The sequence below is a fragment of the Oncorhynchus mykiss genome, chromosome 6 (assembly GCF_013265735.2).
Source record: "Oncorhynchus mykiss isolate Arlee chromosome 6, USDA_OmykA_1.1, whole genome shotgun sequence".
NCBI lineage: Eukaryota > Metazoa > Chordata > Actinopteri > Salmoniformes > Salmonidae > Oncorhynchus > Oncorhynchus mykiss.
Genome location: NC_048570.1, coordinates 93,438,232 through 93,499,313, shown reverse-complemented (window position 1 = coordinate 93,499,313; position 61,082 = coordinate 93,438,232). Strand labels below are relative to the sequence as shown.

The 61,082-nt window shown below is 46.5% G+C and overlaps 2 protein-coding genes across 2 annotated transcripts; one reads left to right on the top strand and one right to left on the bottom strand.

The window, feature by feature from the left end:
- Nucleotides 1–13,255: 13,255 nt before the first annotated feature.
- LOC110514126 (large neutral amino acids transporter small subunit 1) lies at nt 13,256–16,377 on the top strand. Its single transcript, XM_036981610.1, has 3 exons — nt 13,256–13,407; nt 13,501–13,666; nt 16,165–16,377. The coding sequence occupies exons 1-3, from the start codon at nt 13,267–13,269 to the stop codon at nt 16,266–16,268; spliced, it is 411 nt and encodes a 136-aa protein (XP_036837505.1). The 5' UTR covers nt 13,256–13,266; the 3' UTR covers nt 16,269–16,377.
- A 3,151-nt stretch (nt 16,378–19,528) lies between these two features.
- LOC118964985 (junctophilin-3-like) lies at nt 19,529–47,786 on the bottom strand. The gene is made up of 6 exons (XM_036981609.1): nt 46,312–47,786; nt 31,119–31,406; nt 30,377–30,881; nt 24,369–24,505; nt 21,272–22,548; nt 19,529–20,565 (listed from the first exon to the last, which is right to left on the bottom strand). Exons 1-6 carry the CDS (start codon nt 46,691–46,693, stop codon nt 20,485–20,487), a joined length of 2,670 nt encoding a protein of 889 aa, XP_036837504.1. The 5' UTR covers nt 46,694–47,786; the 3' UTR covers nt 19,529–20,484.
- Between the last annotated feature and the right edge of the window lie 13,296 nt (nt 47,787–61,082).

The following is a 61,082-nucleotide window of genomic DNA, read 5'->3' as shown; positions in this document are numbered from 1 at the left end:
CCAGTTTCAACTGTTCTGCCTTATTATTCGACCATGCTGGTCATTTATGAACATTTGAACATCTTGGCCATTGTCATTGTCAACAAAGTTACACCTTCAGTATGAATATTTATTTAACCTCTAAATTTTTTGACTCCTGTTTGTATCAGTGTTTGACTCAGTGCATAGTGATGGTGCTGTATGTTGTCTCTCTCTCAGTACATAGTGATGGTGCTGTATGTTGTCTCTCTCTCAGTACATAGTGATGGTGCTGTATGTTGTCTCTCTCTCTCTCAGTACATAGTGATGGTGCTGTATGTTGTCTCTCTATCAGTACATAGTGATGGTGCTGTATGTTGTCTCTCTCTCAGTACATAGTGACGGTGCTGTATGTTGTCTCTCTCTCTCAGTACATAGTGATGGTGCTGTATGTTGTCTCTCTCTCAGTACATAGTGACGGTGCTGTATGTTGTCTCTCTCTCAGTACATAGTGATGGTGCTGTATGTTGTCTCTCTCTCAGTACATAGTGATGGTGCTGTATGTTGTCTCTCTCTCTCAGTGCATAGTGATGGTGCTGTATGTTGTCTCTCTCTCAGTACATAGTGATGGTGCTGTATGTTGTCTCTCTATCAGTACATAGTGATGGTGCTGTATGTTGTCTCTCTCTCAGTACATAGTGATGGTGCTGTATGTTGTCTCTCTATCAGTACATAGTGATGGTGCTGTATGTTGTCTCTCTCTCTCAGTACATAGTGATGGTGCTGTATGTTGTCTCTCTCTCTCTCTCAGTACATAGTGATGGTGCTGTATGTTGTCTCTCTATCAGTGCATCGTGACGGTGCTGTATGTTGTCTCTCTCTCAGTACATAGTGATGGTGCTGTATGTTGTCTCTCTCTCAGTACATAGTGATGGTGCTGTATGTTGTCTCTCTCTCAGTACATAGTGATGGTGCTGTATGTTGTCTCTCTCTCAGTGCATAGTGATGGTGCTGTATGTTGTCTCTCTCTCTCAGTACATAGTGATGGTGCTGTATGTTGTCTCTCTCTCTCTCAGTACATAGTGATGGTGCTGTATGTTGTCTCTCTCTCTCTCAGTACATAGTGATGGTGCTGTATGTTGTCTCTCTCTCTCAGTACATAGTGACGGTGCTGTATGTTGTCTCTCTCTCAGTACATAGTGACGGTGCTGTATGTTGTCTCTCTCTCTCAGTACATAGTGATGGTGCTGTATGTTGTCTCTCTCTCAGTACATAGTGACGGTGCTGTATGTTGTCTCTCTCTCTCAGTACATAGTGACGGTGCTGTATGTTGTCTCTCTCAGTACATAGTGACGGTGCTGTATGTTGTCTCTCTCTCTCAGTACATAGTGACGGTGCTGTATGTTGTCTCTCTCTCTCAGTACATAGTGATGGTGCTGTATGTTGTCTCTCTCTCAGTACATAGTGATGGTGCTGTATGTTGTCTCTCTCTCTCAGTACATAGTGACGGTGCTGTATGTTGTCTCTCTCTCTCAGTACATAGTGACGGTGCTGTATGTTGTCTCTCTCAGTACATAGTGACGGTGCTGTATGTTGTCTCTCTCTCTCAGTACATAGTGACGGTGCTGTATGTTGTCTCTCTCTCTCAGTACATAGTGATGGTGCTGTATGTTGTCTCTCTTTCAGTACATAGTGATGGTGCTGTATGTTGTCTCTCTCTCTCAGTACATAGTGACGGTGCTGTATGTTGTCTCTCTCTCTCAGTACATAGTGACGGTGCTGTATGTTGTCTCTCTCTCTCAGTACATAGTGATGGTGCTGTATGTTGTCTCTCTCTCTCAGTACATAGTGATGGTGCTGTATGTTGTCTCTCTCTCAGTACATAGTGACGGTGCTGTATGTTGTCTCTCTCTCTCAGTACATAGTGACGGTGCTGTATGTTGTCTCTCTCTCAGTACATAGTGACGGTGCTGTATGTTGTCTCTCTCTCTCTCAGTACATAGTGACGGTGCTGTATGTTGTCTCTCTCTCTCAGTACATAGTGATGGTGCTGTATGTTCTCTCTCTCTCAGTGCATAGTGACGGTGCTGTATGTTGTCTCTCTCTCAGTACATAGTGATGGTGCTGTATGTTCTCTCTCTCTCAGTACATAGTGATGGTGCTGTATGTTGTCTCTCTCTCTCTCTCAGTACATAGTGATGGTGCTGTATGTTGTCTCTCTCTCTCAGTACATAGTGATGGTGCTGTATGTTCTCTCTCTCTCAGTACATAGTGATGGTGCTGTATGTTCTCTCTCTCTCAGTACATAGTGACGGTGCTGTATGTTGTCTCTCTCTCTCTCAGTACATAGTGACGGTGCTGTATGTTGTCTCTCTCTCTCAGTACATAGTGATGGTGCTGTATGTTGTCTCTCTCTCTCAGTGCATAGTGATGGTGCTGTATGTTGTCTCTCTCAGTACATAGTGACGGTGCTGTATGTTGTCTCTCTCTCAGTACATAGTGACGGTGCTGTATGTTGTCTCTCTCTCTCAGTACATAGTGATGGTGCTGTATGTTGTCTCTCTCTCTCAGTACATAGTGATGGTGCTGTATGTTGTCTCTCTCTCTCAGTACATAGTGATGGTGCTGTATGTTGTCTCTCTCTCTCTCAGTACATAGTGATGGTGCTGTATGTTGTCTCTCTCAGTACATAGTGACGGTGCTGTATGTTGTCTCTCTCTCAGTACATAGTGACGGTGCTGTATGTTGTCTCTCTCTCTCAGTACATAGTGATGGTGCTGTATGTTGTCTCTCTCTCTCAGTACATAGTGATGGTGCTGTATGTTGTCTCTCTCTCTCAGTACATAGTGATGGTGCTGTATGTTGTCTCTCTCTCTCTCAGTACATAGTGATGGTGCTGTATGTTGTCTCTCTCTCTCAGTGCATAGTGATGGTGCTGTATGTTGTCTCTCTCTCTCAGTACATAGTGATGGTGCTGTATGTTGTCTCTCTCTCTCAGTGCATAGTGACGGTGCTGTATGTTGTCTCTCTCTCTCAGTACATAGTGATGGTGCTGTATGTTGTCTCTCTCTCTCTCAGTGCATAGTGATGGTGCTGTATGTTGTCTCTCTCTCTCTCAGTACATAGTGATGGTGCTGTATGTTGTCTCTCTCTCTCAGTACATAGTGATGGTGCTGTATGTTGTCTCTCTCTCTCTCAGTACATAGTGACGGTGCTGTATGTTGTCTCTCTCAGTACATAGTGACGGTGCTGTATGTTGTCTCTCTCTCTCAGTACATAGTGATGGTGCTGTATGTTGTCTCTCTCTCAGTACATAGTGATGGTGCTGTATGTTGTCTCTCTCTCTCAGTACATAGTGATGGTGCTGTATGTTGTCTCTCTCTCTCTCAGTACATAGTGATGGTGCTGTATGTTGTCTCTCTCTCAGTACATAGTGACGGTGCTGTATGTTGTCTCTCTCTCTCAGTACATAGTGATGGTGCTGTATGTTCTCTCTCAGTACATAGTGATGGTGCTGTATGTTGTCTCTCTCTCTCTCAGTACATAGTGACGGTGCTGTATGTTGTCTCTCTCTCTCTCAGTACATAGTGACAGTGCTGTATGTTGTCTCTCTCTCAGTACATAGTGATGGTGCTGTATGTTGTCTCTCTCTCTCAGTACATAGTGACGGTGCTGTATGTTGTCTCTCTCAGTACATAGTGACGGTGCTGTATGTTGTCTCTCTCTCAGTACATAGTGACGGTGCTGTATGTTGTCTCTCTCTCTCAGTACATAGTGACGGTGCTGTATGTTGTCTCTCTCTCTCAGTACATAGTGATGGTGCTGTATGTTGTCTCTCTCTCAGTACATAGTGACAGTGCTGTATGTTGTCTCTCTCTCAGTACATAGTGACGGTGCTGTATGTTGTCTCTCTCTCAGTACATAGTGATGGTGCTGTATGTTGTCTCTCTCTCAGTACATAGTGATGGTGCTGTATGTTGTCTCTCTCAGTACATAGTGACGGTGCTGTATGTTGTCTCTCTCTCAGTACATAGTGACGGTGCTGTATGTTGTCTCTCTCTCTCAGTACATAGTGATGGTGCTGTATGTTGTCTCTCTCTCAGTACATAGTGACGGTGCTGTATGTTGTCTCTCTCTCAGTACATAGTGATGGTGCTGTATGTTGTCTCTCTCTCAGTGCATAGTGACGGTGATGTATGTTGTCTCTCTCTCAGTACATAGTGATGGTGCTGTATGTTGTCTCTCTCTCAGTACATAGTGATGGTGCTGTATGTTGTCTCTCTCTCTCAGTACATAGTGACGGTGCTGTATGTTGTCTCTCTCTCTCAGTACATAGTGATGGTGCTGTATGTTGTCTCTCTCTCAGTACATAGTGATGGTGCTGTATGTTGTCTCTCTCTCTCTCAGTACATAGTGATGGTGCTGTATGTTCTCTCTCTCTCAGTGCATAGTGACGGTGCTGTATGTTGTCTCTCTCTCTCTCAGTACATAGTGATGGTGCTGTATGTTGTCTCTCTCTCAGTACATAGTGATGGTGCTGTATGTTGTCTCTCTCTCTCTCAGTACATAGTGATGGTGCTGTATGTTCTCTCTCTCTCAGTACATAGTGATGGTGCTGTATGTTGTCTCTCTCTCTCTCAGTACATAGTGATGGTGCTGTATGTTGTCTCTCTCTCAGTACATAGTGATGGTGCTGTATGTTGTCTCTCTCTCTCTCTCAGTACATAGTGATGGTGCTGTATGTTGTCTCTCTCTCTCAGTACAAAGTGACGGTGCTGTATGTTGTCTCTCTCTCTCAGTGCATAGTGACGGTGCTGTATGTTGTCTCTCTCTCTCAGTACATAGTGATGGTGCTGTATGTTGTCTCTCTCTCAGTGCATAGTGATGGTGCTGTATGTTGTCTCTCTCTCTCAGTACATAGTGATGGTGCTGTATGTTGTCTCTCTCTCAGTACATAGTGATGGTGCTGTATGTTGTCTCTCTCTCTCTCAGTACATAGTGATGGTGCTGTATGTTCTCTCTCTCTCAGTACATAGTGATGGTGCTGTATGTTGTCTCTCTCTCTCTCAGTACATAGTGATGGTGCTGTATGTTGTCTCTCTCTCAGTGCATAGTGACGGTGCTGTATGTTGTCTCTCTCTCAGTACATAGTGATGGTGCTGTATGTTGTCTCTCTCTCTCTCAGTACATAGTGATGGTGCTGTATGTTGTCTCTCTCTCTCAGTACATAGTGACAGTGCTGTATGTTGTCTCTCTCTCTCAGTACATAGTGATGGTGCTGTATGTTGTCTCTCTCTCTCAGTACATAGTGATGGTGCTGTATGTTGTCTCTCTCTATCAGTACATAGTGATGGTGCTGTATGTTGTCTCTCTCTCTCTCAGTACATAGTGACGGTGCTGTATGTTGTCTCTCTCAGTACATAGTGACGGTGCTGTATGTTGTCTCTCTCTCTCAGTACATAGTGATGGTGCTGTATGTTGTCTCTCTCTCAGTACATAGTGATGGTGCTGTATGTTGTCTCTCTCTCTCAGTACATAGTGATGGTGCTGTATGTTGTCTCTCTCTCTCTCAGTACATAGTGATGGTGCTGTATGTTGTCTCTCTCTCAGTACATAGTGACGGTGCTGTATGTTGTCTCTCTCTCTCAGTACATAGTGATGGTGCTGTATGTTCTCTCTCAGTACATAGTGATGGTGCTGTATGTTGTCTCTCTCTCTCTCAGTACATAGTGACGGTGCTGTATGTTGTCTCTCTCTCTCTCAGTACATAGTGACAGTGCTGTATGTTGTCTCTCTCTCAGTACATAGTGATGGTGCTGTATGTTGTCTCTCTCTCTCAGTACATAGTGACGGTGCTGTATGTTGTCTCTCTCAGTACATAGTGACGGTGCTGTATGTTGTCTCTCTCTCAGTACATAGTGACGGTGCTGTATGTTGTCTCTCTCTCTCAGTACATAGTGACGGTGCTGTATGTTGTCTCTCTCTCTCAGTACATAGTGATGGTGCTGTATGTTGTCTCTCTCTCAGTACATAGTGACAGTGCTGTATGTTGTCTCTCTCTCAGTACATAGTGACGGTGCTGTATGTTGTCTCTCTCTCAGTACATAGTGATGGTGCTGTATGTTGTCTCTCTCTCAGTACATAGTGATGGTGCTGTATGTTGTCTCTCTCAGTACATAGTGACGGTGCTGTATGTTGTCTCTCTCTCAGTACATAGTGACGGTGCTGTATGTTGTCTCTCTCTCTCAGTACATAGTGATGGTGCTGTATGTTGTCTCTCTCTCAGTACATAGTGACGGTGCTGTATGTTGTCTCTCTCTCAGTACATAGTGATGGTGCTGTATGTTGTCTCTCTCTCAGTGCATAGTGACGGTGATGTATGTTGTCTCTCTCTCAGTACATAGTGATGGTGCTGTATGTTGTCTCTCTCTCAGTACATAGTGATGGTGCTGTATGTTGTCTCTCTCTCTCAGTACATAGTGACGGTGCTGTATGTTGTCTCTCTCTCTCAGTACATAGTGATGGTGCTGTATGTTGTCTCTCTCTCAGTACATAGTGATGGTGCTGTATGTTGTCTCTCTCTCTCTCAGTACATAGTGATGGTGCTGTATGTTCTCTCTCTCTCAGTGCATAGTGACGGTGCTGTATGTTGTCTCTCTCTCTCTCAGTACATAGTGATGGTGCTGTATGTTGTCTCTCTCTCAGTACATAGTGATGGTGCTGTATGTTGTCTCTCTCTCTCTCAGTACATAGTGATGGTGCTGTATGTTGTCTCTCTCTCAGTACATAGTGATGGTGCTGTATGTTGTCTCTCTCTCTCTCTCAGTACATAGTGATGGTGCTGTATGTTGTCTCTCTCTCTCAGTACAAAGTGACGGTGCTGTATGTTGTCTCTCTCTCTCAGTGCATAGTGACGGTGCTGTATGTTGTCTCTCTCTCTCAGTACATAGTGATGGTGCTGTATGTTGTCTCTCTCTCAGTGCATAGTGATGGTGCTGTATGTTGTCTCTCTCTCTCAGTACATAGTGATGGTGCTGTATGTTGTCTCTCTCTCAGTACATAGTGATGGTGCTGTATGTTGTCTCTCTCTCTCTCAGTACATAGTGATGGTGCTGTATGTTCTCTCTCTCTCAGTACATAGTGATGGTGCTGTATGTTGTCTCTCTCTCTCTCAGTACATAGTGATGGTGCTGTATGTTGTCTCTCTCTCAGTGCATAGTGACGGTGCTGTATGTTGTCTCTCTCTCAGTACATAGTGATGGTGCTGTATGTTGTCTCTCTCTCTCTCAGTACATAGTGATGGTGCTGTATGTTGTCTCTCTCTCTCAGTACATAGTGACAGTGCTGTATGTTGTCTCTCTCTCTCAGTACATAGTGATGGTGCTGTATGTTGTCTCTCTCTCTCAGTACATAGTGATGGTGCTGTATGTTGTCTCTCTCTATCAGTACATAGTGATGGTGCTGTATGTTGTCTCTCTCTCTCAGTGCATAGTGATGGTGCTGTATGTTGTCTCTCTCTCTCAGTACATAGTGATGGTGCTGTATGTTGTCTCTCTCTCTCAGTACATAGTGATGGTGCTGTATGTTGTCTCTCTCTCTCAGTGCATAGTGATGGTGCTGTATGTTGTCTCTCTCTCTCAGTACATAGTGATGGTGCTGTATGTTGTCTCTCTCTCTCAGTGCATAGTGATGGTGCTGTATGTTGTCTCTCTCTCTCAGTACATAGTGATGGTGCTGTATGTTGTCTCTCTCTCTCAGTACATAGTGATGGTGCTGTATGTTGTCTCTCTCTCTCAGTACATCGTGATGGTGCTGTATGTTGTCTCTCTCAGTACATAGTGATGGTGCTGTATGTTGTCTCTCTCTCAGTACATAGTGATGGTGCTGTATGTTGTCTCTCTCTCAGTACATAGTGACAGTGCTGTATGTTGTCTCTCTCTCAGTGCATAGTGACGGTGCTGTATGTTGTCTCTCTCTCTCAGTACATAGTGATGGTGCTGTATGTTGTCTCTCTCTCAGTACATAGTGATGGTGCTGTATGTTGTCTCTCTCTCAGTACATAGTGATGGTGCTGTATGTTGTCTCTCTCTCTCAGTACATAGTGACGGTGCTGTATGTTGTCTCTCTCTCTCAGTACATAGTGACGGTGCTGTATGTTGTCTCTCTTTCAGTACATAGTGATGGTGCTGTATGTTGTCTCTCTCTCTCAGTACATAGTGACGGTGCTGTATGTTGTCTCTCTCTCTCAGTACATAGTGACGGTGCTGTATGTTGTCTCTCTCTCTCAGTACATAGTGATGGTGCTGTATGTTGTCTCTCTCTCTCAGTACATAGTGATGGTGCTGTATGTTGTCTCTCTCTCAGTACATAGTGACGGTGCTGTATGTTGTCTCTCTCTCTCAGTACATAGTGACGGTGCTGTATGTTGTCTCTCTCTCAGTACATAGTGACGGTGCTGTATGTTGTCTCTCTCTCTCTCAGTACATAGTGACGGTGCTGTATGTTGTCTCTCTCTCTCAGTACATAGTGATGGTGCTGTATGTTCTCTCTCTCAGTGCATAGTGACGGTGCTGTATGTTGTCTCTCTCTCAGTACATAGTGATGGTGCTGTATGTTCTCTCTCTCTCAGTACATAGTGATGGTGCTGTATGTTGTCTCTCTCTCTCTCTCAGTACATAGTGATGGTGCTGTATGTTGTCTCTCTCTCTCAGTACATAGTGATGGTGCTGTATGTTCTCTCTCTCTCAGTACATAGTGATGGTGCTGTATGTTCTCTCTCTCTCAGTACATAGTGACGGTGCTGTATGTTGTCTCTCTCTCTCTCAGTACATAGTGACGGTGCTGTATGTTGTCTCTCTCTCTCAGTACATAGTGATGGTGCTGTATGTTGTCTCTCTCTCTCAGTGCATAGTGATGGTGCTGTATGTTGTCTCTCTCAGTACATAGTGACGGTGCTGTATGTTGTCTCTCTCTCAGTACATAGTGACGGTGCTGTATGTTGTCTCTCTCTCTCAGTACATAGTGATGGTGCTGTATGTTGTCTCTCTCTCTCAGTACATAGTGATGGTGCTGTATGTTGTCTCTCTCTCTCAGTACATAGTGATGGTGCTGTATGTTGTCTCTCTCTCTCTCAGTACATAGTGATGGTGCTGTATGTTGTCTCTCTCAGTACATAGTGACGGTGCTGTATGTTGTCTCTCTCTCAGTACATAGTGACGGTGCTGTATGTTGTCTCTCTCTCTCAGTACATAGTGATGGTGCTGTATGTTGTCTCTCTCTCTCAGTACATAGTGATGGTGCTGTATGTTGTCTCTCTCTCTCAGTACATAGTGATGGTGCTGTATGTTGTCTCTCTCTCTCTCAGTACATAGTGATGGTGCTGTATGTTGTCTCTCTCTCTCAGTGCATAGTGATGGTGCTGTATGTTGTCTCTCTCTCTCAGTACATAGTGATGGTGCTGTATGTTGTCTCTCTCTCTCAGTGCATAGTGACGGTGCTGTATGTTGTCTCTCTCTCTCAGTACATAGTGATGGTGCTGTATGTTGTCTCTCTCTCTCTCAGTGCATAGTGATGGTGCTGTATGTTGTCTCTCTCTCTCTCAGTACATAGTGATGGTGCTGTATGTTGTCTCTCTCTCTCAGTACATAGTGATGGTGCTGTATGTTGTCTCTCTCTCTCTCAGTACATAGTGACGGTGCTGTATGTTGTCTCTCTCAGTACATAGTGACGGTGCTGTATGTTGTCTCTCTCTCTCAGTACATAGTGATGGTGCTGTATGTTGTCTCTCTCTCAGTACATAGTGATGGTGCTGTATGTTGTCTCTCTCTCTCAGTACATAGTGATGGTGCTGTATGTTGTCTCTCTCTCTCTCAGTACATAGTGATGGTGCTGTATGTTGTCTCTCTCTCAGTACATAGTGACGGTGCTGTATGTTGTCTCTCTCTCTCAGTACATAGTGATGGTGCTGTATGTTCTCTCTCAGTACATAGTGATGGTGCTGTATGTTGTCTCTCTCTCTCTCAGTACATAGTGACGGTGCTGTATGTTGTCTCTCTCTCTCTCAGTACATAGTGACAGTGCTGTATGTTGTCTCTCTCTCAGTACATAGTGATGGTGCTGTATGTTGTCTCTCTCTCTCAGTACATAGTGACGGTGCTGTATGTTGTCTCTCTCAGTACATAGTGACGGTGCTGTATGTTGTCTCTCTCTCAGTACATAGTGACGGTGCTGTATGTTGTCTCTCTCTCTCAGTACATAGTGACGGTGCTGTATGTTGTCTCTCTCTCTCAGTACATAGTGATGGTGCTGTATGTTGTCTCTCTCTCAGTACATAGTGACAGTGCTGTATGTTGTCTCTCTCTCAGTACATAGTGATGGTGCTGTATGTTCTCTCTCAGTACATAGTGATGGTGCTGTATGTTGTCTCTCTCTCTCTCAGTACATAGTGACGGTGCTGTATGTTGTCTCTCTCTCTCTCAGTACATAGTGACAGTGCTGTATGTTGTCTCTCTCTCAGTACATAGTGATGGTGCTGTATGTTGTCTCTCTCTCTCAGTACATAGTGACGGTGCTGTATGTTGTCTCTCTCAGTACATAGTGACGGTGCTGTATGTTGTCTCTCTCTCAGTACATAGTGACGGTGCTGTATGTTGTCTCTCTCTCTCAGTACATAGTGACGGTGCTGTATGTTGTCTCTCTCTCTCAGTACATAGTGATGGTGCTGTATGTTGTCTCTCTCTCAGTACATAGTGACAGTGCTGTATGTTGTCTCTCTCTCAGTACATAGTGACGGTGCTGTATGTTGTCTCTCTCTCAGTACATAGTGATGGTGCTGTATGTTGTCTCTCTCTCAGTACATAGTGATGGTGCTGTATGTTGTCTCTCTCAGTACATAGTGACGGTGCTGTATGTTGTCTCTCTCTCAGTACATAGTGACGGTGCTGTATGTTGTCTCTCTCTCTCAGTACATAGTGATGGTGCTGTATGTTGTCTCTCTCTCAGTACATAGTGACGGTGCTGTATGTTGTCTCTCTCTCAGTACATAGTGATGGTGCTGTATGTTGTCTCTCTCTCAGTGCATAGTGACGGTGATGTATGTTGTCTCTCTCTCAGTACATAGTGATGGTGCTGTATGTTGTCTCTCTCTCAGTACATAGTGATGGTGCTGTATGTTGTCTCTCTCTCTCAGTACATAGTGACGGTGCTGTATGTTGTCTCTCTCTCTCAGTACATAGTGATGGTGCTGTATGTTGTCTCTCTCTCAGTACATAGTGATGGTGCTGTATGTTGTCTCTCTCTCTCTCAGTACATAGTGATGGTGCTGTATGTTCTCTCTCTCTCAGTGCATAGTGACGGTGCTGTATGTTGTCTCTCTCTCTCTCAGTACATAGTGATGGTGCTGTATGTTGTCTCTCTCTCAGTACATAGTGATGGTGCTGTATGTTGTCTCTCTCTCTCTCAGTACATAGTGATGGTGCTGTATGTTCTCTCTCTCTCAGTACATAGTGATGGTGCTGTATGTTGTCTCTCTCTCTCTCAGTACATAGTGATGGTGCTGTATGTTGTCTCTCTCTCAGTACATAGTGATGGTGCTGTATGTTGTCTCTCTCTCTCTCTCAGTACATAGTGATGGTGCTGTATGTTGTCTCTCTCTCTCAGTACAAAGTGACGGTGCTGTATGTTGTCTCTCTCTCTCAGTGCATAGTGACGGTGCTGTATGTTGTCTCTCTCTCTCAGTACATAGTGATGGTGCTGTATGTTGTCTCTCTCTCAGTGCATAGTGATGGTGCTGTATGTTGTCTCTCTCTCTCAGTACATAGTGATGGTGCTGTATGTTGTCTCTCTCTCAGTACATAGTGATGGTGCTGTATGTTGTCTCTCTCTCTCTCAGTACATAGTGATGGTGCTGTATGTTCTCTCTCTCTCAGTACATAGTGATGGTGCTGTATGTTGTCTCTCTCTCTCTCAGTACATAGTGATGGTGCTGTATGTTGTCTCTCTCTCAGTGCATAGTGACGGTGCTGTATGTTGTCTCTCTCTCAGTACATAGTGATGGTGCTGTATGTTGTCTCTCTCTCTCTCAGTACATAGTGATGGTGCTGTATGTTGTCTCTCTCTCTCAGTACATAGTGACAGTGCTGTATGTTGTCTCTCTCTCTCAGTACATAGTGATGGTGCTGTATGTTGTCTCTCTCTCTCAGTACATAGTGATGGTGCTGTATGTTGTCTCTCTCTATCAGTACATAGTGATGGTGCTGTATGTTGTCTCTCTCTCTCAGTGCATAGTGATGGTGCTGTATGTTGTCTCTCTCTCTCAGTACATAGTGATGGTGCTGTATGTTGTCTCTCTCTCTCAGTACATAGTGATGGTGCTGTATGTTGTCTCTCTCTCTCAGTGCATAGTGATGGTGCTGTATGTTGTCTCTCTCTCTCAGTACATAGTGATGGTGCTGTATGTTGTCTCTCTCTCTCAGTGCATAGTGATGGTGCTGTATGTTGTCTCTCTCTCTCAGTACATAGTGATGGTGCTGTATGTTGTCTCTCTCTCTCAGTACATAGTGATGGTGCTGTATGTTGTCTCTCTCTCTCAGTACATCGTGATGGTGCTGTATGTTGTCTCTCTCAGTACATAGTGATGGTGCTGTATGTTGTCTCTCTCTCAGTACATAGTGATGGTGCTGTATGTTGTCTCTCTCTCAGTACATAGTGACAGTGCTGTATGTTGTCTCTCTCTCAGTGCATAGTGACGGTGCTGTATGTTGTCTCTCTCTCTCAGTACATAGTGATGGTGCTGTATGTTGTCTCTCTCTCAGTACATAGTGATGGTGCTGTATGTTGTCTCTCTCTCAGTACATAGTGATGGTGCTGTATGTTGTCTCTCTCTCTCAGTACATAGTGACGGTGCTGTATGTTGTCTCTCTCTCTCAGTACATAGTGACGGTGCTGTATGTTGTCTCTCTCTATCAGTACATCGTGACGGTGCTGTATGTTGTCTCTCTCAGTACATAGTGATGGTGCTGTATGTTGTCTCTCTCTCAGTACATAGTGATGGTGCTGTATGTTGTCTCTCTCAGTGCATCGTGATGGTGCTGTATGTTGTCTCTCTCTCAGTACATAGTGATGGTGCTGTATGTTGTCTCTCTCTCTCAGTACATAGTGATGGTGCTGTATGTTGTCTCTCTCTCTATCAGTACATAGTGACGGTGCTGTATGTTGTCTCTCTCTCAGTACATAGTGACGGTGCTGTATATTGTCTCTCTCAGTACATAGTGATGGTGCTGTATGTTGTCTCTCTCTCAGTGCATCGTGATGGTGCTGTACACATTATCCAGCGACATCTTCTCTATCGTCAACTTCTTCAGCTTCTTTAACTGGCTCTGCGTCGCCATGACCATCATCGGCATGATATGGCTGCGACACAAGAGACCTGAACTGGAGCGCCCCATCAAGGTGTGTGTGTGTGTGTGTGTGTGTGTCCGTTTGTATAAGTGTTTCTGTGTGTGTTTCTCCTGTGGGTCCTACATCGTAGTGTGTGTGTTCCAGGTGAATCTCCTACTCCCGGTGAGTTTTGTGGTAGCGTGTGTGTTCCTCATTGCGGTGTCATTTGGGAAGACGCCCGTGGAGTGTGGCATCGGCTTCGGTATCATCGCCACTGGGGTACCCGTCTATTGGTGGCAGAAAAAACCCAGCTGGCTCATCAATGGCATCAGTGAGTAACTTAAAACTGCTGTCACTTCCTGTAGAAAATCACTAAACTATCACTTCTACTAACAAGGATAATGTAGAGTACACATCAATATACTAAACTATCCCTTCTACTAACAAGGATAATGTAGAGTACACATCAAATCACTAAACTATCACTTCTACTAACAAGGATAATGTAGAGTACACATCAATATACTAAATTATCCCTTCTACTAACAAGGTTAATGTACAGTAGACATCAATATACTAAACTATCCCTTCTACTAACAAGGATAATGTACAGTACACATCAATATACTAAACTATCCCTTCTACTAACAAGGATAATGTAGAGTACACATCAATATACTAAACTATCCCTTCTACTAACAAGGATAATGTACAGTACACATCAATATACTAAACTATCACCACTTCTACTAACAAGGATAATGTAGAGTAGACATCAATATACTAAACTATCACTTCTACTAACAAGGTTAATGTACAGTAGACATCAAGATGAATTAAATATACTACTACTAATACCACTGCTGCTGGTACTGCTACTGATACTACTACTAGTACTGCTACTACCAGTACTGATACTACTAGTACTGCTACTACTAGTACTGCTACTACAAGTACTGCTACTGATACTACTACTAGTACTGATACTACTACTAGTACTGCTACTAGTACTGCTACTACTACTGCTACTACTACTGCTACAAGTACTGCTACTACTGCTACTGCTAGTACTGATACTACTACTAGTACTGCTACTACTAGTACTGCTACTACTAGTACTGCTACTACTAGTACTGCTGCTACTACAAGTACTGCTACTACTGCTAGTACTGATACTACTACTAGTACTGCTACTACTAGTACTGCTACTGCTAGTAATGATACTACTACTAGTAGTACTGTTACTACTGCTACTGCTACTAGTACTGCTACTACTACTGCTACTAGTACTGCTACTACTGCTACTACTGCTACTACTACTAGTACTGCTACTACTAGTACTACTAGTACTGCTACTACTACTGCTACTACTAGTACCGCTACTACTACTAGTACTACTGCTACTGCTGCTACTACTAGTACTACTGCTACTGCTGCTACTACTACTAGTACTACTTGTACTGCTGCTACTACTACTAGTACTACGTGTACTACTTGTTCTACTAGTACTGCTACTACTACTACTACTACTGCTGCTAGTACTAGTACTACTGCTAGTACTAGTGCTACTGATACTACTACTACTACTACTACTACTACTACTACTACTAGTAGTGCTACTACTACTACTGCTACTACTACTACTAGTACTTCTATTGATACTACTACTAGTACTGCTGCTACTACTACTAGTACTGATACTACTAGTACTACTAGTACTGCTACTACTAGTACTACTAGTACTGCTACTACTAGTACTACTAGTACTGCTACTACTAGTACTACTAGTACTGCTAGTACTAGTGCTACTGCTACTGATACTACTACTAGTACTACTACTACTACTACTAGTAGTGCTACTACTGCTACTACTACTACTAGTACTTCTATTGATACTACTACTAGTACTGCTGCTACTACTACTAGTACTGATACTACTAGTACTACTAGTACTGATAGTACTGATACTACTAGTACTACTAGTACTGCTACTACTAGTACTACTAGTACTGCTACTACTAGTACTGCTACTACTAGTACTGCTACTACTAGTACTGCTACTACTACTAGTACTGCTACTAGTTCTACTACTACTAGTACTACTACTGCTGATGATGAAAGGGTGTACTAGTAGAGATGGGTTTCTAGTACTACTAGTACTGATACTGCTGATGATGAAAGGGTGTACTAGTATAGATGGGTTTCTAGTACTACTAGTACTGATACTGCTGATGATGAAAGGGTGTACTAGTAGAGATGGGTTTCTAGTACTACTAGTACTGATACTGCTGATGATGAAAGGGTGTACTAGTAGAGATGGGTTACTAGTACTACTAGTACTGATACTGCTACTACTAGTACTGCTACTACTACTACTAGTACTGCTACTAGTTCTTCTACTACTAGTACTACTACTGCTGATGATGAAAGGGTGTACTAGTATAGATGGGTTACTAGTACTACTAGTACTGATACTGCTGATGATGAAAGGGTGTACTAGTAGAGATGGGTTTCTAGTACTACTAGTACTGATACTGCTGATGATGAAAGGGTGTACTAGTAGAGATGGGTTACTAGTACTACTAGTACTGATACTGCTACTACTAGTACTGCTACTACTACTACTAGTACTGCTACTAGTTCTTCTACTACTAGTACTGATACTGCTGATGATGAAAGGGTGTACTAGTATAGATGGGTTACTAGTACTACTAGTACTGATACTGCTGATGATGAAAGGGTGTACTAGTAGAGATGGGTTTCTAGTACTACTAGTACTGATACTGCTGATGATGAAAGGGTGTACTAGTAGAGATGGGTTTCTTGCAGGCTTGTTGACCGTGTTCTGGCAGAAGCTGCTGAACGTGGTTCCTCAGGACTCAATAAACTCATCCTTTTCTCCACTGCAACCCAAGCCGCTGTATCACCACTGAAGCAGTGCTGGACGGTCAATGTGTGTTCATCTCAGGCTGATCACTCTGAATACTCTATGACCTCTGATCCCTAACCTTTGACCCCTAACCAGTGGGGTATATAGGGAGGGAGGGGGGGGGGGGGGGGGGGGACCAACTAGTAAGTAGAGGCCTAACAATCTGGTTGTTTACACAGAACCCACCTTGCTGTCTGTTCTCTGCATTTTCAAACTGTCTTTTCAGTATTTTGGTCTGTTGTTTATATTTCTTCCCATATTTAAATAGCACTTACGTAGACTGTTGTGTTTTTCTTATTTTGAGAGAGTGTCTTTAGATGTTAACCTGGGAAGTTCTAGAGGAGTACTAAGCAGGGTTGGGCTCAATTTCAATTCCATTCAGAAAGTAAACCATTTTCCTCATTGAAATGCATTGAAGAGAATATTAATTTCATTGTACTTCCTGAATTGAAATGGAATTGACCCCGAGCCGGATACTGTTCCCCGGGCGCCGAAGACGTGGATGTGGGTTAAGGCAGCCCCCCCCCCACCTCTGATTCAGAGGGGTTGGGTTAAATGTGGAAGATGCCATTTCAGTTGAATACATTCAGTTGGACAACTGACTAGGTATCCCCCCCCCCCCCCCCCCCCCCCTTCCCTGCACCTCTCTGATTCAGAGGTGTTGGGTTAAATGTGGAAGATGCCATTTCAGTTGAATACATTCAGTTGGACAACTGACTAGGTATCCCCCCCCCCCCCCCCTTCCCCGCACCTCTCTGATTCAGAGGGGTTGGGTTAAATAAGGAAGACACATTTCAGTTGACTACATTCAGTTGAACAACTGACTAGGTATTCCCCATTTCCCTTTCCCTTACATAACTGGTTGTATGAAGGCATGATATTTGGTCCTGAAGAAGTTCGTTCTTTAGGAAGTGCACATCTCGGGAAGGTAAAATAGTGACTAGAATTCAGAATTAGAAGTCAGAGCTCTAGAGTCCCCAGGCTCCATTCCTACAGAGAGAGAGAGAGAGAGAGAACGCCGGCTGGAGGACGAGATGACCTATTGAACTAGTTATCTAATGTTATCATCGGGTTGTTACTGTCTGTATTCTACCAACAGAGATATTCCTGAAGCTTTCTTGACACTTCCTGTGCCTTGTCTTGTTATTGTTTGTTTTTTTAACTCTGTTTGCTCTGAATGTTTTCAAACTGTTATTTTTATATGAAATACCCAAGACATTGTTCTAAGTGTCCTTCCTGTGCTGCACTTTAAATGTGAATTTTTGGTTTTATAAATAAAGTTTTTGAAACAACCAATGATGACAGGAGTGAAGAGTGACTGGGGTTTTGAAGGTTGTTTTGTTGAGTGCTGGCTGACTGTTTTTACACTCTGGTTGTATTGACAGAAACACACTGCAGAAAGACAAGTCACTACAGTCAGCCTGTCGTTACTATACATTCAGACACTAGGAAAAGGATTTTAACATCTGAAATCCAGTCCACTATACGTTGTGTGTGTGTGTGTCTGAGGCTATGTGGAGGAGAGCAGCAGTAATCAACACCGACACACACACACACAGTCATTTCAAACATTTTCATTATTTTTCTCCACATGTCATAAACCAAAAGCGTAAGAAAAGAGCATGCTTGGGCATGCAATGATGTCACAACATGATGTCACAACATGATGTCACCCGGTGCCAGGTATAAAAAGGCGGAACAGATTTTTTTTTTTAAGCTCATTCATAAAACTCTGGATCGACATTTTGAAAATCCACAAGAGTTTTTTTATTTTATTTTTTAAAGCTAGCGTTTTTTTTAAATTTTATTTGCCACCGATGATGGTCTCAGCCTCAGCGTCAGCCACCTGTAGCTGGATAAAAACACTAGGAGAGCCGGAGAGAGAGAGAGAGAGAGACTCACAAACTGACGGACACCAGATTGAGCAGGCTAAACAAACATGCTGAAAAACATCTCATGGGGGCCCCCCCAGCATGTCTGGAAGTGACACTGAAGGAGAACACATCCAGGCTTGTATATTCCCAAATAGCACCCTATTCACTATATACCATGCACCATTCTGGACCAGGGCCCACGCATACCTGTTCTCCCAAAGCGGTGCCCTAGCTATATAGGAAAGTGTTCCATTTGGGACTTTGGACTAGTCTGGAAGAGACCCAGTTCTCCCTGTGGACTGTTCTGGAAGAAGGCCGACAGGGAGAGAGACTAAACGGTGCATGCCACTTCAGGCGGGGTCAACCTTTCACCATTCTGAAGGTCACCCCCCCCCCCCCCCCCCCCCCCTCCCCCTCCCCCTCCCCCTTCCCAGCCTGCATTTCCCACGAGGGGTGTTTCATCAAGTGAATCATTACATTAATACAAAATAAATAAATACGAGGCACTCAGCATTCTCTCTGTCTGGCAAAATGCTCAAAAGTAACAAACATTTGAATAATAATGATATATATATATATATATATTTAGAAACAGTGTTATAACGTAACAGTCTCAACGCTGCACACAGGGGGCAAGCCTGAATTCTCCCACCTCCATAGTCCTGTGTGTGTGTGTGTGTGTGTGTGTGTGTGTGTGTAGTGTGGACACTACGTGTGTTTTGTTTTGCGTAAGTGATAGGGTTGAGATCATTCATGAATGATTCATGAATTAAAAAAAAAAAAAAAAAAACTCATAGAAAAGTGTGTTTTTTTTTATTCAATTCATGAATCGAATCTGAAATCTTAAAAAATGTCCGTTTCCTGATTCGACTGAATGTGAAACGGCGTTGATCCCAACTCTCGGTTCGTAGTTGCAGTGAAGTGAATCAGAAGAATGGATATCTAGGAGGGTTTGTGGACAAATTAAGAACAACAGATGGAAAAGACACAGGGATAGAAAGATGCTATTTTAATGCAATGACTGTGTGTGTGTTTGTGTGACTGTGTATGACTGTGTATGTGTATGACTGTGTGTGTGTGTGTGTGACTGTGTGTGTGTGTGTGTATGACTGCGTGTGTGTGTGTATGACTGTGTGTGTGTGTGTATGACTGCGTGTGTGTGTGTATGACTGCGTGTGTGTGTGTGTGTATGACTGTTTGACTGTATGTGTGTAAGAGTGAGTATGTCTGAGAGAGAGAGTGTGTGTGTATGTGTGAGAGAGAGAGTGTGTGTGTGTATGTGTGAGAGAGAGAGAGTGTGTGTGTGTGAGGGAGAGTGTGTGTGTGTGTGTGTGTGTGAGTGAGAGTGTGTGTGTGTGTGAGTGAGAGTGTGTGTGTGAGTGAGAGTGTGTGTGTGTGTGTGTGTGTGTGTGTGTGTGTGTGTGTGTGTGTGTGTGTGTGTGAGTGAGAGTGTGTGTGTGTGTGTGTGTGTGTGTGTGTGTGTGTTATGGTGAACAGGAAAATAAACATGGCGGAGCCCTTTAACATGGATCTACTCTTGCAGCATAGTTTGGTAGCATAGATCAGGACTACGTCCCTAATGGCACCTTATACCCTCTATCATGCACTGTGTTTAACCGTAGCCCCCATAGAGCTCTGGTCAAAAGCAGTACACTATATAGGGAATAGGGTGCCATTCGAGAGGCACCCCAGCGGTTGGTGGATGAGGCCATAGGGTATAGGGTTAGGGGCTAAGGTGGGCGAAGAAGAAGAAGTGTGATCACCATGGGCTAGCGTGTCATATTGTTAAGTGGGATACAGTGTAGGACAGAGGGTGCTTGTACACTAGTCTTGGATGGATGGGCCCAGTGGACATAGTCTGTGCCCTGTGTATCCTGTCCTCCATACAGCAGGTGCCCTACTAACAAAACCTGTGCGTTTGTGGCCGACTACGCCACCACATCGCATCATCCCCATCTCAAAGCTCCATTCCACAGTCGTAGTGTCAAAATACCTTTCCACGTGGCACAAAAAAAAAAGGCAATTAATAAAAAAAATAAAATAACATTAAAAAATGTGTAGTGTTTTTTAGAAACTCAAGGCAGATAAATCCGTTGAATGATATACCTTAACTGAGTCTGTGACATGAGATGAGATAAACATCAAAGGGCTGGAGGTTAACGACAATAGAAACACCATGCTGTCGATGTCCGTCGCCACTCCTCCGCTCCTCCCACGCTGCAGGCTCCACGTGGCTGGGCAGAGTCACGTCTGGATCAATAATAACTTATGTAATATATAAGTCATCATCATCTTCATCATCATCATCATCATAATAATAAGACTTAGTAGATCATAGAAGGAAGGTTAAATAAAGAAATGGATGAAGAGGAGGGCTACTCCAATGTTGAGTAAAATAACCATGACAACCAGGACTGAGCTGGAGCCCTGGGAGAGACAGGAGAAGAGAGGAGGGAGAGAGAGACGGGAGGAGAGAGGAGAGACAGGAGGAGAGAGAAGAGACAGGAGGAGAGAGAAGAGACAGGAGGAGAGAGAAGAGAGAGAGACAGGAGGAGAGAGAGAGACAGGAGGAGAGAGAAGAGAGAGAGACAGGATAGGAGAGAGAGACAGGAGGAGAGGAGAGAGAGGCAGGAGGAGAGAGAGAGAGAGAGAGAGATGAGAAGAGAGAGGAGAGAGAGACAGGATGAGAGAGGAGAGAGAGACAGGAGAAGAGGAGAGAGAGGAGAGAGAGAGACAGGATGGGAGAGGAGAGAGAGACAGGAGAAGAGAGGAGAGAGGAGAGAGAGAGACAGGAGGAGAGGAGAGAGAGAGAGAGAGAGAGAGAGAGAGAGAGAGAGAAAGGAGAAGAGAGGAGAGAGATAGACAAGAGGAGAGAGCGAGAGAGATAAAGCAGATGAGTGGAGAGGGGAGAGAGAGACAGGAGGAGAGAGGAGAGAGAGAGACGGGAGGAGAGAGAAGAGAGAGAAAGTGTTAATTCTCAGACTTCATTCTACAGTTAAGAGTATAGTATTAGTATTTAAAACCTGATGTCCAGTTTACAGACCAATCTGATTCTACAGTTAAGAGTATAGTATCAGTATTTAAAACCTGAGGTCCAGTTTACAGATCTATCTGATACCAATAAATCACTCACTGAGTTTGATTTGAGGGTGTGGTGCTCCCCATCCTGCTCCAAGGTGATTGGCTGAGACTTGAGAGGCGGGGAGAGAGTGAGGTCCCTGTGCAAGGGCCACTCCTCCTGCTCCGCCCCCACATTCAGAGTGTCCAGCATCTGTACGGAGTCCATGGAGCCCTCCTTGACCGGCCGCAGGCCCCGCGGGCGCAGCCTGCTTTTGGGGCAATGGCCAGGGGACATCTGGGTAGTGGAGTCCAGGGGCTGGAACCTCATGTCTACTGTGTAGTCTCCCAGCCTGTCCTCCTCTTCCTCTCGGTCCATGAGGCGAGAGTGGGCAGGGCTCCACTGCAGGGCGCCTTCGTCAGTCCAGCCCTCTGCGGGGCTGTCGAGCCCGGGGTCGGGCAAGGCATGCTTGCTAAGCTTGTGATTGGATGAGATGTGCTGCTGCTTGGAATGGTGGTTGGAGTACACATGCTCTCGGGGGTCGTTGTGATTGGCTGAGGAGACATTGTCCTTTGGGATGTGATTGGAGCAGGTATAATCTTGGCACGACTTGTGATTGGAAGAAGCATGCTCAGAAGTCTTGTGATTGGACAGGTTATGCTCCAAGGCTTTGTGATTGGATGAAATGTGCACCTGCTGCTTGTAATTGGAAGAGGCATTCTCACAGGCCCTGTGATTGATGGAGGAGGAGGAATGATCCCATGTTTTGTGATTGGACTGCATGTACTCCCTCGACTTGTGATTGGATGAGGTGTGCTTTGAGGGCTTCTGGTTGTACGAGGAGGAGTGCTCCCACGACCTATAGGAAGAGGAAGTGTGCTCCCGGGACTTGTGGTTAGTCAAGGCCTTCTCCCTCGGTTTGTGGTTGGACGGGGCCTGCTGGTGGCCGTTGACCTGTCCCTCCTGCTCCTCCAGTAGAGACGGGGTGGTGGATTGGCTGCTGTGAACCCCCCGGTCTGGATACATGTCCTCTGTCCAGTTGTTAGCTCCTCCCCTCTGGAGATCCATGCCCCGCCCCTCCACAAGCACCTGTATCTCTGCTCCTCCTCCCTGGTCGTCCACAGCGCTCTGCCGCATGAAGCAGGCGTTTCTGGGACGGTGAGAGTGGCCTTGTTTAGAGGTCGGCGGGCTTCGGGGGGGCGAGGGGGGGACGCTCAGTACTGGGCTGAGGTCAGGCGTTATCAAGGGAGGCGTGGTGTCCGGGGTGCACAGTTCAGGACTGTCAGTTCCCGTGGAAATGATCTCGTGGTCTTTGTTGTCCTGGTGCTTATTGGGCCGCTGGCACTCCAGACCTGACAGACAGGCAGACAGACAGGCAGACAGACAGACAGACAGGCAGACAGACAGACAGACAGGCAGACAGACAGGCAGACAGACAGGCAGACAGACAGACAGGCAGAAAGGCAGACAGGCGGGAAGAGACGAAACACAATGAAAGAGGGGATTTGGCAGAGATCCACCAGACATACAGTACCAGTCAAAAGTTTGGACACACCTACTCATTCAAGGGTTTTTCTATATTTGTACTATTTTCTACATTGTAGAATAATAGTGAAGACATCAGAACTACGAAATAACACATATGGAATCATGTAGTAACCAAAAATTGTTAAACAAATCTAAATATATTTTAGATTTCAGATTCTTCAAAGTATCCACCCTTTGCCTTGACGACATCTTTGCACACTCTTGGCATTCTCTCAACCATGAGGTTGTCACCTGGAATGCATTTTCAATTCAACGGTTTGCCTTGTTAAAAGTTAGTTTGTGGAATTTCTTTCCTTTAAATGCGTTTGAGCCAATCAGTTGTGTTGTGACATGGTATAGGGTGATATACAGAAGATTGCCCTATTTGATAAAAGACCAAGTCCATATTATGTCACGAACAGCTCAAATAAGCAAAGAGAAATGACAGTCCCCCATTGCTTTAAGACATGAAAGTGCTGTCACAAAAACCATCATGTGCTGTGATGAAACTGGCTCTCATGAGGACCGCCACAGGACAGGAAGACTCAGAGTTACCTCTGCTGCAGAGGATACGTTCATTACAGTTACCAGCCTCAGATTGCAGCCCAAATAAATGCTTCACAGAGTTCAAGTAACAGACACATCTCAACATCAACTGTTCAGAGGAGACTGTGAGAATCAGGTCTTCACGGTCGGATTGCTGCAAAGAAACCACTACTAAAGGACACCAATGAGAAGAAGAGACTTGCTAGGGCCAAGAAACACGAGCAATGGACATTAGACCTGTGGAAATCTGTCCAATGGTCTGATGAGTCAAAATTTGAGATTTTTGGTTCCAACCACTGTGTCTTTGTGAGACGCAGAGTAGGTGAACGGATGATCTCCGAATGTGTGGTTCCCACCATGAAGCATGGAGGAGGTGGTATGTTGATGTGGGGGTGCTTTGCTGGTGACACTGTTTGTGATTTATTTAGAATTCAAGGCACACTTAACCAGCATCACAGCATTCTGCAGCAAAACGCCATCCAGTCTGGTTTGCGCTTAGTGGGACTATCATTTGTTTTTCAACAGGACAATGACCCCACACACCTCCAGAGAATGCTAAGAGTGTGCAAAACTGTCCTCAAGGCAAAGGGTGGCTACTTTGAAGAATCTAAAATCTAAAATATATTTAACACTTTTTTGGTTACTACATGTGTGTTATGTCAGTGTGGATGTCTTGACTATTATTCTACAATGTAGAAAATAGTTTTAAAAAATAAAGAAAAATCCTAGAATGAGTAGGTGTTGTTAAATATTTGACTGGTATTGTACATCAGGATTACACAGCTAGATTACTGTGTTAATTCAAGTAACACAGGTAATATTACACAGTACAGTACACCCTGTACTGTGTTAACTCAGGTAAGAGGACAAAATAATGAGACTTAGAATTTGGGTACACTACTGACTGAATCCAACCCAGATTGTCTGTAAAGGAAGTTTCAATAAAGTTTCTTCAAATTCTACAACAATTTGAATGATTTTTCTCTGCCTGGTTGGGCAAGTGTACAGTAGAGAGAAAGATAGAGAGAAAGAGAGAGACAGAGACAGAGATATTAAAATGCTTGATGTAGCCGAGTCAATTTCTCTGTGATTGACTCACCGTTTGATTCACCGTTTCCATGGATATGGAATGACGGCGAGAGTTCCTTGGCAGCGACCCTGGCCATCCGACATTCCTCGCTAGCCTTCAGGGCCACACCTTCAGCTGCATCCGCCTTTCCCCTCGCGTGGCTCATCCTGAGAGACAGAGAGACAGAGGGAGACAGAGAGAGAGAGAGAGACACAGAGAGACAGAGAGAGAGAGACAGAGAGAGAGAGACACAGAGAGAAAGAAACAGAGAAAGAGAAAGCGAGAGACAGAGACAGAGATTGACAGAGAGAGACAGAGAGAGACACAGAGAGACACAGAGAGAAAGAAACAGAAAGAGAGAGACAGAGACAGAGATTGACAGAGAGAGACACAGAGAGAAAGACACAGAAAGAGAGAGACAGAGACAGAGATTGACAGAGAGAGAGACAAAGACAGATTGACAGAGACAGAGATTGACAGAGAGAGAGACACAGAGAGAAAGACACAGAGAAAGAGAGAGAGAGAGAGAGAGAGAGAGAGAGAGAGAGAGATTGAAAGAGGGAGACAGAGAGAGAGAGAGAGAGAGACAGAGAAAGAGAGAGAGAGAGAGAGAGAGAGAGAGAGAGAGAGAGAGAGAGAGAGAGAGAGAGAGAGAGAGAGAGAGAGATATTAAAATGCTTGATGTAGATGCTGGTTGTAGATTTAAATCTGTGTGTAGATTGTCTTGGTGCTGTGTGTTGCCTTAAGGACTGTTGTTTACACCTTGTATCTGTCTGGCCTGGGTTTTGTGCTGTGTGTTGCCTTAAGGACTGTTGTTTACACCCTGTATCTGTCTGGCCTGGGTTTTGTGTTGTGTGTTGCCTTAAGGACTGTTGTTTACAACCTGTATCTGTCTGGCCTGGGGTTGTGTGTTGCCTTAAGGACTGTTGTTTACACCTTGTATCTGTCTGGCCTGGGGTTTTGTGTTGTGTGTTGCCTTAAGGACTGTTGTTTACACCCTGTATCTGTCTGGCCTGGGGTTTTGTGTTGTGTGTTGCCTTAAGGACTGTTGTTTACACCCTGTATCTGTCTGGCCTGGGGTTTTGTGTTGTGTGTTGCCTTAAGGACTGTTGTTTACACCCTGTATCTGTCTGGCCTGGGGTTTTGTGTTGTGTGTTGCCTTAAGGACTGTTGTTTACACCCTGTATCTGTCTGGCCTGGGGTTTTGTGTTGTGTGTTGCCTTAAGGACTGTTGTTTACACCCTGTATCTGTCTGGCCTGGGGTTTTGTGTTGTGTGTTGCCTTAAGGACTGTTGTTTACACCCTGTATCTGTCTGGCCTGGGCTTTTGTGTTGTGTGTTGCCTTAAGGACTGTTGTTTACACCCTGTATCTGTCTGGCCTGGGGTTTTGTGTTGTGTGTTGCCTTAAGGACTGTTGTTTACACCTTGTATCTGTCTGGCCTGGGGTTTTGTGTTGTGTGTTGCCTTAAGGACTGTTGTTTACACCCTGTATCTGTCTGGCCTGGGTTTTTCTTCTTTATCAGGATGGTTCTCTTTCTCAGAATGTTCCTCCGGTGAGTATAATATTTCCCCGGAACATTCCGGTAAACGGCCTGGTTTTCTGTTCAGCCCTTTTCATCCATTTTATGGATGGATTTTATACTAGAATGGCATCCAGAACCTGTTTTCTGCTAACATTCCTCTCCTTGTGTCAAATGTGTTTGACATGAAAAGGATTGGCAAAGAGTGGAATGTTTCCTCAAACAGATCCTAACAGGACTGCACAGCCCACCACTGTATCACCATGATCCTAACAGGACTGCTCAGCCATCCACTGTATCACCATGATCCTAACAGGACAGCTCAGCCATCCACTGTATCACCATGGTCCTAACAGGACTGCTCAGCCATCCACTGTATCACCATGATCCTAACAGGACAGCTCAGCCATCCACTGTATCACCATGGTCCTAACAGGACTGCTCAGCCATCCACTGTATCACCATGGTCCTAACAGGACTGCTCAGCCATCCACTGTATCACCATGGTCCTAACAGGACTGCTCAGCCATCCACTGTATCACCATGATCCTAACAGGACAGCTCAGCCATCCACTGTATCACCATGATCCCAACAGGACAGCTCAGCCATCCACTGTATCACCATGATCCCAACAGGACAGCTCAGCCATCCACTGTATCACCATGATCCCAACAGGACAGCTCAGCCATCCACTGTATCACCATGGTCCTAACAGGACAGCTCAGCCATCCACTGTATCACCATGGTCCTAACAGGACAGCTCAGCCATCCACTGTATCACCATGATCCTAACAGGACTGCTCAGCCATCCACTGTATCACCATGATCCTAACAGGACAGCTCAGCCATCCACTGTATCACCATGTTCCTAACAGGACAGCTCAGCCATCCACTGTATCACCATGGTCCTAACAGGACTGCTCAGCCATCCACTGTATCACCATGATCCCAACAGGACAGCTCAGCCATCCACTGTATCACCATGATCCTAACAGGACAGCTCAGCCATCCACTGTATCACCGTGATCCTAACAGGACAGCTCAGCCATCCACTGTATCACCATGGTCCTAACAGGACAGCTCAGCCATCCACTGTATCACCATGATCCTAACAGGACAGCTCAGCCATCCACTGTATCACCATGTTCCTAACAGGACAGCTCAGCCATCCACTGTATCACCATGATCCTAACAGGACTGCTCAGCCATCCACTGTATCACCATGATCCTAACAGGACAGCTCAGCCATCCACTGTATCACCATGGTCCTAACAGGACAGCTCAGCCATCCACTGTATCACCATGGTCCTAACAGGACAGCTCAGCCATCCACTGTATCACCATGATCCCAACAGGACAGAACAGACATCCACTGTATCACCATGATCCCAACAGGACAGAACAGACATCCACTGTATCACCATGATCCCAACAGGACAGCTCAGCCATCCACTGTATCACCATGTTCCCAACAGGACAGAACAGACATCCACTGTATCACCATGGTCCTAACAGGACAGAACAGACATCCACTGTATCACCATGGTCCTAACAGGACAGCTCAGCCATCCACTGTATCACCATGATCCCAACAGGACAGCTCAGCCATCCACTGTATCACCATGATCCCAACAGGACAGCTCAGCCATCCACTGTATCACCATGATCCCAACAGGACAGCTCAGCCATCCACTGTATCACCATGATCCTAACAGGACAGCTCAGCCATCCACTGTATCACCATGATCCCAACAGGACAGCTCAGCCATCCACTGTATCACCATGTTCCTAACAGGACAGCTCAGCCATCCACTGTATCACCATGATCCCAACAGGACAGAACAGACATCCACTGTATCACCATGGTCCTAACAGGACAGCTCAGCCATCCACTGTATCACCATGATCCTAACAGGACAGCTCAGCCATTCACTGTATCACCATGATCCCAACAGGACAGCTCAGCCATCCACTGTATCACCATGATCCTAACAGGACAGCTCAGCCATCCACTGTATCACCATGATCCCAACAGGACAGAACAGACATCCACTGTATCACCATGATCCCAACAGGACAGAACAGACATCCACTGTATCACCATGTTCCTAACAGGACAGCTCAGCCATCCACTGTATCACCATGGTCCTAACAGGACAGCTCAGCCATCCACTGTATCACCATGATCCCAACAGGACAGCTCAGCCATCCACTGTATCACCATGTTCCTAACAGGACAGCTCAGCCATCCACTGTATCACCATGGTCCTAACAGGACAGCTCAGCCATCCACTGTATCACCATGATCCCAACAGGACAGAACAGCCATCCACTGTATCACCATGATCCCAACAGGACAGAACAGCCATCCACTGTATCACCATGATCCCAACAGGACAGCTCAGCCATCCACTGTATCACCATTATCCCAACAGGACTGCTCAGCCATCCACTGTATCACTATGATCCCAACAGGACTGCTCAGCCATCCACTGTATCACCATGATCCCAACAGGACAGCTCAGCCATCCACTGTATCACCATGTTCCTAACAGGACAGAACAGACATCCACTGTATCACCATTATCCCAACAGGACTGCTCAGCCATCCACTGTATCACTATGATCCCAACAGGACTGCTCAGCCATCCACTGTATCACCACAATCCCTTACTGTTCTCTTTCTGACGGTAGCATCGGCTCAAATTTAATCAATTCACCACAACAGGATGTCTTCTTTTTTTATTGATTTGTTTTACTTGACATAATACAGTCATCCAAAACAATCAATCTGCATGGATTCGTTTTTTCTAAGGAAATGGTTTGCTTGCTTGGTGAACAACTTCAGAATTTGTCTGACCTGTTACCTCAGTACGGTACAACCATACTGCTTGAAGAGTTGCTGAGACTACAGGTCTATTGGACCCCTAGGGACAGTTTACCTGACCCAGATTAAACCTATTTCTGGACTTAAAAACAACCTTTCATGGATATTCTCAACTAGGCCTTTTAGTCTGGAAACCGGCCCATTTGGCACATCGCAAGATAACAGAGAATCTTTAAGTGCACTTGTCAAAGACAAAGATGTTGGCCACCTTCTCCGGCTCCCTAACCTAAGCCTAACCTTATCCTTAGCTCTAACCCCACTATTGTTACCACAGCAACAGAGATCTCCGGCTCCCTAACCTAAGCCTAACCTTATCCTTAGCTCTAACCCCACTATTGTTACCACAGCAACAGAGATCTCCGGCTCCCTAACCTAAGCCTAACCTTACCCCTAGCTCTAACCCCACTACTGTTACCACAGCAACAGAGATCTCCGGCTCCCTAACCTAAGCCTAACCTTACCCCTAGCTCTAACACCACTACTGTTACCAAAGCAACAGAGATCTCCGGTTCCCTAACCTAAGCCTAACCTTAGCCTTAGCTCTAACCCGTCTACTGTTATCACAGCAACAGAGATCTCCGGCTCCCTAACCTAAGCCTAACCTTAGCCTTAGCTCTAACCCGACTACTGTTACCACAGCAACAGAGATCTCCGGCTCCCTAACCTAAGCCTAACCTTACCCCTAGCTCTAACCCGACTACTGTTACCACAGCAACAGAGATCTCCGGCTCCCTAACCTAAGCCTAACCTTACCCCTAGCTCTAACCCGACTACTGTTACCACAGCAACAGAGATCTCCGGCTCCCTAACCTAAGCCTAACCTTACCCCTAGCTCTAACCCGACTACTGTTACCACAGCAACAGAGATCTCCGGCTCCCTAACCTAAGCCTAACCTTAGCCTTAGCTCTAACCCGACTACTGTTACCACAGCAACAGAGATCTCCGGCTCCGTAACCTAAGCCTAACCTTACCCCTAGCTCTAACCCGACTACTGTTACCACAGCAACAGAGATCTCCGGCTCCCTAACCTAAGCCTAACCTTAGCCTTAGCTCTAACCCGACTACTGTTACCACAGCAACAGAGATCTCCGGCTCCCTAACCTAAGCCTAACCTTAGCCTTAGCTCTAACCCGAATACTGTTACCACAGCAACAGAGATCTCCGGCTCCTTAACCTAAGCCTAACCTTAGCCATAGCTCTAACCCGACTACTGTTACCACAGCAACAGAGATCTCCGGTTCCCTAACCTAAGCCTAACCTTAGCCTTAGCTCTAACCCCGACTACTGTTACCACAGCAACAGAGATCAACACCATGTTTCTCACCTGGACAGGGCGATCTCTGCCTTCTGCTTGGCGATGTCTGCAGCTAGCTCTAAATCCGACTACTGTTACCACAGCAACAGAGATCAACACCATGTTTCTCACCTGGACAGGGCGATCTCTGCCTTCTGCATGGCGATGTCTGCAGCTAGCTCTAACCCAACTACTGTTACCACAGCAACAGAGATCAACACCATGTTTCTCACCTGGACAGGGCGATCTCTGCCTTCTGCTTGGCGATGTCTGCAGCTAGCTCTAACCCCGACTACTGTTACCACAGCAACAGAGATCAACACCATGTTTCTCACCTGGACAGGGCGATCTCTGCCTTCTGCTTGGCGATGTCTGCAGCCTTCTCAGCCGCTTCCACAGCCCGCTCCACCTTCTCCCTGATCTTACTGGCTCTCAGAGGAATCAGGTTCTTCCGCTTCCCGCTGACCAGCGCGTTCTGCTTGTACTTCCCTTCCTCTTTGGTGCTGTCGGGGAACGTTGTACAGCCGTAACCATGGCGCTTGTTGGCCACCCACTCCCCCTCGTAGCGTAGACCGTCGGAGCGCCGGCTCACGCCCCAACCCGCCCGCTGGTCACTGCGCCACTCGCCGGCGTAGGCCTCGGTGACCGTGGCATCCACAGGAGCGCCCTGCTCGCCATCCTGGCTAGCGTTGGAGTGTATGTCGGAGGCGGCAGAGGAGACGGTGCTCATGCCGGCCTCGCTGCAGAACGAGCTCTGTTTACTCAGCTGGCTGGCCAGGGAACTCTTGGACTCGGAGCGACGCAGCTTCAGACCACTCAGGATCGACTGACGGAAACGGCCTGGGACATGAAACGACACAACGTTATTTATCCTACAAAATACGATACGATGCAACTTTACAGAAATGGACTACTGACATACAAACACAAGCGTGACATAATAACACAGGCAACGGGGAATCCAGTCCATGTCAATGTGCCAATAGATTTGACTAGAAAAGCAGGGCTAATGGATATTGAAGTATTAGCTCATAGAACCCAACCAGCTGCCCACAAACAGCACATCAGAAGTCTCACCTTTCCTCTTCCCCCGACGGTCCGCCTCGCTGGGCGCAGTCAGAGCGAAGCCCCCCCTCCCCACGGGACTCCCGACCAGCCCGCCCCCCACCACCCCGTCGGCAGGCGAGATGGCGGTCCCGGCGCCGTCCTCCAGCGGGGTGGGGGGGCCGTGGCTGTGCTCGGAGCGGAGGGAGTTTATGGACGTGCGAAGCGGGTAGAGGATGACGGCCGCCATGCCGTATGGCACGCTCTGCCGGACCCCATAGCCGTGCCGCATCCCCCCCAGCCACTGGCCCTGGAACGTACCTATAGGAGAGAGTCACAGGGGTCGAATTATAGGGCGATCTGAGGGCATGCATTGCACCACATAACCAATTAGGTCACCCCCCCCCCCCCCCCCCCCCCAGAAAGGTGCATGGATGGAAAGAGACATAACCAATTAGGCCCCCCCCCCAGAAAGGTGCATGGATGGAAAGAGACATAACCAATTAGGCCCCCCCCCCAGAAAGGTGCATGGATGGAAAGAGACATAACCAATTAGGCCCCCCCCCAGAAAGGTGCATGGATGGAAAGAGACATAACCAATTAGGCCCCCCCCCCAGAAAGGTGCATGGATGGAAAGAGGCATAACCAATTAGGTCACCCCCCCGTAACATAAGGCTTATCATGAGACACTATAAAAGGCTGTCAGTGCCTATAACAAGTTATAAAGCATTATAGCTGCATGAGTTGTGACATCGTATTTCATTGGGAGAAAACTCTCACGTTGGGTAGCAGGAAGTGACTAACTGATATCACACACACATGGCTTGTTTATTCCATCTGAATCAACTAGGGCCTTTAAGAGAGTGAGCCATTATCTTACGTCACCATTCCAGCTCTGCTACCTGGTTTACTGCAGGTGAAGGGGTCTTAAAGGACTATATGATGGGATGAATGGTGGGGAACCACTGTGTGTATATATGAAAGCAATATGGGGACATAAGAGGTCCAAGGCTGATCATAGGTGTGGAACCTGCAAGTGTATATGGTGAAGCCAGATGGAGGAGCCCCTGAGAAGAACCAAGGGATGAGGGTTGTCCTGGACGTGACACAGGGACTCCGTGGCCACAACAATCAAGATGTAATACCTTTTTTTTTTTACTTGGCACAAGCTGGGACAGGAGCTCCTCAAGAGGAAGATAGCAGGAACATTAGGAAAAAAACAAGCCAGAGCTCCTCAAGAGGAAGATAGCAGGAACATTAGGAAAAAAACAAGCCAGAGCTCCTCAAGAGGAAGCTAGCAGGAACATTAGGAAAAAAACAAGCCAGAGCTCCCACCCACAGCTGTTGAATACACGAAACAGGCCTTTCAATTCCTCTAAGTTTGTGTTCGCGGCCGACACGTCCCGAGTGTCCTACTTGCCAAAGAAAGGCAAAAAAATGTGGTATTTATGAGTCCGCTGCATAGAAATGGGAGAATCGGTTGACAAAGAACATCAGAAAAACCAGAAATCATAATGGATTACAACGCCACAAAAGGAGGAGTGGAGACAAGCTGGTGATTGGCTCCAGCTGCAGAACATTTCTGGACGTCTCGGCGTACAACGCGTTTGTCATCTGGATGGTGTTGAACCCAGATAGGAACAGAGAGAAGCTCCAGAGGAGACGGATCTTTCTCGAAGAGCTGGGCAAGGCATTGGCTAGACCTCAAAATCCAGAGGAGGCGTCACATCCCAAAGACCCCAGCCATCCGCCCGACCCACAGAACCAACAACTCCAATACTGGAAGTGTGAGCGATGTTGTTGTATGTGTGTGTGTGTGTCTGACTCTCCTACCTTGGCTTGCTGTAACCATATACAGTATGTGAGTGAGTGAGATGTTAGTAAAATCCCTGAACTAAGAGTTTTCATCATTCTAGAGCAACAAGAAGAAGCGTTGCGATGTGTGTGGATCCAAGAAGGACAGGAAGTCACAGTACACATACATCAAGTGCAATTAATTGTCACACGCTGATCTGTTTCACCTGTCTTGTGATTGTCTCCACCCCCTCCAGGCGTCGCTTATTTTCCACAGTGTATTTATCCCTGTGTTTCCTGTCTCTCTGCCCCAGTGTATGTATCCCTGTGTTCCCTGTCTCTCTGCTCCAGTGTATTTATCCCTGTGTTTCCTGTGTCTCTGCCCCAGTGTGTTTATCCCTGTGTTTCCTGTCTCTCTGCTCCAGTGTATTTATCCCTGTGTTTCCTGTCTCTCTGTGCCAGTGTATTTATCCCTGCGTTTCCTGTCTCTCTGTGCCAGTGTATTTATCCCTGTGTTTCCTGTCTCTCTGTACCAGTGTATTTATCGCTGTGTTTCCTGTCTCTCTGCCCCAGTGTATATATATCTCTGTGTTTCCTGTCTCTCTGCCCCAGTGTATATATATCCATGTGTTTCCTGTCTCTCTGCCCCAGTGTATTTATCCCTGTGTTTCCTGTCTCTCTGCCCCAGTGTATTTATCCCTGTGTTTCCTGTCTCTCTGTGTCAGTGTATTTATCCCTGTGTTTCCTGTCTCTCTGTGTCAGTGTATTTATCCCTGTGTTTCCTGTCTCTCTGTGTCAGTGTATTTATCCCTGTGTTTCCTGTCTCTCTGTGTCAGTGTATTTATCCCTGTGTTTCCTGTCTCTCTGTGTCAGTGTATTTATCCCTGTGTTTCCTGTCTCTCTGTGTCAGTGTATTTATCCCTGTGTTTCCTGTCTCTCTGTGTCAGTGTATTTATCCCTGTGTATCCTGTCTCTCTGTGCCAGTTCATCTTGTTTGTTTTTCAAGTCAACCAGCGATTTTCCCTTCTCCTGCTTCTCTTCTCTTTTTCTAGTCCTCGTGATTTTTTGACCCTTTGCCTGTTTTCTGGACTCTGTACCCGCCTGCCTGACCATTCTGCCTGCCTGCCACTCTGTACCCGCCTGCCTGACCATTCTGCCTGCCCATACCTCGAGCCTGCCTGCCACTCTGTACCCGCCTGCCTGACCATTCTGCCTGCCCAGACCTCGAGCCTGCCTGCCACTCTGTACCCGCCTGCCTGACCATTCTGCCTGCCTGACCATTCTGCCTGCCTGACCATTCTGCCTGCCTGACCATTCTGCCTGCCACTCTGTACCTCCTGTACTCTGAACTGGTTTTGACCTTTTGCCTGTCCACGACCATGCTCTTGTGTGTCTGCATCTGGGTCTAGTCTTGTGCCCTTATATAAATAAATTTGCAAAACACAGAAACTCTGTCTCTCATGTGGTGTGTCAACTGGCCTTCATTTGTGTTCAATGGGGCTCATTTATCATTTCCATAAAATACTGTATGTAAAATGTGTCCTTCCAATTTGTTCAGTTCAAAGCAATAAACATCAGTAGTGATGAAAACCTTGTTTCATTTATATTTGTTCAAGATAAACATTCTTTATTCCACCCATGTCTTGATTATAATTACGTTTTATTTAAAAAAAAAAAAGAATAGCACTTTTATTGATAAGTGTGATTTAGCAGAGGTAAATGGTAAATATTAGCCATGTATGCTGTCTATACTGCTTGTAATTGATATAAGTCAACATCTAAGTATTTAGTATTAAGTATGTTTACTTAAATTGTTATGGCTGAATTGATTTAAAAACCCAATAATGTTGTGGGTCCATCAGACCATCAGACCCGAGAAGATCGGGAGAATAACAAAAACATGAACGCCACACAGGGGTTAAATATCATGACCGCACATCACGTCATGACAACTGTTTAAATATCATGACCGCACATCACGTCATGACAACTGTTTAAATATCATGACCGCACATCATGTCACGACAACACGCCATGACAACACGTCATGACAACCGTTTAAATATCACTGACCGCACATCACGTCATGACAACCGTTTAAATATCATGGACAGCACATCATGTCATGACAACAGGTTAAATATCATGGACCGCAAATCATGTCAAGACAACAGCTCTCTACCTCAGGCAAAATCATGTTTTTCATTTTCCATTGATTAAAACTAAGATATTGGGTTTTATTTCACAACTTGGCTGAAACCCGACCGCAAATAATGATCCGTTTTTATCTTATGTTGTTTTATACAGTAGATTGTTTAAAGAGAGTTTCCATCTCATTTCACTAGTGAGGCTTTTAACGCGAACATATACACGTTTTAGTGTCCGGGATAGGCCTAATAAACGGTATTTCACCTCCATTTCAATCATCTAAAAACAGAGGAATGACGTCCTGAACCTTCGCTGTGGTGTGTCTGTCAAAGTGTAAGAGATCGGGACCTGTCCATGGTGCTGAAAAGCAGATCGCAATAGACAAAGCTATGCTGCGCCGACCCCCATGTAAATACCGATTCATGTTATTAGCCTACACTACACACAATATTACATGTGTAGCTGTTGGTATAGCGACAATAGCACGTTTATTGGGTTGTGGAAAATGTGTCAGCTCGTTCGTGCTATATTCATCTCCCAGGTGAGAGACCGAAGAGAGAGAGGTGCTCTCTCTCGTGACGCAGTCTTTATTTTTTTTTTTTTTTTTATCTAATTCTGGAGTGTTATTACGGTCGCCTCCGCTACTTCATAAACCAAATAACACCAAGGTTATCTGCTGGTATGTAAACCATTGCGGTACATCTGATATTAGACTACAGGCTACGATGGTAAACAACCTCTAGCTACACCGATACAGCAGCTACGGATCTGGTTTCCATGGTCCCCTCTGCATCACTTATTGACCCCTCTCTCTACCTTTCCCTATCTCGAACTCTCTTCCTCCCTCTCTTCCTCCCTCACTCTACCGCTCTACCTTTCCCTATCTCTACCTCTCTTCCTCCCTCACTCTACCTCCCTCTCTTCCTCCCTCACTCTACCTCCCTCTCTTCCTCCCTCACTCTGAGCGATGTTGTTGTATGTGTGTGTGTGTGTCTGACTCTCCTACCTTGGCTTGCTGTAACCATATACAGTATGTGAGTGAGTGAGATGTTAGTAAAATCCCTGAACTAAGAGTTTTCATCATTCTAGAGCAACAAGAAGAAGCGTTGCGATGTGTGTGGATCCAAGAAGGACAGGAAGTCACAGTACACATACATCAAGTGCAATTAATTGTCACACGCTGATCTGTTTCACCTGTCTTGTGATTGTCTCCACCCCCTCCAGGCGTCGCTTATTTTCCACAGTGTATTTATCCCTGTGTTTCCTGTCTCTCTGCCCCAGTGTATGTATCCCTGTGTTCCCTGTCTCTCTGCTCCAGTGTATTTATCCCTGTGTTTCCTGTGTCTCTGCCCCAGTGTGTTTATCCCTGTGTTTCCTGTCTCTCTGCTCCAGTGTATTTATCCCTGTGTTTCCTGTCTCTCTGTGCCAGTGTATTTATCCCTGCGTTTCCTGTCTCTCTGTGCCAGTGTATTTATCCCTGTGTTTCCTGTCTCTCTGTACCAGTGTATTTATCGCTGTGTTTCCTGTCTCTCTGCCCCAGTGTATATATATCTCTGTGTTTCCTGTCTCTCTGCCCCAGTGTATATATATCCATGTGTTTCCTGTCTCTCTGCCCCAGTGTATTTATCCCTGTGTTTCCTGTCTCTCTGCCCCAGTGTATTTATCCCTGTGTTTCCTGTCTCTCTGTGTCAGTGTATTTATCCCTGTGTTTCCTGTCTCTCTGTGTCAGTGTATTTATCCCTGTGTTTCCTGTCTCTCTGTGTCAGTGTATTTATCCCTGTGTTTCCTGTCTCTCTGTGTCAGTGTATTTATCCCTGTGTTTCCTGTCTCTCTGTGTCAGTGTATTTATCCCTGTGTTTCCTGTCTCTCTGTGTCAGTGTATTTATCCCTGTGTTTCCTGTCTCTCTGTGTCAGTGTATTTATCCCTGTGTATCCTGTCTCTCTGTGCCAGTTCATCTTGTTTGTTTTTCAAGTCAACCAGCGATTTTCCCTTCTCCTGCTTCTCTTCTCTTTTTCTAGTCCTCGTGATTTTTTGACCCTTTGCCTGTTTTCTGGACTCTGTACCCGCCTGCCTGACCATTCTGCCTGCCTGCCACTCTGTACCCGCCTGCCTGACCATTCTGCCTGCCCATACCTCGAGCCTGCCTGCCACTCTGTACCCGCCTGCCTGACCATTCTGCCTGCCCAGACCTCGAGCCTGCCTGCCACTCTGTACCCGCCTGCCTGACCATTCTGCCTGCCTGACCATTCTGCCTGCCTGACCATTCTGCCTGCCACTCTGTACCTCCTGTACTCTGAACTGGTTTTGACCTTTTGCCTGTCCACGACCATGCTCTTGTGTGTCTGCATCTGGGTCTAGTCTTGTGCCCTTATATAAATAAATTTGCAAAACACAGAAACTCTGTCTCTCATGTGGTGTGTCAACTGGCCTTCATTTGTGTTCAATGGGGCTCATTTATCATTTCCATAAAATACTGTATGTAAAATGTGTCCTTCCAATTTGTTCAGTTCAAAGCAATAAACATCAGTAGTGATGAAAACCTTGTTTCATTTATATTTGTTCAAGATAAACATTCTTTATTCCACCCATGTCTTGATTATAATTACGTTTTATTTAAAAAAAAAAAAGAATAGCACTTTTATTGATAAGTGTGATTTAGCAGAGGTAAATGGTAAATATTAGCCATGTATGCTGTCTATACTGCTTGTAATTGATATAAGTCAACATCTAAGTATTTAGTATTAAGTATGTTTACTTAAATTGTTATGGCTGAATTGATTTAAAAACCCAATAATGTTGTGGGTCCATCAGACCATCAGACCCGAGAAGATCGGGAGAATAACAAAAACATGAACGCCACACAGGGGTTAAATATCATGACCGCACATCACGTCATGACAACTGTTTAAATATCATGACCGCACATCACGTCATGACAACTGTTTAAATATCATGACCGCACATCATGTCACGACAACACGCCATGACAACACGTCATGACAACCGTTTAAATATCACTGACCGCACATCACGTCATGACAACCGTTTAAATATCATGGACAGCACATCATGTCATGACAACAGGTTAAATATCATGGACCGCAAATCATGTCAAGACAACAGCTCTCTACCTCAGGCAAAATCATGTTTTTCATTTTCCATTGATTAAAACTAAGATATTGGGTTTTATTTCACAACTTGGCTGAAACCCGACCGCAAATAATGATCCGTTTTTATCTTATGTTGTTTTATACAGTAGATTGTTTAAAGAGAGTTTCCATCTCATTTCACTAGTGAGGCTTTTAACGCGAACATATACACGTTTTAGTGTCCGGGATAGGCCTAATAAACGGTATTTCACCTCCATTTCAATCATCTAAAAACAGAGGAATGACGTCCTGAACCTTCGCTGTGGTGTGTCTGTCAAAGTGTAAGAGATCGGGACCTGTCCATGGTGCTGAAAAGCAGATCGCAATAGACAAAGCTATGCTGCGCCGACCCCCATGTAAATACCGATTCATGTTATTAGCCTACACTACACACAATATTACATGTGTAGCTGTTGGTATAGCGACAATAGCACGTTTATTGGGTTGTGGAAAATGTGTCAGCTCGTTCGTGCTATATTCATCTCCCAGGTGAGAGACCGAAGAGAGAGAGGTGCTCTCTCTCGTGACGCAGTCTTTATTTTTTTTATTTTTTTTATCTAATTCTGGAGTGTTATTACGGTCGCCTCCGCTACTTCATAAACCAAATAACACCAAGGTTATCTGCTGGTATGTAAACCATTGCGGTACATCTGATATTAGACTACAGGCTACGATGGTAAACAACCTCTAGCTACACCGATACAGCAGCTACGGATCTGGTTTCCATGGTCCCCTCTGCATCACTTATTGACCCCTCTCTCTACCTTTCCCTATCTCGAACTCTCTTCCTCCCTCTCTTCCTCCCTCACTCTACCGCTCTACCTTTCCCTATCTCTACCTCTCTTCCTCCCTCACTCTACCTCCCTCTCTTCCTCCCTCACTCTACCTCCCTCTCTTCCTCCCTCACTCTACCGCTCTACCTTTCCCTATCTCTACCTCTCTTCCTCCCTCACTCTACCTACCTCTCTTCCTACCTCACTCTACCTCCCTCTCTTCCTCCCCCGGCACCCCTCCCTGCCTCTCTCGGCTCATCCCGGTTTAGTGCAATGGAGTTGCTTTGGTTATCAAACGGCCTAGATTAAGGACAGTTTGACATTTACTGTGTGTGTGTGTGTGGGGGGGGGGGGGGGACATGCGCAGGTAGCCTACAGGACACTTTTTAAGTAGCCTAGTTAAATTAATACATTTTAAAAGTTAAGTTAGGTAACCAATATTTAGACAATATTGAAGCGTTTGAGGTCAAGGAATAGCTACTCTGATTGTTAAGGAGGCAGAACGCGCGTTAATCTTTCCTGAATAACTGGGCCTGCTGGGCGCATGAGACTGTGTGGCTACACAATGTAGGACGACTTGGGGGAATGACGACGGGCAACAGTATCAGAAGGAAAAATACAGCCAGACGGTCCTGTACTGCGCCTTTTCTAGATCAAGAGTAGACCCGCAATTCATCCAGACGGAATGAAACATTCAAATATCGGGGCTTTTGCGCCATTATTCAATGACATTTTCACTTCAGTTTACAGTATTTCACTCACTTGAAAACAATAATGCAGTATTCATTTTAATGTGTTGTTGTAGGTTAGTCTAGGGAGGATCAGTGTGGTGTTGTAGGCTAGTCTAGGGAGGATCATTGTGGTGTTGTAGGCTAGTCTAGGGAGGATCATTGTGGTGTTGTAGGCTAGTCTAGGGAGGATCAGTGTGGTGTTGTAGGCTAGTCTAAGGAGGATCATTGTGTTGTTGTAGGCTAGTCTAGGGAGGATCAGTGTGGTGTTGTAGGCTAGTCTAGGGAGGATCATTGTGGTGTTGTAGGCTAGTCTAAGGAGGATCATTGTGTTGTTGTAGGCTAGTCTAGGGAGGATCATTGTGTTGTTGTAGGCTAGTCTAGGGAGGATCATTGTGTTGTTGTAGGCTAGTCTAGGGAGGATCATTGTGGTGTTGTAGGCTAGTCTAGGGAGGATCATTGTGTTGTTGTAGGCTAGTCTAGGGAGGATCATTGTGTTGTTGTAGGCTAGTCTAAGGAGGATCATTGTGTTGTTGTAGGCTAGTCTAAGGAGGATCATTGTGTTGTTGTAGGCTAGTCTAGGGAGGATCATTGTGTTGTTGTAGGCTAGTCTAGGGAGGATCATTGTGTTGTTGTAGGCTAGTCTAGGGAGGATCATTGTGTTGTTGTAGGCTAGTCTAGGGAGGATCATTGTGGTGTTGTAGGCTAGTCTAGGGAGGATCATTGTGGTTATGTAGGCTAGTCTAGGGAGGATCATTGTGTTGTAGGCTAGTCTAGGGAGGATCATTGTGGTGTTGTAGGCTAGTCTAGGGAGGATCAGTGTGGTGTTGTAGGCTAGTCTAGGGAGGATCATTGTGGTGTTGTAGGCTAGTCTAGGGAGGATCATTGTGTTGTTGTAGGCTAGTTTAGGTAGGATCATTGTGTTGTTGTAGGCTAGTCTAGGGAGGATCATTGTGTTGTTGTAGGCTAGTCTAGGGAGGATCATTGTGTTGTTGTAGGCTAGTCTAGGGAGGATCATTGTGGTGTTGTAGGCTAGTCTAGGGAGGAGCATTGTGTTGTTGTAGGCTAGTTTAGGTAGGATCATTGTGTTGTTGTAGGCTAGTCTAGGGAGGATCATTGTGGTGTTGTAGGCTAGTCTAGGGAGGATCATTGTGGTGTTGTAGGCTAGTCTAGGGAGGATCATTGTGGTGTTGTAGGCTAGTCTATGGAGGATCATTGTGTTGTTGTAGGCTATTCTAGGGAGGATCATTGTGTTGTAGGCTAGTCTAGGGAGGATCATTGTGGTGTTGTAGGCTAGTCTAGGGAGGATCATTGTGGTGTTGTAGGCTAGTCTAGGGAGGATCATTGTGGTGTTGTAGGCTAGTCTAGGGAGGATCATTGTGGTGTTGTAGGCTAGTCTATGGAGGATCATTGTGTTGTTGTAGGCTAGTCTAGGGAGGATCAGTGTGTTGTTGTAGGCTAGTCTAAGGAGGATCATTGTGTTGTTGTAGGCTAGTTTAGGTAGGTTCATTGTCACCAAGGCCATATAAATGTAATTAGCTGATACGTTATTTTAAAAAGAGAGGCGAGCCAGCGAAAAGAGAAAAAATATCATCATAAAAAATCTAATAAAAGTTGTACCCTTTTTAATAATACTAAACATCTTCTGTACAACACCTAGCGACCTCACCGACATATTTGAGCCTTTTGGTATTCCCACTTCTGACACCAACCAATGGCAGGGCAAGGGAGTGAAACCGGGTCATTGGCGTGAAAGGAAAACCCCCATAATGCATCGTGCCAATAGGGTGGACCCACTCTCTATATGAGGGAATCCTTATATACAGTAAGTTACATTTGTTTCAGCTGCGTGTCTTCACTCTTATTTCATGTGTAATGACACACCTGGCCTTTCCTCTGTACCTGGCCTCTCCTCTGTACCTGGCCTCTCCTCTGCACCTGGCCTCTCCTCTGTACCTGGCCTCACCTCTGCACCTGGCCTTTCCTCTGCACCTGGCCTCTCCTCTGCACCTGGCCTCTCCTCTGTACCTGGCCTCTCCTCTGTACCTGGCCTCACCTCTGCACCTGGCCTCTCCTCTGCACCTGGCCTCTCCTCTGAACCTGGCCTCTCCTCTGCACCTGGCCTCTCCTCTGCACCTGGCCTCTCCTCTGCACCTGGCCTCTCCTCTGCACCTGGCCTCTCCTCTACACCTGGCCTCTCCTCTGCACCTGGCCTCTCCTCTGCACCTGGCCTCTCCTCTACACCTGGCCTCTCCTCTGCACCTGGCCTCTCCTCTACACCTGGCCTCTCCTCTACACCTGGCCTCTCCTCTGCACCTGACCTCTCCTCTGCACCTGACCTCTCCTCTGCACCTGGCCTCTCCTCTACACCTGACCTCTCCTCTACACCTGGCATCTCCTCTACACCTGACCTCTCCTCTGCACCTGGCCTCTCCTCTACACCTGGCCTCTCCTCTGCACCTGACCTCTCCTCTGCACCTGGCCTATCCTCTGTACCTGGCCTCTCCTCTACACCTGGCCTCTCCTCTGCACATGGTCTCTCCTCTGCACCTGACCTCTCCTCTACACCTGGCCTATCCTCTACACCTGGCCTCTCCTCTACACCTGGCCTCTCCTCTACACCTGGCCTCTCCTCTACACCTGGCCTCTCCTCTGCACATGGTCTCTCCTCTGCACCTGACCTCTCCTCTGCACCTGACCTCTCCTCTACACCTGGCCTATCCTCTACACCTGGCCTATCCTCTGTACCTGGCCTCTCCTCTACACCTGGCCTCTCCTCTACACCTGACCTCTCCTCTGCACATGGTCTCTCCTCTGCACCTGACCTCTCCTCTGCACCTGGCCTATCCTCTGTACCTGGCCTCTACTCTACACCTGGCCTATCCTCTACACCTGACCTCTCCTCTACACCTGACCTCTCCTCTACACATGGTCTCTCCTCTGCACCTGACCTCTCCTCTGCACCTGGCCTATCCTCTGTACCTGGCCTCTACTCTACACCTGGCCTATCCTCTACACCTGACCTCTCCTCTGCACCTGACCTCTCCTCTACACCTGGCCTATCCTCTACACCTGGCCTATCCTCTGTACCTGGCCTCTCCTCTACACCTGGCCTCTCCTCTACACCTGACCTCTCCTCTGCACATGGTCTCTCCTCTGCACCTGACCTCTCCTCTGCACCTGGCCTATCCTCTGTACCTGGCCTCTACTCTACACCTGACCTCTCCTCTACACCTGACCTCTCCTCTACACCTGACCTCTCCTCTGCACCTGACCTCTCCTCTGTACCTGGCCTCTCCTCTACACCTGGCCTCTACTCTACACCTGACCTCTCCTCTACACCTGACCTCTCCTCTGCACCTGACCTCTCCTCTACACCTGGCCTCTACTCTACACCTGACCTCTCCTCTACACCTGACCTCTCCTCTGCACCTGACCTCTCCTCTGTACCTGGCCTCTCCTCTACACCTGACCTCTCCTCTACACCTGACCTCTCCTCTGCACCTGGCCTCTCCTCTACACCTGGCCTCTACTCTACACCTGACCTCTCCTCTACACCTGACCTCTCCTCTACACCTGACCTCTCCTCTGTACCTGGCCTCTCCTCTGTACCTGGCCTCTCCTCTACACCTGGCCTCTCCTCTGCACCTGGTCTCTTCGCTGCCAATCAGTTATTCCTCTACGTTCTTCTGGATTTATATAGAAAATTGATGCAGATTCGAATGATTTTATGTGTGGCATGATTGCTAGTTAACCTATTGCAGATCTGGACAAACGATCCACCTACCACTATTGTCACTATGTACAGAGGGCAGGATAGAGTTGACTGTATACTAAACGTGTAGAAAAGTGTAGAGCATAAGGGAAATACCAAAACACCTTGGTAGGGGAGGAGCGTGCAGGCAGATTAGGAAATGTGGATGTATTGAAGAAATTATTTTGTTAAACCTGCAAAATGGGGAATGTAAACCAGGAGAAAATGCACTACCCTCCCCTGTGCCTAATAATAAAAATAAATAAAAATCCCCCATCCTTCCCCAAAGCAAAACAAAAAGCTAGACAAACCTCCCTTATTTTGGACCGGCCCACCTCAGTCAATTTCAAACTGTCCCTTTGCGCCCAAGTCAGAAAACCCCAGTGACAATGCCAAAGCACCAATCAGGGCGCAGAACACAGAGAGTCTCCAGTGACAGGCTGACCTGCTGTCTCGGCGTTACCATGGCGATTTACAGTACAGAGGCGTCTGTGGTATAATGCAGAGAGCGAGAGAGGGATTGGGGAGAAAGAGAATGGATGTGTATATAGTAGGGAAGAATAGAGGAGGGGGAATAGGGGAGAGGGGATAGAGGAGGGGGAATAGAGGAGGAAGAATAGAGGAGGGGGAATATAGGAGAGAGGAATAGAGGAGGGGGGATAGAGGAGGGGGAACAGAGGAGGGGGGATAGAGGAGGGGGAACAGAGGAGAGAGGAATAGAGGAGGGGGAATAGAGGAGGGGGAATAGGGGAGCGGGGATAGAGGAGGGGGAATAGAGGAGGAAGAATAGAGGAGGGGGAATAGAGGAGAGAGGAATAGAGGAGGGGGGATAGAGGAGGGGGAACAGAGGAGGGGGGATATAGGAGGGGGAACAGAGGAGAGAGGAATAGAGGAGGGGGAATAGATGAGGGAGGAATAGAGGATGGGGGATAGAGGAGGGATGGAAAGAAGAGGGGGAATAGAGAAGGGGGGAATAGAGGAGGAGGCATAGAGGAGAAGGCATAGAGGAGGGGGAATAGAGGGGGGATAGAGGAGGGGGAATAGAGGAGGAGGAATAGAGGAGGAGGAAGAGAGGAGGGGGGATATAGGAGGGGGGAAGAGAGGAGGGGGAATAGAGGAGGGGGAATAGATAAGGAGGAATAGAGAAGGGGGAATAGAGGAGGGGGAGTAGAGGAGGAGGAATAGAGGAGGGGGAATAGAGGAGAATGCATAGAGGAGGGGGAATAGAGGAGGAGGAATAGAGGGTTGAGGAATAGAGGAGGGGAAATAAAGGAGGGGGGAATAGAGGAAGGGGAATAGAGGAGGAAGAATAGAGGAGGGGGAATAGAGGAGGGGGAATAGAGGAGGGAGGAATAGAGGAGGGGGAATAGAGGAGAGAGGAATGGAGGAGGAAGAATATAGGAGGGGGAATAGAGGAGGGGGAATAGAGGAGGGAGAAATAGAGGAGGGAGAAATAGAGGAGGGGGAATAGAGGAGGGAGGAATAGAGGAGGAGGAATAGAGGAGGAGGAATAGAGGAGGGGGAATAGAGGAGGAGGAATAGAGGAGGAGGAATAGAGGAGGGAAAATAGAGGAGGGAGAAATAGAGGAGGGAGGAATAGAGGAGGGAGAATAGAGGAGGAGGAATAGAGGAGGAGGAATAGAGGAGGGGGAATAGAGGATGAAGGAATAGAGGAGGAGGAATAGAGGAGGAGGAATAGAGGAGGGAGGAATAGAGGAGGGGGAATAGAGAAGGAGAAATAGAGGTTTGGGGAATAGAGATTCTGAGAGGATATAACGACTCAACAGGCTTCAAATAAGATGGTGGCAGGCAGTCAGATGCTATATACATGTAAAAACACTGATGCATTTCAGTTAGCTGACATTACTGGCAGCATCATTGTTTGTCTTTGCGTGGTAACATGTACTATACTGCTAGCCCACATTAAGTGTTCTGCTTTCACACCACTTTATTACAGAACTGGAAATAGCAATATAGCCTACATACTCTGTCTTTGTAAAGCTTGCACACACACATAGGGCCTAGCCCAGATCCAGACCTAGTCCTGAATGTTCTCTGGGATCTAGTGCCAGTTTGCAGGGGCTCCTCTCTGATTCAGCTATCCCAGATCCAGACCCTGAATGTTCTCTAGGATCTAGTGCCAGTCTGCAGGGGCGCCTCTCTGATTCAGCTAGCCCAGATCCAGACCTAGCCCTGAATGTTCTCTAGGATCTAGTGCCAGTCTGCAGGGACTCCTCTCTGTTTCAGCTAGCCCAGATCCAGACCTAGTCCTGAATATTCTCTAGGATCTAGTGCCAGTCTGCAGGGGCTCCTCTCTGATTCAGCTAGCTCAGATCCAGACAGAGTCCTGAATGTTCTCTAGGATCTAGTGCCAGTCTGCAGGGGCTCCTCTCTGATTCAGCTAGCTCAGATCCAGACAGAGTCCTGAATGTTCTCTAGGATCTAGTGCAAGTCTGCAGGGGCTCCTCTCTGATTCAGCTAGCTCAGATCCAGACAGAGTCCTGAATGTTCTCTAGGATCTAGTGCCAGTCTGCAGGGGCTCCTCTCGGATTCTCTGTATGTTTCAGACCTATTACTGCCGACTGGGGAGGTGACCTGTATATTGTTATCAATCCCAGCTGAAATAGTTCTCAGATATGGGATAACCATTTCAGATACAAGGGGAGGCAGGTAGAGATACTGTATGAAAAGAGATGGAGAGAACAGAATACAATGGGATGAGGGTTGAAAGGAGGATGAGAGGTACAGGGTAAGGAGAGGGTAGAGTGACCCTTATAGCACCTGTTTTATAGTGGGTTAACACCAAAAGAGAATGAAGACAAGTGTGCTGCATAGTAAGAGCAACCTCAGCTTGATGGCTTGGTGTGTCCCTTCCTTACCTCCATCGGAGTACGTCTCAGTCCCGTATCCATCCTGCAGGCCGTTGCTCCAGGTCCCTTCGTAACGGGCCCCGCTAACCGTGCTCTCCAGTTGGCCGTAGCGTCCCTTGAAGCCCTGCGTCCACTCCCCTCTGTAGTCCCAGCGGCCCTTGCTCTCCACGCCCACGCCGTGGCGTTTCCCCTGCGCCCACGTGCCCTGGTAGCTATTCCCGCTGGGCCAGGTGTAGACGCCCAGGACCTCGAAGCCGTGGCTCCAGGCCCCGGCGTACTCCCCCTGACCCTGTGGCCCTGTGCAGACCCCCCGGCCATGGGCCTTGCCCTGCTCCCACCCTCCACAGTACGACCCCCCGTCATCAAAGTCAAACCTGCCTCCAGTGGACATGCATGAAACAGGTTTAGGCAAAATCCTCAGAACGTCAAGAAGAGAAAATCACGGTGACACAGAAAGATCAGGGCCGGGAGGCGAAGATGGAGATAGAATCATGGAGGTTTAGATCTCCTAGTATTTCCCTTTACCTTGTTGTTGTTTTTTTTAATGATAATGGAATCAAAAACAGGTTCCCCGTCTTGTACAGAGCAGGGCTTGGTCCAGAGAACATCACCTGGGACGGAGAGAGAGGTTTCATCTGTCTGTCAATGGAGGTGGCAGGGTCTGGATCTCGGTCTGGGCCTGGCGCGACGTTAAGGATGCTAGATGCTACTGCCGGCCGAGCATTCTGCTTCCCATGGCTGTATGCGCTCCTCCTCCTCCTCCTCCTCCACCCTCCTCCTCCTCCTCCACCCTCCTCGCCAGCTGGGATGGCACTAACCCACTCACCTCTTCGTTGGCTGGGGCACTCCAGACAGGCTAGGCCCAGGCTTTTCTAATAGTCCCAGAGGCCCTGACGACAGCAGCGCCACAGCACAGCACAGCCTGATGAGCTCAATCAGACATACCACCACCACCCGTCTAGCTGTGCCGTACTGGCACACAGAAATGGAGAGAGGATAGAGATGGGAGAGGGAGAGAGGATAGAGACGGGAGAGAGATCGTACCTCACCAGTACGCCCCAGAAATAAACAGAGATGGGCTATAGCCATAGAATGGGTTGGAAACATCCGAACACACACATCCGTAAACACACACACACACACACTGAACACACACACACCTCAGACGACCTAACTGTGTATTTCCCCTTTGCACCCCTCTTCTTCTGTCTTGTTCTCTCCTTCCTCCTCCTCCTCCTCACTGTGCTCCTGCAGCGCTGTAGCGATGGAGCTGCAGTCTCTCCTGAACAACATGGGAGGAGGGTTGATGCAACAACAAAATATATATATAATGATTGTCTTCCTTTCCTCTTAATCTTCTGTATTTAGAGCTCAACCCCCTTATGTCTGGGTCGTTAATATATCCAGTTTCCCACAAGTCAAATGGTGGTGGTCTCTCGGTCTCTTCTCTCCCTTGCTTTCGCTCTCTCTCTCTCTCTCTCTCTCTCGCTCTAAAATCTGCTCATTACTGAAGGACTGGTCCACCCCATCCAATACCCCTCCCCCACATGCTCCCTCTCTCCCTCCCTCCTCCTGCAGGCTCTTAAAGAGACAGGGATACAGGGACAGGGGAAGAGCAGCGTGTGTTCGGTTCACTGCAACTGGCCCTTTGGGGATAAATCCTGCTTTCCCAAATTACCTAGCGGTCTAATGATCTACCTCTCTCTCTCTCTCTCTCTCTCTCTCTCTGTCTCTCTCTCTCTCTGTCTCTCTCTATTTCTCTCTCTCTCTCTCTCTCTCTCTCTCTCTCTCTCTCTCTCCTCTCTACCTTTCTCTCTCTCTCTCTCTCTCTCTCTCTCTCTCTCTCTCTCTCTCTCTCTCTCTCTCTCTCTCTCTCTCTCTCTCTACCTTTCTCTCAATTCAATTCAAGGGGCTTTATTGGCATGGGAAACATATATGTTAACATTGCCAAAGCAAGTGAAGTAGATAATATACAAAAGTGAAATAAACAATAAAAATTAACAGTCAACATTACACTCACAAAACTTCCAAAAGAATAAAGACATTACAAATATCATAGTATATATATACAGTGTTGTAATGATGTGCAAATGGTTAAAGATAAAATAAATAAGCATAAATAAGGGTTGTATTTACAATGGTGTTTGTTCTTCACTGGTTGACCTTTTCTTGTGGCAACAGGTCACAAATCTTGCTGCTGTGATGGCACACTGTGGAATTTCACCCAGTAGATATGGGAGTTTATCAAAACCGGGATTGTTTTCAAATTCTTTGTGGATCTGTGTAATCTGAGGGAAATATGTGTCTCTAATATGGCCATACAATGGGCAGGAGGTTGGGAAGTGCAGCTCAGTTTCCACCTCATTTTGTGGGCAATGTGCACATAGCCTGTCTTCTCCTGAGAGCCAGGTCTGTCTACGGCGGCCTTTCTCAATAGCAAGACTATGCTCACTGAGTCTGTACATAGTCAAAACTTTCCTTAAGTTTGGGTCAGTCACAGTGGACAGGTATTCTGCCACTGTGTACTCTCTGTTTATGGCCAAATATCATCCCAGTTTGCTCAGTTTTTTTGTTAATTCTTTCCAATGTGTTAGGTAATTATCTTTTTGTTGTCTCATGATTTGGTTGGGTCTAATTGTGTTGCTGTCCTGGGGCTCTGTGGAGTCTGTTTGTGTTTGTGAACAGAGCCCCAGGACCAGCTTGCTTAGGGGACTCTTCTCCAGGTTCATCTCTCTGTAGGTGATGGCTTTGTTATGGAAGGTTTGGGAATCGCTTCCTGTTTCCTCTTTAAGAGAAACAACTGGAAAGTCAGCTATGTATTTAGTTGTATACTAGTGGCTCTGTGTCTGTGATTGTCTGATTCGCAAAGTGTACTTTGGACTTAATTTCTGTATTATAACATTGTAATAAAACAAAGCAGACAAACTGATGAGATGACTTCCGACTGACACAACCTTTAGTTGGAGTTCTCCTGCTCTTCTTCTGGCCAATTGCATGTCAGAGAGTCAATAGATCTTTACTGTGCATCATGAGATCCATTGTCTTCAGAAAGCATTCATACTCCTTGACTTATTCCACATCTTGTTGTGTCACAGCCTGCATTTAAAATGGATAAAAACATTTTCCTCACCCATCTACACACAATACCTCATAATGACATATTGAAAACATTATTTTAGACATTTTTGCTAATATATTGAAAATACAGAAATATCACAATTATGTAACCACTGCTAAGGGCACTGCAGCAGCGCCAGCTGTGCCACCAGAGAATCTGGGTTCCCGCCCAGGCTCTGTCGTAACCGGCCGCGACCGGGAGGTCCGTGGGGCGACGCACAATTGGCCTAGCGTCGTCCGGGTTAGGGAGGGTTTGGTCGGTAGGGGTGTCCTTGTCTCATCGCGCACCAGCGACTCCTGTGGCGGGCCGGGCGCAGTGCACGCTAACCAAGGTTGCCAGTTGCACGGTGTTTCCTCCGACACATTGGTGCGGCTGGCTTCCGGGTTGGATGCGCGCTGTGTTAAGAAGCAGTGCGGCTTGCTTGGGTTGTGTATCGGAGTATGCATGACTTTCGACCTTCGTCTCTCCCGAGCCTGTACAGGAGTTGTAGCGATGAGACAAGATAGTAGCGACTAACAATTGGATACCACGAAATTGGGGAGAAAAAGGGGGTAAAATTATTATTATTATTTTTTTTTTTAAGTATTCACACAGTCAATACTCTGGGATGTAGAACCACCTTGGTTCTACATCTCTGAGTTGTCTTGGGTATGTCTGTATCAGCTTTGAGTCGTCTTGGGGATGTATCAGCTTAGAGTCGTGTTGGGTGTGTCTGTATCAGCTTTGTACATCTGGATTTAAGGATTTTCTCCCATTCTTCTCTGCAGATTTTGTCTCAGGCTATGTATGTTAAGTTAGATGGGGAGTGGCGGTGAACAGCAATCTTCAAGTCTTTCCACAAAAGTGTGGGCTTTGGCCACTCAAGGACTTTCACATTCTTATTCTGAACCTTAATAAAAACATATGTGCAGAATATAAATCTAAATGTATTTCCTGTTGAAGCTTCTGTTTCTTCCACATCCCAGTCAGCCTGTCCATAAGACATCCTAATGTATATAGCACTCTATATCGTGTACAGTGGGAAGAAAAAGGTTGTGATACCCTTTAGCATTATCTGTCTTTCTGCATAAATTGGTCATCTGATCTTCATCTAAGTCACAACAACAGACAAACATAGTCTGCTTAAACTAATAACACACAAACAATGATATGTTTTCATGTCTTTATTGAACACACCGTGTAAACATTCACAGTGCATTGTGGGAAAAGTATGCTGACGCTCCTTTGGCAGCAATAACCTCAACCAAATATTTTCTGTAGTTGCGGATCAGACCTGCATAACGATCAGGAAGAATTTTGGACCGTTCCTCTTTACAAAACTGTTTCAGTTCAGCAATATTCTTGGGATGTCAGGTGTGAACTGATCTCTTGAGGTCATGCCACAGCATCTCAAATCGGGTTGAGGTCAGGACTCTGACTGGACCACTCCAGAAGGTCAGGACTCTGACTGAGCCACTCCAGAAGGCATATTTTCTTCTGTTCAAGCCATTCTGTTGTTGATTTACTTCTGTCTAATGGGTTGTTGTCCTGTTGCATCACCTAACTTCTGTTGAGCTTCAATTGGCGGACAGATAGACTTACATTCTCCTGCAAAAGGTCTTGATAAATTTGGGAATACATTTTTTCGTCGATGATAGCAAACTGTACAGGCCCTGAGGCAGCAAAGCAGCCCCAAACCATGATGCTCCCTCCACCATACTTTACAGTTGGATGAGGTTTTGATGTTGGTGTGCCGTGTCTTTTTTTCTCAACTCATAGTGTTGTGTGTTCCTTCCAAACAACTCAACTTTAGCTTCATCTGTCCACAGAATATTTTGCCAGTAGTGCTGTGGAACATCAAGGTGCACTTTTGCAAACTTCAGACATGCAGCAATGGCTTTTTTGAACAGCAGTGGCTTCTTCCGTGGCGTCGAGCCAATATGAAGCTGTTGGGAGAGTCTTGAACCCTTTTCTTGGATAAGAACCGCACATTTTCCTCATTTTCTCTCTTATAAAAGTGCATTAAAATACAAGCAAGGGCATCTTCATCAATTAAGATGATCTCATCATTTTAATAATGATTAAATATCTGATTAAATCAACGTTTTTACGTTTTTTAAAGTTGTTTTCTGTTTTCACATCATATATATTTTATTTTAATTCATAACAGTTTCAGATGTTCAATTACATATTTTTTAAATCACCCCAATGTTTCCCCTATGATAATCAAGGTGGCATTTTGATCATGTGGTTGTGTACAGTGGTTCATAGCCTGATAATGTGGTTATGTAGTTCATGGCCTGATAATGTGGTTATGTAGTTCATGGCCTGATAATGTGGTTATCTAGTTCATAGCCTGATAATGTGGTTATGTAGTTCATGGCCTGATAATGTGGTTATGTAGTTCATGGCCTGATAATGTGGTTATCTAGTTCATGGCCTGATCATGTGGTTATCTAGTTCATGGCCTGATAATGTGGTTATGTACAGTGGTTCGTAGCCTGATAATGTGGTTATATAGTTCATGGCCTGATAATGTGGTTATGTAGTTCATGGCCTGATAATGTGGTTATCTAGTTCATAGCCTGATAATGTGGTTATGTAGTTCATGGCCTGATAATGTGGTTATGTAGTTCATGGCCTGATAATGTGGTTATCTAGTTCATGGCCTGATCATGTGGTTATCTAGTTCATGGCCTGATCATGTGGTTATCTAGTTCATAGCCTGATAATGTGGTTATGTAGTTCATGGCCTGATAATGTGGTTATGTAGTTCATGGCCTGATAATGTGGTTATCTAGTTCATGGCCTGATAATGTGGTTATGTACAGTGGTTCATAGCCTGATAATGTGGTTATGTAGTTCATAGCCTGATAATGTGGTTATGTAGTTCATGGCCTGATAATGTGGTTATGTAGTTCATGGCCTGATAATGTGGTTATGTAGTTCATAGCCTGATAATGTGGTTATGTAGTTCATGGCCTGATAATGTGGTTATGTAGTTCATAGCCCGATAATGTGGTTATGTAGTTCATGGCCTTATAATGTGGTTATGTAGTTCATGGCCTGATAATGTGGTTATATAGTTCATGGCCTGATAATGTGGTTATGTAGTTCATAGCCTGATAATGTGGTTATATAGTTCATGGCCTGATAATGTGGTTATGTAGTTCATGGCCTGATAATGTGGTTATGTAGTTCATGGCCTGATAATGTGGTTATGTAGTTCATAGCCTGATAATGTGGTTATGTAGTTCATGGCCTGATAATGTGGTTATGTAGTTCATGGCCTGATAATGTGGTTATGTACAGTGGTTCATAAGATGATAATGTGGTTATGTAGTTCATGGCCTGATAATGTGGTTATGTAGTTCATAGCCTGATAATGTGGTTATGTAGTTCATAGCCTGATAATGTGGTTATGTAGTTCATGGCCTGATCATGTGGTTATGTACAGTGGTTCATGGACTGATAATGTATTATGTTGTTCATGGCCTGATAATGTGGTTATGTAATTCATAGCCTGATAATGTGGTTATGTAGTTCATGGCCTGATAATGTGGTTATGTAGTTCATGGCCTGATAATGTGGTTATGTAGTTCATGGCCTGATAATGTGGTTATATAGTTCATAGCCTGATAATGTGGTTATGTAGTTCATAGCCTGATAATGTGGTTATGTAGTTCATGGCCTGATAATGTGGTTATATAGTTCATGGCCTGATAATGCAGTTATGTAGTTCATAGCCTGATAATGTGGTTATGTAGTTCATGGCCTGATAATGTGGTTATGTAGTTCATAGCCCGATAATGTGGTTATGTAGTTCATGGCCTTATAATGTGGTTATGTAGTTCATAGCCTGATAATGTGGTTATATAGTTCATGGCCTGATAATGTGGTTATGTAGTTCATGGCCTGATAATGTGGTTATGTAGTTCATGGCCTGATAATGTGGTTATGTAGTTCATAGCCTGATAATGTGGTTATGTAGTTCATGGCCTAGTACTGGACCTCCTGTACCCCTGGGTTCACACTATACCCCTCTAGTCCTGGACCTCATGTACCCCTGGGTTCACACCATACCCCTCTAGTCCTGGACCTCCTGTACCCCTGGGTTCACACTATACCCCTCTATTCCTGGACCTCATGTCCTCCTGGGTTCACACTATACCTCTCTAGTCCTGAACCTCATGTACCCCTGGGTTCACCATACCCCTCTAGTCCTGGACCTCCTGTACCCCTGGGTTCACACTATACCTCTCTAGTCCTGAACCTCATGTACCCCTGGGTTCACACCATACCCCTCTAGTCCTGGACCTCATGTACCCCTGGGTTCACACCATACCCCTCTAGTCCTGGACCTCATACACCCCTGGGTTCACACTATACCCCTCTAGTCCTGGACCTCATGTACTCCTGGGTTCACACCATACCCCTCTAGTCCTGGACCTCATATACCCCTGGGTTCACACTATACCTCTCTAGTCCTGGACCTCATATACCCCTGGGCTCACACCATACCCCTCTAGTCCTGGATCTCATGTACCCCTGGGTTCACCATACCCCTCTAGTCCTGGACCTCATGTACCCCTGGGTTCACACTATACCCCTCTAGTCCTGGACCTCATATACCCCTGGGTTCACACCATACCCCTCTAGTCCTGAACCTCATGTACCCCTGGGTTCACACTATACCTCTCTAGTCCTGGACCTCATATACCCCTGGGCTCACACCATACCCCTCTAGTCCTGGATCTCATGTACCCCTGGGTTCACCATACCCCTCTAGTCCTGGACCTCATGTACCCCTGGGTTCACACTATACCCCTCTAGTCCTGGACCTCATATACCCCTGGGTTCACACCATACCCCTCTAGTCCTGAACCTCATGTACCCCTGGGTTCACACTATACCTCTCTAGTCCTGGACCTCATATACCCCTGGGTTCACACCATACCCCTCTAGTCCTGAACCTCATGTACCCCTGGGTTCACACCATACCCCTCTAGTCCTGAACCTCATATACCCCTGGGTTCACACTATACCCCTCTAGTCCTGGACCTCATATACCCCTGGGTTCACACCATACCCCTCTAGTCCTGGACCTCATGTACCCCTGGGTTCACACCATACCCCTCTAGTCCTGGACCTCCTGTACCCCTGGGTTCACACCATACCCCTCTAGTCCTGGACCTCTTGTACCCCTGGGTTCACACCATACCCCTCTAGTCCTGGACCTCATGTACCCCTGGGTTCACACCATACCCCTCTAGTCCTGGACCTCATGTACCCCTGGGTTCACCATACCCCTCTAGTCCTGGACCTCATGTACCCCTGGTGGATGTGTGTTTGTCACGATCTCCTCTCGTTGTTGGTTGCTGTTCCTTTACCTCAGGGACAATCTAAGACTAATTTAGCTCAATAGATTTCCTGTAGACATTTTCTGAAAACCCTTCATTATTAAGATTGAATTAAGATCCTGCATTAAGAATGTTGCAGTAGAATAGATATTCATAATACTGTATCTATAAATGCAATGCATCGATTTAATATTTTGTTGTATGGTAAATCAGTGGTGATGACGTTGCCTACGTTTACACTGAGTGGACAAAACATTAGGAACACCTGCTCTTTCCATGACATAGACTGACCAGGTAAAAGCTATGATCCCCTTGTTGACGTCACTTGTTAAATCCACTTCAATCAAATGAAGATTTAAGTGCCTTTGAACGAGGTATGGCAATATGTGCCAAGCGCACCGGTTTGAGTGTGTCGAGATCTGCAACACTTTTTCATGCTGAACAGGCTTTCAACACCTTGTAGAGTCCCTGTGGAAGGCTTTCAACACCTTGTAGAGACCCTGTGGAAGGCTTTCAACACCTTGTAGAGACTCTGTGGAAGGCTTTCAACACCTTGTAGAGTCCCTGTGGAAGGCTTTCAACACCTTGTAGAGACCCTGTGGAAGGCTTTCAACACCTTGTAGAGACCCTGTGGAAGGCTTTTAACACCTTGTAGAGTCCCTGTGGAAGGCTTTCAACACCTTGTAGAGTCCCTGTGGAAGGCTTTCAACACCTTGTAGAGTCCCTGTGGAAGGCTTTCAACACCTTGTAGAGTCCCTGTGGGAGGCTTTCAACACCTTGTAGAGTCCCTGTGGGAGGCTTTCAACACCTTGTAGAGTCCCTGTGGAAGGCTTTCAACACCTTGTAGAGACCCTGTGGAAGGCTTTTAACACATTGTAGAGACCCTGTGGAAGGCTTTCAACACTTTGTAGAGTCCATGCACCGATGAATTGAGGCTGTTCTGAGGACAAACGGGGGTGCAACTCAATAGTAAGCAGATGTTCCTAATGTTTGGTACGGCTACTCAGCGTATATCAGTAGGCTTTTAAGCACAGTAGTTGAAGAGATGAATAGAAAATAACTGAAATGATGGAATATTAATTATATGAACAGTTTCCCCCATGTCCTGAACCTCATGTACCCCTGGGTTCACACCATACCCCTCTAGTCCTGAACCTCCTGTACCCCTGGGTTCACACTATACCCCTCTAGTCCTGGACCTCATGTACCCCTGGGTTCACCATACCCCTCTAGTCCTGGACCTCATGTACCCCTGGGTTCACACTATACCCCTCTAGTCCTGAACCTCATGTACCCCTGGGTTCACACTATACCCCTCTAGTCCTGAACCTCATGTCCTCCTGGCTTCACACCATACCCCTCTAGTCCTGAACCTCATGTACCCCTGGGTTCACACCATACCCCTCTAGTCCTGAACCTCATGTACCCCTGGGTTCACACTATACCCCTCTAGTCCTGAACCTCATGTACCCCTGGGTTCACACTATACCCCTCTAGTCCTGGACCTCATGTACTCCTGGGTTCACACTATACCCCTCTAGTCCTGGACCTCATATACCCCTGGGTTCACACCATACCCCTCTAGTCCTGGACCTCATGTACTCCTGGGTTCACACTATACCCCTCTAGTCCTGGACCTCATATACCCCTGGGTTCACACCATACCCCTCTAGTCCTGGACCTCATGTACCCCTGGGTTCACCATACCCCTCTAGTACTGGACCTCCTGTACCCCTGGGTTCACACTATACCCCTCTAGTCCTGGACCTCATGTACCCCTGGGTTCACACCATACCCCTCTAGTCCTGGACCTCCTGTACCCCTGGGTTCACACTATACCCCTCTATTCCTGGACCTCATGTCCTCCTGGGTTCACACTATACCTCTCTAGTCCTGAACCTCATGTACCCCTGGGTTCACCATACCCCTCTAGTCCTGGACCTCATGTACCCCTGGGTTCACACTATACCTCTCTAGTCCTGGACCTCATATACCCCTGGGCTCACACCATACCCCTCTAGTCCTGGATCTCATGTACCCCTGGGTTCACCATACCCCTCTAGTCCTGGACCTCATGTACCCCTGGGTTCACACTATACCCCTCTAGTCCTGGACCTCATATACCCCTGGGTTCACACCATACCCCTCTAGTCCTGAACCTCATGTACCCCTGGGTTCACACTATACCTCTCTAGTCCTGGACCTCATATACCCCTGGGTTCACACCATACCCCTCTAGTCCTGAACCTCATGTACCCCTGGGTTCACACCATACCCCTCTAGTCCTGAACCTCATATACCCCTGGGTTCACACTATACCCCTCTAGTCCTGGACCTCATATACCCCTGGGTTCACACCATACCCCTCTAGTCCTGGACCTCATGTACCCCTGGGTTCACACCATACCCCTCTAGTCCTGGACCTCCTGTACCCCTGGGTTCACACCATACCCCTCTAGTCCTGGACCTCTTGTACCCCTGGGTTCACACCATACCCCTCTAGTCCTGGACCTCATGTACCCCTGGGTTCACACCATACCCCTCTAGTCCTGGACCTCATGTACCCCTGGGTTCACCATACCCCTCTAGTCCTGGACCTCATGTACCCCTGGTGGATGTGTGTTTGTCACGATCTCCTCTCGTTGTTGGTTGCTGTTCCTTTACCTCAGGGACAATCTAAGACTAATTTAGCTCAATAGATTTCCTGTAGACATTTTCTGAAAACCCTTCATTATTAAGATTGAATTAAGATCCTGCATTAAGAATGTTGCAGTAGAATAGATATTCATAATACTGTATCTATAAATGCAATGCATCGATTTAATATTTTGTTGTATGGTAAATCAGTGGTGATGACGTTGCCTACGTTTACACTGAGTGGACAAAACATTAGGAACACCTGCTCTTTCCATGACATAGACTGACCAGGTAAAAGCTATGATCCCCTTGTTGACGTCACTTGTTAAATCCACTTCAATCAAATGAAGATTTAAGTGCCTTTGAACGAGGTATGGCAATATGTGCCAGGCGCACCGGTTTGAGTGTGTCGAGATCTGCAACACTTTTTCATGCTGAACAGTTTCCCTGTGTGTATCTAGAAAGTTCCACCACCCAAAGGACATCCAGCCAACTGGACACAACTGTGGGAAGCATTGGAGTCGACATGGGGCAGCATCCCTGTGGAAGGCTTTCAATACCTTGTAGAGTCCCTGTGGAACGCTTTCAACACCTTGTAGAGTCCCTGTGGAAGGCTTTCAACACCTTGTAGAGTCCCTGTGGAAGGCTTTCAATACCTTGTAGAGACCCTGTGGAAGGCTTTCAACACCTTGTAGAGTCCCTGTGGAAGGCTTTCAACACCTTGTAGAGACCTTGTGGAAGGCTTTCAACACCTTGTAGAGACCCTGTGGAAGGCTTTCAACACCTTGTAGCTACCCTGTGGAAGGCTTTCAACACCTTGTAGAGTCCCTGTGGAAGGCTTTCAACACCTTGTAGAGTCCCTGTGGAAGGCTTTCAACACCTTGTAGAGTCCCTGTGGAAGGCTTTCAACACCTTGTAGAGACCCTGTGGAAGGCTTTCAACACCTTGTAGAGACCCTGTGGAAGGCTTTCAACACCTTGTAGAGACCCTGTGGAAGGCTTTCAACACCTTGTAGAGACCCTGTGGAAGGCTTTCAACACCTTGTAGAGACCCTGTGGAAGGCTTTCAACACCTTGTAGAGTCCCTGTGGAAGGCTTTCAACACCTTGTAGAGACCCTGTGGAAGGCTTTCAACACCTTGTAGAGACTCTGTGGAAGGCTTTCAACACCTTGTAGAGTCCCTGTGGAAGGCTTTCAACACCTTGTAGAGACCCTGTGGAAGGCTTTCAACACCTTGTAGAGTCCCTGTGGAAGGCTTTCAACACCTTGTAGAGACCCTGTGGAAGGCTTTCAACACCTTGTAGAGACCCTGTGGAAGGCTTTCAACACCTTGTAGAGTCCCTGTGGAAGGCTTTCAACACCTTGTAGAGACCCTGTGGAAGGCTTTCAACACCTTGTAGAGACTCTGTGGAAGGCTTTCAACACCTTGTAGAGTCCCTGTGGAAGGCTTTCAACACCTTGTAGAGACCCTGTGGAAGGCTTTCAACACCTTGTAGAGACCCTGTGGAAGGCTTTTAACACCTTGTAGAGTCCCTGTGGAAGGCTTTCAACACCTTGTAGAGACCCTGTGGAAGGCTTTCAACACCTTGTAGAGACCCTGTGGAAGGCTTTTAACACCTTGTAGAGTCCCTGTGGAAGGCTTTCAACACCTTGTAGAGTCCCTGTGGAAGGCTTTCAACACCTTGTAGAGTCCCTGTGGAAGGCTTTCAACACCTTGTAGAGTCCCTGTGGGAGGCTTTCAACACCTTGTAGAGTCCCTGTGGGAGGCTTTCAACACCTTGTAGAGTCCCTGTGGAAGGCTTTCAACACCTTGTAGAGACCCTGTGGAAGGCTTTTAACACATTGTAGAGACCCTGTGGAAGGCTTTCAACACTTTGTAGAGTCCATGCACCGATGAATTGAGGCTGTTCTGAGGACAAACGGGGGTGCAACTCAATAGTAAGCAGATGTTCCTAATGTTTGGTACGGCTACTCAGCGTATATCAGTAGGCTTTTAAGCACAGTAGTTGAAGAGATGAATAGAAAATAACTGAAATGATGGAATATTAATTATATGAACAGTTTCCCCCATGTCCTGAACCTCATGTACCCCTGGGTTCACACCATACCCCTCTAGTCCTGAACCTCCTGTACCCCTGGGTTCACACTATACCCCTCTAGTCCTGGACCTCATGTACCCCTGGGTTCACCATACCCCTCTAGTCCTGGACCTCATGTACCCCTGGGTTCACACTATACCCCTCTAGTCCTGAACCTCATGTACCCCTGGGTTCACACTATACCCCTCTAGTCCTGAACCTCATGTCCTCCTGGGTTCACACCATACCCCTCTAGTCCTGAACCTCATGTACCCCTGGGTTCACACCATACCCCTCTAGTCCTGAACCTCATGTACCCCTGGGTTCACACTATACCCCTCTAGTCCTGAACCTCATGTACCCCTGGGTTCACACTATACCCCTCTAGTCCTGGACCTCATGTACTCCTGGGTTCACACTATACCCCTCTAGTCCTGGACCTCATATACCCCTGGGTTCACACCATACCCCTCTAGTCCTGGACCTCATATACCCCTGGGTTCACACCATACCCCTCTAGTCCTGGACCTCATGTACCCCTGGGTTCACACTATACCCCTCTAGTCCTGGACCTCATGTACCCCTGGGTTCACACCATACCCCTCTAGTCCTGGACCTCCTGTACCCCTGGGTTCACACTATACCCCTCTATTCCTGGACCTCATGTCCTCCTGGGTTCACACTATACCTCTCTAGTCCTGAACCTCATGTACCCCTGGGTTCACCATACCCCTCTAGTCCTGGACCTCCTGTACCCCTGGGTTCACACTATACCTCTCTAGTCCTGAACCTCATGTACCCCTGGGTTCACACCATACCCCTCTAGTCCTGGACCTCATGTACCCCTGGGTTCACACCATACCCCTCTAGTCCTGGACCTCATACACCCCTGGGTTCACACTATACCCCTCTAGTCCTGGACCTCATGTACTCCTGGGTTCACACCATACCCCTCTAGTCCTGGACCTCATATACCCCTGGGTTCACACTATACCTCTCGAGTCCTGGACCTCATATACCCCTGGGCTCACACCATACCCCTCTAGTCCTGGATCTCATGTACCCCTGGGTTCACCATACCCCTCTAGTCCTGGACCTCATGTACCCCTGGGTTCACACTATACCCCTCTAGTCCTGGACCTCATATACCCCTGGGTTCACACCATACCCCTCTAGTCCTGAACCTCATGTACCCCTGGGTTCACACTATACCTCTCTAGTCCTGGACCTCATATACCCCTGGGCTCACACCATACCCCTCTAGTCCTGGACCTCATATACCCCTGGGTTCACACCATACCCCTCTAGTCCTGGACCTCATGTACCCCTGGGTTCACACCATACCCCTCTAGTCCTGGACCTCATGTACCCCTGGGTTCACACCATACCCCTCTAGTCCTGGACCTCATGTACCCCTGGGTTCACACCATACCCCTCTAGTCCTGGACCTCATGTACCCCTGGGTTCACCCCCCCCCCCCCCCCCCCCCCAGAAACATTACATCTGCTTCTATAGAACTATTAAATCAACTGTTAGCCATATGGACTGACCTTAATGTGAAGGTGCCTTGAGTGTATTAGAGATGTCTTGGAAACCACATATTGTTCTG

What these genes read in the sequence shown, in the direction of transcription:
- LOC110514126 (XM_036981610.1), top strand. Translation starts at nt 13,267, where the DNA reads ATGGTGCTGTACACATTATCCAGCGACATCTTCTCTATCGTCAACTTC. An exon ending in AACTGGAGCGCCCCATCAAG is followed by an intron (nt 13,408 to 13,500) that starts GTGTGTGTGTGT and finishes TGTGTGTTCCAG; the next exon opens with GTGAATCTCCTACTCCCGGT. An exon ending in CTGGCTCATCAATGGCATCA is followed by an intron (nt 13,667 to 16,164) that starts GTGAGTAACTTA and finishes GGTTTCTTGCAG; the next exon opens with GCTTGTTGACCGTGTTCTGG.
- LOC118964985 (XM_036981609.1), bottom strand. Translation starts at nt 46,693, where the DNA reads ATGTCCACTGGAGGCAGGTTTGACTTTGATGACGGGGGGTCGTACTGT. An exon ending in GCAGAGATCGCCCTGTCCAG is followed by an intron (nt 24,506 to 30,376) that starts GTGAGAAACATG and finishes TCTGTCTCTCAG; the next exon opens with GATGAGCCACGCGAGGGGAA. An exon ending in ACACCCTCAAATCAAACTCA is followed by an intron (nt 20,566 to 21,271) that starts GTGAGTGATTTA and finishes TGTCTCTCCCAG; the next exon opens with GGCTCCAGCTCAGTCCTGGT.